Source organism: Primulina eburnea, chromosome 12 (genome assembly GCF_022965805.1).
Source record: "Primulina eburnea isolate SZY01 chromosome 12, ASM2296580v1, whole genome shotgun sequence".
In the NCBI taxonomy this organism is placed as follows: domain Eukaryota; kingdom Viridiplantae; phylum Streptophyta; class Magnoliopsida; order Lamiales; family Gesneriaceae; genus Primulina; species Primulina eburnea.
Genome location: NC_133112.1, coordinates 9,263,909 through 9,335,997, shown reverse-complemented (window position 1 = coordinate 9,335,997; position 72,089 = coordinate 9,263,909). Strand labels below are relative to the sequence as shown.

The 72,089-nt window shown below is 35.4% G+C and overlaps 5 protein-coding genes and 1 non-coding gene across 7 annotated transcripts; 3 read left to right on the top strand and 3 right to left on the bottom strand.

Moving 5' to 3' along the window:
- Nucleotides 1-4,930: 4,930 nt before the first annotated feature.
- LOC140807795 (probable adenylate kinase 6, chloroplastic) lies at nt 4,931-18,125 on the bottom strand. The gene is given in 5 exon segments (XM_073164759.1): nt 4,931-5,276; nt 5,734-5,886; nt 5,888-6,007; nt 13,210-13,350; nt 17,687-18,125. Coding segments are annotated over 5 exon segments (855 nt in total). The 5' UTR covers nt 17,984-18,125; the 3' UTR covers nt 4,931-5,132.
- Nucleotides 18,126-36,355: 18,230 nt separating this feature from the next.
- LOC140807793 (cytokinin riboside 5'-monophosphate phosphoribohydrolase LOG3-like) lies at nt 36,356-38,721 on the bottom strand. The gene has a single exon (XM_073164758.1). The coding sequence runs from the start codon at nt 37,001-37,003 to the stop codon at nt 36,374-36,376; it is 630 nt and encodes a 209-aa protein (XP_073020859.1). The 5' UTR covers nt 37,004-38,721; the 3' UTR covers nt 36,356-36,373.
- A 3,947-nt stretch (nt 38,722-42,668) lies between these two features.
- On the top strand, nt 42,669-42,779 carry LOC140808513 (small nucleolar RNA R71). The gene has a single exon (XR_012112934.1). It is a non-coding gene; the product is annotated as a small nucleolar RNA R71 (small nucleolar RNA).
- Nucleotides 42,780-49,385: 6,606 nt separating this feature from the next.
- Nucleotides 49,386-59,454, top strand: LOC140808219 (mRNA-decapping enzyme subunit 2-like). Its single transcript, XM_073165287.1, has 8 exons — nt 49,386-49,525; nt 56,905-57,056; nt 57,458-57,585; nt 57,977-58,072; nt 58,315-58,467; nt 58,767-58,870; nt 58,954-59,021; nt 59,157-59,454. Exons 1-8 carry the CDS (start codon nt 49,443-49,445, stop codon nt 59,321-59,323), a joined length of 951 nt encoding a protein of 316 aa, XP_073021388.1. The 5' UTR covers nt 49,386-49,442; the 3' UTR covers nt 59,324-59,454.
- A 1,462-nt stretch (nt 59,455-60,916) lies between these two features.
- LOC140806572 (uncharacterized) lies at nt 60,917-65,464 on the bottom strand. 2 transcript variants are annotated; one of them, XM_073163125.1, is made up of 3 exons: nt 65,330-65,464; nt 61,372-65,120; nt 60,917-61,117 (listed from the first exon to the last, which is right to left on the bottom strand). In XM_073163125.1, the coding sequence occupies exon 2, from the start codon at nt 65,107-65,109 to the stop codon at nt 61,384-61,386; it is 3,726 nt and encodes a 1,241-aa protein (XP_073019226.1). In that variant the 5' UTR covers nt 65,110-65,120; nt 65,330-65,464; the 3' UTR covers nt 60,917-61,117; nt 61,372-61,383. The 2 variants fall into 2 exon arrangements, with proteins under 2 accessions (XP_073019226.1, XP_073019227.1); XM_073163126.1 differs by having other exon boundaries at nt 61,372-65,192; nt 65,330-65,445.
- Nucleotides 65,465-70,572: 5,108 nt separating this feature from the next.
- LOC140807634 (ATP synthase subunit b', chloroplastic-like) lies at nt 70,573-71,531 on the top strand. Its single transcript, XM_073164578.1, has one exon. It carries the CDS (start codon nt 70,690-70,692, stop codon nt 71,335-71,337), a length of 648 nt encoding a protein of 215 aa, XP_073020679.1. The 5' UTR covers nt 70,573-70,689; the 3' UTR covers nt 71,338-71,531.
- Nucleotides 71,532-72,089: the final 558 nt, after the last annotated feature.

Here is a 72,089-nt window from a genome sequence, read left to right as displayed (position 1 = left end):
TTAATGCTTACCGCTAGGCATTGGGAGGATTTTGGCAAGCAACCACAGGATGCGGTCATTTCTTTGGTACGAGAATTTTATTCTAACTTTAAGGTTAAGCGTGATCATTTGAAAGCTTTGGTGAGAGGAAAGATGTAGCTTTTGATGCTCATAAGATCAACACGATGTATGGTATCCATCCAGTCATGCATGATGAATACGAAGAATATCGAACCGAGGACGTTGATTATAATAATATTCTTCAGACTATATGCACTGAGAGAGCGGAGTGACGAATGAGAGAAGATGTGCATTTAAACCTAGCCAAATCAAATCTGGCCAATGTTGTCAAAGATTGATATTCCTTCATTTCGGCTAGGATTAAGCCTACTGACCATACTACCACCGTCATCAAGGAGAGGGCAATCTTGACTTTTTGCATCATGACGAGAAAGACAATTGACTTAGGTCAATTGCTTCAGAGCTCGGTGTTAGATTATGCAAAAGACAACTCTCCTAGTGGACTCCTCCACCCCTCTCTTACCACCGATCTACGCTAGAATGTGGGAGTGACTTGGGCAGCAAACGAAGAGTGGTTAAAACCAAAGTCTGTCATTGTGGTAATTCAACCACATAGGTCATTGTCAACTGAACAACATGATCCATGTCGAGTCAAAGAGAATTCAACAAAAGAGCTACAGAAAGACGTGTCCATGCTCCGTCCCCACAACTACAAAGAAATATGCGAGATCGATTAATCCATTTGGAAGAAGAGATGCGTCATTAACGCCGAGACATAGACGAGTTTCGGTTTAGGACCGATACGTTAATGGGCTATATGATGGATTTCATGTCCCTCTTGGCTTTACAATTTCCATCAGCTCCCGAATCTGGTAATCCATTTCCATAACCTCCAAAGTGGCCGCCCGCATACTACCCGCCGGAGCTCCACCCACCACCAGAAGGCGCAGATGATAAGGACTGAGAATGACCACTGACTGGTCGTTGCCCGAGGTATGTGTATTCCTCTGTCTTTCATGATCATTTTCATCGAGGACTATGCACATATTTTAGTTTGAGGGAGATGTTATTTATTTTATTTTGTGTGTTCATTTATTTAGTTTTATTTGAGTTTTTTTTTCTTGTGTTTGTCTGCTTGTGAGTTTGTAGTATCATAGTCATGAAAATTTTAGAAATGACCAATGATGACTAAAATTTTTGTGTTGAGAAGAAAGGTCATGCATTTCGTTCATGTTCATCAATCAATTTGAAAAATTTAGAGAACAATCATGAGATTTGGTAAGTTTGAGACTTATAGTTTCTAAACAAATCTGTGATTTTCATTTGACATTGAAATAAATTTTAGCAAACACATATATGATTGAGACAATCTTTGATTTTATTTGGGCCTATTTATATTGTTCATAAATATTCATTTGAAGACATCTTGAGTCTATATGAGAAAAGAATTGTGTTCTTGAAATTTCTTGGAAGCCAAGCGCTTTTCTTTTGAATATATATGTATTTGGTTGATGCATTGGAACACCATTTTTCACGATGATTAGATTATACTTTGTGTTGGTGAATTGAGATTTTGTCTAGAACTATCCAAACAACACTCGAGGCGAAATATAGACAAACTATGATTTAGGAATGATTTAGGTGATTTTTGGAACGATTGAGCCTTTCGAGCCACCAAATAAAAATAATTTATCATTTGTCACCTCTTTGTATCTTATATGAATTCGAATGGTACACGTGAATATGTGTAAAAGACCACATTCGATATTCCTTTCAAATATCCAACATTTATCACCCCTTTGAATATCTTATACATTAATTCTTACCTTCTCAAGGGAGTAAGAATTCAAAAAATCAAAGAAGTTGAAATTCTCCTACAAAAGAAAAGAAAAATGAATGATGTTTGATTGAAGAAGTTGGAAAAAATGGGAGAAAAAGAGATTAAATGAATAAAAAATGGAGATAAAAGAAAAAGTGGAATATGCAAAAGAGATAAAAATTCAACTTACTCCATTATCTGAATTCCTAATCTTCATTTGTAGCCATGAACCAAGGCCTAACATTACAAGCATTGCAAATGCTATTGACCAAGTCATAGTTGTCCAATATACTAGTGGAGAAGGATTGGGAGGACCAAGCCTATGGACAATCGATAAACACTTACATTGAGTACGAATCTTAATCAACTTTACACACACCTCATTGCATCAAATATTTATTGAGTACTCCTTTCTTGAATGAATATTGCTTTGAACCCAATTTTTACCCGAAAAAACCTCTTGATTTATGTTTGTAAAAATTGAAATCGATTGAGAATGTTTTGAAACATGAGTTGAAGAGATTAGAAGTTTAGAAAATTAACCGATTGCATGATTATATCCGGATGAAAAATTGGTTGGATTGATTTTACTTGTCATATATTGAATAATGAATGCATGAAGAGTTAGTTAAATTATCTTGAGGCCAAGTTCTTTTAAAAATATTTCATGACTTGATTGTTTGTATTGTTTTGTTTTGCTCGGGACTAGCAAAATTCTAAGTTTGGGGGAGTGAAGTGCAATTTATTGCACTTTTATTACTTTTAACTTGAAATTTTGTGATTCTTGAGCATGTTTTATGCTATTTGTTGTTTTTGTTGTTGTAGTTTGGAATATTAGAATTAGAGTTTGGAGTATTAAAATATTGAATTGGAAAGTGCAAAAGATGCAAATATACAGAAGCTACAGCACACACGCGCTTATATTTACACCGCATCCGCGCTCACACACCAGTAGCTGCACCGCACCAGCGATGACTTCCTGACCGCACTCGCAGTCCTTGCAAGACAGAATCCGACAAATCTGTATTTTGGTGTGTTGCGCATAGAATTCCAAGAAACACTCAAATAAAACTAAATAAATGAACACACAAAATAAAATAAATAACATCTCCCCCAAACTAAAATATGTGCATCGTCCTCGATATAAATGATCATGAAAGACAGAGGAATACACATACCTTGGACAACGACCGTCTGTGGTCATTGTCATCCTCATCATCTGCGCCTTCTGGTGGTGGGTGGAGCTCCAACGGGTAGTATGCGGGCGGCCACTTTGGAGGTTGTGGAAATGGATTACCAGATTCGGAAGCTGATGGAAATTGTAAAGCCAAGAGGAACGTGAAATCCATCATATAGCCAATGAACGTATCGGCCCTTAATCGAAACTGGTTTATGTCTTGGCGTTAATGACGCATCTCTTCTTCCAAATGGATTAATCGATCTTGCATATTTCTTGATTGCGGTTGTGGTTGTGGGGACGGAGCATGGACACGTCTTTTGCAGTTCTTTTATTGAATTCTCTCGGAGCTCGACGTCCATCATGTTGTTCCGCTGACAGTGACCTATGTGGTTGAATTACCACAATGACAGACTTTGGTTTTAACCACTCTTCGTTTGCTGCCCAAGTCACTCTCACATTCTAGCATAGATCGGTGATAAGAGAGGGGTGGAGGAGTCCACTAGGAGAGTTTCCTTTTGCATAATCTAACATCGAGCTCTGAAGCAATTTACCTAAGTCAATTATCTTTCTCGTCATGATGCAATTGACCTAGCCGAAATGAAGGAATACCAATCTTTGGCAACATTTGTCGGATCTGATTTGGCTAGGTTTAAATGCACATCTTCTCTCATTCGCCACTCTGTTCCCTCAATGCATATAATCTGAAGAATATTATTATAATCAACGTCCTCGGTCCGATATTCTTTGTATTCATCATGCATGACTGGAGGGATACCATACATCGTGTTAATGTTATGAGCATAAAAAAACTATCATCTTTCTTCTCATCAAAACTTTCAAATGATCATGCTTAACCTTAAAGGTTAGCATAAAATTCTCGTACCAAAGAAATGACCGCATCCTGTGGTTGCTTGCCAAAATCCTCCCAATGCCTAGCAGTAAGCATTAATCCGATCTCGGTTCGGGAGAAGCTCAAGTCAAATCCCCTCTCTTTCACATTGCTCTTGTTCAACATTTTATCATAATTTTCATCCGCCTTGTCGTCCTAGAACTTGTGTGCATCATAATTCGCAGATAAGGATGCATCATTTGATTGTTTTTTTCGTGGAGGTATTTTGTCAAACACTTTCAATCCAATTCAATAAACTTGATGATTCTTTCACTCCCTCAAACTTATTAATCACAATAACTACACCTCAACAATATACACACCAACCCAATCAACAATGTCAAGAATGTATTCCACTAAAATTGAATATTAATCTCACTTTTCTTCCACAGCCAACACCACCAATAATTTCGAATTTCAAAGCAAATGTAGTATGGATTTTCTCACATTGAGTGTTGAAATGTGTCTTGGAAGAACAACATCAAAGCTCCAATCAATCCTTGGTGTAAAATTTTCGAGCCCCTTTTCAAACACTAGGTAGTATTGGTGTTGATTTTGTGGAATTGAGATGGATATTGGATGAAATGAGTGAATGTATGTATGTGGGGAGTAGGAAATATGTGCTTGAATAGAAAATTTGAGTGTGGAATGTGTTTTGTGAGAAATGATTTCGAAGTGAAGGAGAAGGTGGGAGAAATGTTATTCGGTAATGTCCAATTTATGCCCCTTTTAGTATTTAAAATCATCGAATGTGGGTGCGGTGCAGCTACTGGTGTATGAGCGCGGGTGCGGTATGTTTTCCAGCGCGGGTGCAGTGCTTATCCACGGGTGCCGTGTAAATATAAGCAGGGGTGTGCTGTAGCTTCTGTATTTTTGCATCTTTTGCACTTCCCGATTCAGCATTTTAATATTCCAAACTCTCATCCTAAGCTTCCAAACTACAACAAATCATTTAAAACCTACTCAAGAATCTCCCCAAGTTAAATACAAATAATAAAAGTGCATTTTGCACTTATCGAAAGCCTAATAAATTACATCTGTATAACACACAATTAACTATTAATAAACTTGAAGACGAGCCGGTGCCCCCAAGAAAGAATACAGAACGTTATTTTCACCATACTCCTTACATTTATCAAATAATTTCTCCGAAACATTAATACAATAATGTCGAATTCACAAGCAAAGAATGATTTATTTACCCAATATATAGATATATATGAGAGCTCAGTAGATAGATATACTCAAGCAGCTGCGGATTTTTTGTCTTCGTGATCATCAAGATTTAGTGCATGAAGCAGTTTCGGCCAGGATTCAGGAATTCCTCCAGGAAGATCAAACTCCAACAACTTCCCGCAATTGCGGTAGAATTCCTCCACGGGTCGACTCTGCAAATTTGGATGTTTCCAAGCCAAGCCATATGTTATGCAACTGAAATTCCAAGTTCATGATTATGTATAACACACAACGGAAGCCTAGTCTTCTCAGGCTCTTAGCTACACCTTAAACAAAAACAGGTGAAGTTTAGGCTTTTTAGGCTTTTAACTACATATGTATGAGACTGCCATCTCTCTCATAGAGCAGGTGTTTTTTTTTTATTTGGGGGTGGGGGGGAGTGCCACCTAGGACTGTGTTTTTTCCTTCTCATAAACAAATTCCCATCTTTCAAAAAAAAAAACAAACAAACAAACAAACACTACTACCTTCACAGGATGTCAAGGTTAAGTGCAAAAACTACTTAGAAACTAAAGAACTTCAAATAATGAAAAAATTATGAAATTGTTGACAGAAAAAACAATCCACCAGGAAGTTGATTGATAAAATTTTAATAAGATGATGGATTACCATTTCATCATAAACCCGTATACGTTCTTTAACAACTTCTTCAGTGTCATCGGACCGTGTAATTAGTTTCGATTCACATTGTGAAGGAGGTAGAAGGGGAGGCATGTACATTCTATTACTTCCATCTTTGTCCTTGATATCGATACAAGCAACAGTTGTAGTTCCTCCCACACTCACTGCAAATTCGTCGCCCGAGGCACTTTGCTATTAGAGCTTCTTCCCGCAGTTTCAGATTTATTACCAAGTCAATATCTGTCACCTTATCCAGGATTTCCTGCATAACAGGGAATGAAACACCATTAAGTAATGGCTATAACTCTGTGTTTCCAATTAACAAATCATCCACACAAATTCTAAAACGCACAAAACTAAGCCAGCTGATGTTTGCAAATACACAGGGTTTGTGCGGGCTCACATTCTCCATTCTAGGGATATAATTTTGGAGAAATATGATGTACTTTGCTATTGTCTTGAAGAAATATATATTTTAGGATTTCAATAACACTCATCACATGTACAAATATATATTATGAATTATAAATATAATCAATACTTAGTTATATAATTAACTTAGTTTAGTCAAAAAAAAAATATTTGAATCTAAACGAAATCATAGATGATATTGAAGTAAGCGAGAAAGAGATATCCAGGAATAAATTATGTGAGATTCATTACATAAAATAAATGAAGTATGGCGTCATTATATTATTAAAGAAATAAAATACATTTACAGGCCTCTTTTTCCTTAGTTTTTTGTTGAAAATGAGAGTGGACATATTTTTGTCAGCTCATTTAAATTTCCAAAGATAGTAAAAATAATAGGCTTTCCATCAGCAATATAATAGGATGTAGATGTATAGAAAATGATCGAGTTCGACCTACCCTAGGTATTGCCCTCAGTGTAAACGTAATGGTCAGTATTGTCTCAAAATTTTCTTATGTGAGTCAAACATAGACCTCACACGTTTAGACCAATGATCGCATGATCTTATTAACCATAGAAAAGCATAAAAAATATTAATAGCTTAAGTCATAAGTAATAATTATGTTAATGATGTGAAACGGAGGGAAAAATATTTTCAGAATGAGAATTGAAATATGGAGATACGAGGATCTTGAGAGGTATGCCGGTTTTTATCCCTGGATTAATCCTTCCTCTCTGCCTCCTCTGCCCCACTTCTCACTTCCTTCTCACCTGATCTCATAATGTAACCGAAAGCATCCCTTCACCTCCTTTATCTAAAGATCCCACCTGACTGCACCGTCCCCTTCCTCCGGCGACGGTCGCCGTCCGTCGCCGACTATCCCCAAGCCAACCGCGACCTTTTCAACCCATTCTATCCACCGTACGCCTCCTTTGCTCACATCGTTCCAAACCTCACTCTCGTTAACCCTTTCCGACTGATTTCCGACCACCGTCCTTAGCTTCTGATAAACCTATTTATCCCTTCCTACTTCTGTAACCGCCCGTTCACGGATTTCTGATTTCCAGTAGCCATTTTCCTTTCTTTAAAGTCAAAGGAGATGAATCGTTTGCTAACCAGGGCTCAACTCAAAACAAGTTGTGAGACCAAAATCGAACACAAGCTGTTCTTATTATGCAAGGGCATAAGGGGAGATACACTGATAGTGATAGAAAGAACTAGAAATGCAACTTATAGGATGGAGTTGGACTGCAACAGTTTATACTGGTTTTTGGCAACAATCAAGGAATACATCGATAAACCATTTCCTTGTTCGCAATTTAAGAAATTCAGAGGCAAAGAGGCTGTCATATCGCTGCAGAAAACTACGAATGGACGAGGTAGCTATTTGGAATTATCTAAGATTGTTTGGAGAGGAAAGACGCAACGTATCATCATACCAAGCGGACGATTCTACTCGGGATGGAAATGGATGGCACATAATATGTCCAAACTTATGTCAATTCGCACGTACAAGTCACCGAGTACCAGAGTAGAAAGAGATAACTTGGAAAAAGATCAGAAGCGTTTCAAGGTCATTTCGACGTATCACAACAAAAGAATTCCTGAGGTTGCTACGCTGGAACAACTACCGGTTTGTTTGGTGAAGGATTGGAGCAAAGCACTGATCATTACAAAGGAGTGCGTCAACATATCATGGAACATGGTTCGTATTACCCTTGGAAGAGCGGTTCAGAGGAAGGTCGATTTGTTTCCTTTTCAAGCTAACAAGGCAGCTTGGTGGCCACAGAATGACGAGGATGCAGCCTTCTACCTAAGATTGAAAAAAGTTTTTCTGGAAAAGAAAAACAGCTTGTCGTTTGAGAAGTGGAATCAGAATACCAATACTGAAGAAGAAACTTTCGAGTGTTGCAACAGCTGGGTGCGATTAATGGGGCTACCTTGGGACCTTTGGTCAACACAATTGTTCAAGGAAATTGGTGATCAGTGTGGTGGTTTGTTGAATATTAGCCAAGACACAGTGCTACTTAAAGATCTATCAGCAGCAAAAATCAAAGTAGTTGGTATTGAAGGTGGGTTCATCAACAGAAACTTAAGGATTCAAACTCTCAGAGGATCTATGACCATTCGCATCATGGTGGATTCGGTCGATTCGTCAGCTTATGATATTTTTGAAAAGAGATCTTATGCTCAAGTGGTGGTTAATGGTGCTAGAATATTACCAGGTTGGGGCAGCTTGACAGGTTCCAAAATTACAGAAGCAAGTGCGAAAAAGAAAACGGAAGATGACCTACCGAGCATGGACAACAACCAAAATGCCAAAGATATGAAAGCTAAGGTAATCATGCATAATTCTGAAGGTCGCAATTGCTACTCCGAACCTTGGTACCGTAGGGAAGCAGATCAAGATTATGAAAAGAATTCATCCAAAAGCAGAGAGTGCATTTCACACAGGGACAATTGATTCTTTGCAGACTACTCCAAAACAGAGAGAATTTGAGTACGTCTATAGTAGGAAGAAATGCAAGGCAATCGCTGACACATATTACGGGCCAGTGGGTGAAGAACCAAATATTCCATTTATCGAAAATTACAATGATTTTACAGGAAGGGACGACGAAAACTGGGAGAAAGATATGAATCCAAATTTCTCGGATGAAGGTGACGAATCCAGTGCTGAAGGAAGTCTCATCTCTGATCAATCGACTGTACATTCATCGGAATTCGACGATTTGGGGGTCTTTTTTGAAGAGTCTCCGAGTAAGGGTGGCAATAAGCCCGATATCTCTAATCCTATTCTATCCTCTTTCCATTCTTTGTCTCCTATAGGTTCATTCCAGGATCGGGGGGGAGGGGCTGAGATAATAGGCGGGGTGGGAAATACACCTACTGTGGTTAAGTTGGGTAATTCAGGAAATAATTCCCTGGGGCAACATAATGGCAAGGTGAAAGAAGTAACATCGGGGCAAGTCGAGCTAAAGGAGCTAAAAAATGTGGATGATAATGATTGTTTGTCAGCTATGGGCGTAGTGAAGATATGATTCTTGAATATAAACGAAGGTGGGGAGGTGGCTGGACAGTAGTGAATCTCATTGCGATAGAGTGGCGTCAAGGGTAGAAGCGGTGTATCGATGAGAATTATTTCATGGAATATTAGGGGGAGTGGTTCGGCATCACGCCGGGCTTTGATACGTGCTGTCCTTGTGAAGGAAAAACCGGATTTAATAATTTTGCAGGAGTTGAAAAGAGAAGTGGCGGATCGTAGATTTATTGCAAGTATATGGAAGTCGAGGTTCGTGGAGTGGATCATTCTACCTGCTATTGGTCGGTCTGGGGGAATACTGATGATGTGGGATCCTAGGAACATTTCGGTTAAGGATAATTTGATTGGGGAATTCTCGATTTCGATTCATATACAAAAGGATAATATCATAGATTGGTGGTTCACGGCGGTCTATGGACCTTGTCAACCTAGATTGAGAGGTAATTTCTGGGATGAGATGGCGGGATTGAGGGTTCTATGCGGAGATCGTTGGTGCGTGGGAGGTGATTTCAATGTGGTCAGATCAGTCACCGAGAAGATTAATAGTCTTTCTCAAACAACAAGCATGAGCTGTTTTGATGCACTGATTCAAGAACTGGAGTTGATCGATCCTCCCCTACTTAATGGAAAATTCACATGGTCGAACTTTAGAGAATCGGCCATTTGCTGCAGATTGGACAGATTCTTGTTCACGGTGGGGTGGTCTGAAATTTATCCTTCTTATAGGCAATCTCTATTGCCCAGGATTATTTCGGATCACCACCCAGTGGTCTGTGATTTGGTTAAACCTAAGTGGGGTCCGACTCCTTTCAGATTCGAAAATGTGTGGTTGAGGCATCCAGGGTTCAGAAACTTTATGCAACAAACGTGGAACAATTCGAGCTTTCAAGGATGGGAGGGTTATAGATTTATGATGAAATTAAGGGCTTCAAAGGGTGATATCAAAAAATGGAATGAGGAAGTGTTCGGGATGGTGGATATGAAAATTGCAGAATTAGTCAATAAAATAAGCAGATTGGATAAGCTGGAAAGTGAGGGTCGGGGTTCGCAAGAGGTCTCGAATGATAGGATAGAAACAAAAGTGCTGCTGGAAGAATTGGTATGTCGCAAGAATCAAATTAATAACCAGAAAAGCAGAATTAAATGGATTACGGAAGGGGATAGAAACACAAAGTTCTTCCACTCAATCTTAACTCAACGTAACAACAAAGCTATCATTGACAGATTGGAAAGAATTGATGGAACGATAACGAGAGACGAGAATGAAATTGTCTCTATTATTGTCCAGTATTACAGGGATTTGTATGGACTGTCAAATGTGAGGAGCTGGGGCATTGAAGGGGTGGAATGGAGTCCAATCGATGATGAGATGAGTGCAGATTTAGAAAGGCCTTTTTCTGAAGAAGAGATTAAACAAGCTGTGTTCCTTTGCGATGGTAGCAAGAGCCCGGGGGCCGATGGTTTCACGTTGGCTTTTTTCCAACAATGCTGGGATTTGGTGAAAATGGATTTGATGAAGGTTTTTGAGGAATTCTTTCAACGAGGAATAATAAATGCCGTGACGAATGAGACATATATTTGTTTGATTCGTAAGAAAGTGGAATCGAATAATGTCAAGGATTTTAGACCGATAAGCCTGGTAACGAGTGTGTATAAGATCATAGCAAAGGTACTGTCGAAGAGGCTAAAGACTGTCATTGCAGCAACCATTTCTGAATCTCAAAATGCTTTCATTGAGGGACGACAAATTATGGATTGCGGTCTAATTGCGAATGAATTGGTGGAAGAGGGGAGAACAAAGAAAAAAAAGAGATGGGTCTTGAAGGTGGATTTCGAGAAAGCATATGATAATGTGGATTGAGAATTCTTGGATTTTGTTCTTGTGAAAAAAGGGTTTGGTGGAAGATGGAGGTCATGGATGAGAGGTTGTCTGTCAAATGTGTCCTTCTCTATCTTGATCAACGGTAGACCGAGAGGAAAGTTCAAAGCTTTCAAAGGGTTGAGACAAGGTGATCCATTATCACCGTTTTTGTTCAACTTAGTGGTGGACGTATTGGGAAGATTAATTGATAAGGCGAAGCAGACAAATTTCATAAGGGGAATAGAAGTTGGTAGAGAAAGGGTAGAGATATCACACCTTCAGTTTGCCGATGACACACTCTTCTTCGTGCAAACAGATGATCATATAAGATTCTTGGTCAAAGTGGTACAATCATTCTGCGACATGTCGGGATTAAAAATTAATTGGAATAAAAGCGCATTGTTGGGAATTCATCGTGACCAGGTCGAGACAGAATCTTTGGCACAGGAAGTGGGCTGTAGAAGGGAGGAGTGGCCTATCAATTATCTTGGAATGCCCTTGGGTGGTAATCCGTTGAAAACCTCTTTTTGGGCACCCATTGTGACTAAGGTATCAAAAAAATTGGCAAATTGGAAAAAATCATTCCTGTCCAGAGGTGGTAGGCTCACTTTGATAATTTCGGTTTTAAATTCTATTCCGATTTACTTTCTGTCATTATTCAAGATGCCGAGAAGTATAGTGGAGGCATTGGAGAAGATATCCAGAAACTTTCTTTGGGACGGGGCGGATGGTGAAGCTCATTGTCATTTGGTTGCGTGGGAAAAGGTGTGTTAACCGAAAGATAAAGGAGGAACAGGGGTGGCAAACATAAGTTTGAGAAACAAGGCGATGCTTGGAAAGTGGTGGTGGAGATTTTTTGTGGAGGGTGAGACATTGTGGAAAAGGATAATAGTGAGCAAATATGGGTTACAAGAGAACTTGTGGGATGCTGGGTTGGCGTTAAATGTCACGTTCAGATGCCCATGGAAGTACATTTCCCGAATTTACCCGACTTTTAAACAGATGGTTGTATTTAAGGTGAGAGGGGGTAACAAGGTGAGGTTTTGGGAGGACAGATGGTGGGGGGATTCTTCTTTTAAAGATCTTTTTCCAGCTTTGTTTCAGCTTTCTTCGATCCGTAATATGCCGATATCCTTTGTCGCAATTTTTGATAGTGTCACGTCTACTCTGTCTTGGGATTTTGAATTTAGAAGGGCTATCAGGGATGAGGAGATGGATCAATTGTCCGAGTTGTTAGGGATTCTAGATTCAGTGAGATTGATAGAAGGGGTAGATGACTTTCTGCGGTGGCAAGGGGATCCTTCGGGTATTTTCTCGGTTAGATCATTTTACGATTCGTTCTTTCCTCTTAATCGCTTCCCAATTTCTTCGGTCTCCAATGTTATTTGGAAAACTCCAGTTCCGACAAAAATCCAAATGTTTTCTTGGATAGTGTCTTTGGGTAAGCTACCCACCTCGGAGATGATTCAAAAAAGATGGCCTTCCATTGCGTTGCGACCTAATTGGTGTGTACTTTGTAGAAACGCATCAGAAACGCAGAATCATTTGCTAATTCATTGTCCATTCACATTATCACTGTGGCATAGAGCTTTGCAAGAACTTCATTTGGTGTGGGTGATGCCTAACTCTACAACTGATGTACTGAATATGGACTTAGGACAGCATTTGGGATCAAGGGGCAGATCTTTTTGGTTCGTAGTTGTTCAGTGCTTATGTTGGACAACATGGCTAGAAAGAAACAAGAGGGTTTTCGAAGAAATTGAAGAAAATGCGGAGAGTTGCTGGGACAAAATAAAGCTTAATATTGCGATGTGGATTGGCAATCATAATGATTTTAAGAACGTATCAGTCTTAGATCTTTTGAGAAGTTGGGATTATGTGTATCAGTGACATTTTTGCTTTGTTGTTGTTGTTCGTTAAGCGAGTGGACCACCAGTCCACTATGTAAACATTCTTAACGTATTATTAATAAAATAAGTTTCTTATAAAAAAAAAAAAAAAATATGATGATGGGGTGATGTTTGTTATCATTTATGGGGCAACAGGGAAGGATGACAACAAGAGGATAGTGTGTTCTAAATACCCCAAACAACAAGCTGCATGCATCCGATAGAATGTTATTTGCTAGTTTAGAAGCTATTGCTCACCGCCTGTCTTAGAGTTCGCGGGAAACCATCAAGAATAAATCCTGTTTCACCTTTAGTCTGAGCATCTTCAAGACGTTTGGAAAGCATATCGATAATTATTTCATCTGAAAGTAACTTTCCTCGGTTAACAATCGCAGCCAGCTGCTCAAATTAAGAGAGTAAACAAAGAAATGGCCAAATAAGAATATGAAATAACAAAATGAAGAGGGCTTCAATGTATAAAACCTAAAATAATAACTAGAGTCAGCGGTTGGTGTAAGTTGTCTATACAGACTCTTAAGCCAAAAAACCATTAGCAATCCAAATATTGCGATAAAGTACTGCATTGCGATACAAACTTTCTATGACCATTAAAGAAGCAAGTATGTTTCCGGCTAAGTTTCTTAAGTAACTCCCAACAAAAACACACAGTTTAAAGCCAAAAAATGACCAAGCAAATGGGAAGCTCCCGTGATTTATCAGTGTTAGGTAATCCTTTGACAACTAAACACAGTTCAAGAAATATTCATAGCTAACCCCCTGTAATACACCTACGAACTCTACTTAAAAGTCTTTGTTCCAAATTGCAGTATCAGTTTTTGTAAAAATAAGAGCATTGTTTGTGTTAAACACGCAAGAAGTCAACTACTGATGCATAAATTAATCTTCTTAAACTTTGATATTCAAATCACAGAGAGTTCTTAATGCTATTATATCTCCAAGTTGTTCATGCTACATGGATTTTATTCCTGGTTCTAGATATAGTTCATCTTTCCAAGAAAAGTACAAAAAAGTTATCTAAAGCAAGTGATTTGTACTACATGTCACTTTCACTATTCCACGTCGACATATCACTATTCCACATATACTATGGCACTAAGATGAGAATTCCTGATCCCTGGGAAGGTTTTAGAGCATGCATGCAATGTGATGTTAATTTTCACTCAGTTTTGAAAGAATTTATAAAATATCTCATGAGAAATGTAGACATACTAGGAACTGTCACTGACATAATGTTGTGATGATGCTTATGTATCCATGAGAAGGGTTAGCCTACACTTGGAAACCAATAGGTCCTACCCGCAATTGATCCTCATGAAATGAACCCAAAGATCTTCAGGTCAGGTAGTACAAAGAGAGCAATTTATGACATCAAGGGTCTCAGGTGTATGCTTAAGTCTTGTACAGATTCCAACTTTGGGCCATAATACGATGTTATACAATGGCTTGTGATCGAGGTTTGAAAAGTCATATAAGAAACTATATACGACTCTTCTTGCAACTTGGTTAGTTACCTCCGAAAGACAACAATTGATGTGAATTAGTTGTTAATGGAGCCCACTATACATATTGTCGTTTGCATGGGCACATGGGCCTGACATGTGATTTAGGCTATGAAGGGTAATCAGGATAGTAAAATTTTCTTCTCGACAAGAAATCGTTTTGCTTGCCCAACAAAATAACCCCACAAGTATGAATGATTTTTTGTTACGCATAGCAGCATTTTACATCAGTTTAATTCTTTAATCAGAAAATAATCAATCAGTCCCATATTAAATTGGCTTCCGAAAATTCCAAATATCCTCAAGCCGGCACAAACAGTACTTCACAAAATAGGTTCCTCTACGAACTGATTGACAAATCTTACCAAATAGCTATACCATTTTACATTTCAGTCTCATAAACCCTCGAAAGCTAGTTATTGAGTGGAGAGTGCCCAAGAGGTTATAAACCCACATAGGCACATACCAAGCTTTTCACAAGTGATGTGGAACGAACACATATAACAATACATCCCCTTTCAGAACCGACGTCCACAACTGTGGTGACTGTTAGAGTAAGTGCCCCGAATCAACTTGTGGTTTAGGCTTTATTAACTCTGATGTGAAAACAATCTTTATTTTCATAATATTTTACGGTTTTATCCAATTATGTCATCTCTTTATCTGTATACTCATGCAAACTGCATAGATAAAGTCCTTGAATATGCAAGAAGTGTCAAGAGGTCTGCCTCTCCACGTAAGATCATGAAACTCATTAAGAATTGTACCGTACATTCTAAACAGGTTCCTAGTTGAATCTGCCGCTTACAATAAGGATAAAGGTCACTTGAGCTTAAGACTAATATATATGATGTAAATGCTATGTTCCATTGGCAAGGGCATTGAGATGTCCATTCATATGATCATTTGATGATTCACTGAATAACACTCCCTTGGACTGTCCAAGTAGTTATCACTTATCGAGTGGAATAGTTCGCGATTATGGTTGTACACCATTAGTCCTTTGACCAGAGACAATGTAGATGCTTTACGTACTAGCATACACTCTGATCCGTTTATCGACTCCATTGAAGGTCATCAGGTGGTAAGGTTGAGTGTAGTTTCAAAATAAGCAAGAGCAAAAGCATTGTATTCGGGATTCACTGTTTGCTACCGGCGAAAATATCCAATGTGATCTGATGAGTTAATAATGCAATGAATCTCTGACCAGAGTAAGACATGTGCATATTGAAAAGCTATTTCCTCAGTTGCACATATCATGTCGCTTTTACTACTCAAAGATACATCACATCGTTATCTAATTTATATGCAACGCTCGATATACCAATGGTTGCAGATTTGATCGGAATATATGAGATGAAGGGACCATATGGTATGCTAACCATAACTTAAAGTTCTTGCAGGCACTATCAGCAATATCTAAGAGATCATGTAGTGATGTTACTAGACGTTCTTACCATGATCCGATAGGTGCAATCAGACTCGACTTCTAACATTCTTGATCAAGGTGTTGATGAAAAGAATGGGGCTAATTAGGGTAAGACCGAATAAGAACAAATATTATTCTGAATCACAATAATTTGTGAATACACGGCTAGTTGTATCCCTGAACCATTAAGGGTTACACAAATTATCAGATTTTGTGTTCCCGTTGAGATATTCAAGTTCAAATACTTGAATTTGGCGATTGTAGTTTGGCAGATATCAAATAGACTGCTTATAAAGGAGTTTATAAGTGGATTTCATGTATTGGAAGTTGTGAAAGTTAGCTTAACTACTAATTAAGTGAGGAGAGTGAAACTGCCTGGATTGGTGAAAAAGTTCACAAAACTGGCAACGGCAAAAATTGGATCAGTGAAAATTTTGATCTTCGAAATTTTCAATTTTCATTACATGAACAAGATTTGTACCCTCGGTACATCGGTATTATCTGATCGTCAATCGGGGTTATAACGAGTTCACAATTATTTATTTAATAAATTTAAAATATACTATATGTACATAATTCTCATGAAATATTCTAGAGACGTCTAGAATTGATTAATTGATTAACAATTAATTAAGAAAATAAAATAATGTGGATATGTATGCATAATTGACTTTGCATGATATATAAAATATGAAAATTTTAATTAATTAATGAAAATAGAAATCTTGATTAGAGTAGGATCATGAATCCTAATAGGAAAAAGACTCTTGATGTGATCAGGGAATCAAAATCTATAAATATTTCATTGAGTATAATATGAAAAAAGACTTCTTTTTACACACAAATTTTAACCACCAGAATTTTCTCCTCCTCTCCAAATCTCAAAGTTTCGGCCACTTGGTTTTTTTCACAAAAAAAACAAATCTCGGGTGCCCCTCCCCCTTCCACAATGCGCCGCCCGTCCCCATCAGATCTCTGAATTCCGATGATCTAGTCCCAACAAAAATTCATGTAAAATTTCTAGTGCATTCTACACGAGGAATTCAGTCTCCGATCGTGGACCTGATTAGACGATAAAAAGACAGAGATCCGTTCAAAAGGATTTACAAGAAGTGTTGTATCCGCTTAAAAACCGGAATAATCGATACCAGCGTTACATAAGCAAAGGTAAAATATTCTAAACACCCAATGTATGTTTTAATTCATACGACGCTCAAGAAATGTTTCGAAAGTCGAAACAAAATTTTAAAACTTCCACTGCATATTTGGTGCGACAAAATGGTACTCCAACAGTGACTTCGCGTACCCCACACGTATGCAGGTAGCGGCCTTCTCGTGGTGATTTTGTGTACCTCACACATATGCAGGTCGCTCTGATGCCAATGTTAGAACTCACAAAAGCTAATTACTGAGATTCGGGTGTCCAAGATGTTATAAACTCACAAGGTAGGCTTTTCACAATTGTGGGATGAAACATGGCACACTACAAAACACCACTCTCGCACAATCACAACTTCACGCCACTCATTCAGACACGGAAGATCTAATCCCAATTCCTAAATCAGTACAAGATAAACAAAACTACTAAATCAAGAAAGAGGTTTAACATGAATTATTATTCTTATCTAACCCTAATCGATCACCGTTATTTTTAAAAATACGACCTTATGCAGTTTTAAAAGAAATGGTTGACCGTTCCAATTTTCTAAATACCCCGTTTAACATAAACATAAAATTACCACCAACATCAACTACGTTTAGGGAAGCAAAAATTAAAAAAAGCGACCTGCGCAGAGAGAGGCCCGTGAGAAGAAAGCTGGTGGCGGACAAGATCGCCTGTGGAGATGTGGGGCACCCCTAGGAGGCTCGACAGGCGGGTGGCGTAGGTCCCCTTGCCTACACCGGGGCATCCAAGGAATACCCACTGCACATTTCTGTTTTTTCCCTTGGAATTTTCAATCGGTAGTGCCGAAGAAAGAGCTGATGATACCCTGTGGAGCTCAGTTTCGGTAGATTTCGTGCAGAAATTCGGAAGGGATCCGCTTCTTCTGCACCTCTGAATCAGGCGGCTAAGAACCGCCATTGGTGGAACTGAATTTCTTGATTACTGAAACTATGAGAGAAGATGTTCACTTTGCAGAGGCTGGTTGGGTTGACGAAGTGAAGCGACTGAATCCAACCACGAAAGAAAGCGGTGAAAAGGCGACATAAATTGCACGTGGGTTTGCTTTTTTTAGGATTTTTTTATTAAATAATATTAAAAACTACTAAAATTTAAGAAAAAAATTAATAAAGCGCCGGCCATTTGAAAATTAAGTCACGTTAATTTTTAAAATTATAAATAAAATATATGAAATTTTAATAATATCTATTTTAAATAATAAATAATGATAAGATTTTAATAATAAAAATTAATAGTTTAGAAAATTTAGAAAAAACAATAAAATTTTAAAACGAAGGAGCCAGGGTCGTTTAATTTTTCAAGTTGTTATTATTTAATTAAAAAAAACCTGTTTTTTTAGTTTCTCAAAAACAAATGAACTGCGTTCTTATAAATATTTTTGAACGTGGGATTTGTATAATCTTATATTAGAAAGTATATTTTATACACTTTGCGGATTTTTTTTTATTTTATACACTTTGTGGATTTTTTTTTAAAAAAAAAAAACACGTGAAGGAAGGGTCTTTTTTAATCATATTGTAGTTCGTTTCCAAAAGTGTTATCAAATTATATTGTTTTTGTACACTCTATCAAACTACTGTCAAAATTATATGATGAATTAAATAAAAATTTACTCTCAGCTGTCTCGTCTCTGGCAGGGGCGAAAAAAAAATAATGGCAAATTTAATAGGTCCTGTCATTAACACGAACGGGGTAAATATTTTTTAAAAAAATATTTAAAAAGACTGGGCATTGAAACACAATATACGTATAAATATATGTGTATGTTGGAACATTTTAATTTTTGTGATGGTGATTGAAACCCAACAGAATTCTATAGATAAACTGAATTCAGTAGTCTAACTCTTTAGTAACTTAACTGATAATCAGTATGAAGAATATCGTGAGCTAAAATGTTGACTGATTTAGATTTACCGAAAATCTCTCATTCAGGATAAAATATTCCACTTTCTGGTAAATCAGTCTGATAAGTGATTAAGGATCGGTGTCAAAGATAAACCTTTCCCTTTTCATCGATTAGTGATTAATGATCAGAGTTGCAGTCATAATTTTGCATATATCAGAAAAGACGAAGACCTGAAAACAAGGACATCCACAGTCATGAACGGATATATTTGGAACAGGTTACCGTTATCAGTTGAAGGTATAAATAGATAAGTTGACTTGAATCAAGACATAATTCCGTCTTTCAATCATACAACGAAAACTGATAATCTCTCGATAAAGATTTTAAAGCCAAATTAACTGAAAATCAGCATAGCCAAATGATTCATTAGCAGATCAGATCAAGGATCACATTCATGCTTAAAAGTTTTCAATACTATTTGTAATTGAAAGTAAAAAGTCTTACTTATCAAAATTCTTTAGATCAGTGCTTGTAATTATCGAATTTTTTTAGTGCAAGCCTTCCGTGAGGAAGAAGAGATGACGTAGAAGTATTGAAATCTCCGAACATCTAGAAAAAATTTCGCATTCAATCTACTGCACCCAGTTTTATTGAGTCATTTGTTCAACCATTTTCAGCAAGCCTACTTTTGCACAGGTCAATTAATTGACTTGCTAAAAAACTTATTGACAAGAATCAAATTTCAGTGTTGTTAACCCAAACGAAATATTTTTGGCTAAATTTATTTACCCCCTGTAAATTTTATCTTCGATCTTAAAAAATGGCATCAGAGTAGGTACATTCTTGTCCCTGAAAAAAATATCATTTATTGCATCATTCATTAAAATTATAATGTTCTCTAAAGAAGATTTTGATGGTTGGAAGATTAGAATGCATGTTCATTTAATTCTCAAGACGACAATATATGGTCCGTCATCATGGATAGACCAATGAAGATACCAAAAGCAAATACAAATATAGCCATCAATGAAGGTGCTCCTCAAATGCTGGAAAAATCAATGAGCGAATGGACGAATGATGATAAAAGAAAGCAAGTCTTAACAATGTGGGTAAAGATATTCTATACAAAACTCTTCACAAAAACATATTCAGCAAAATCAAAATGTGGAAAACTGCAAAAGAAATCTGGAAAATTGATTCACTATGTGAAATAAATGAGCAAACGGAAGAAAAAAAGCTCTACATGGCCATACAAAAGTTTAACAATACCAAGATGGAGCATATATAATCTATGTCTGATTTTTATGAAAGAGTTAATGGAATCATAATAGAACTCAGTGTATTTGGAAAAGTGTACATTAACGGAAAAGTGATTCTGAAGCTGATGAGATGACTTCCAAAAGAATAGGATCTCAAGACTTTAGAAATGCGTGAATCCAAATATTTGAGCAAGATAGAGCTATATGATTTGTTTGTATACTTAAAAGCTTATGAATTTGAATTTCAAATCAAAGACGGCGATCAGTCTACATCTCAGATGGCTAAGGCTCAAACTACAGTGAAACTGGAACCATCAGTTTCTGTAACGTTCAGAAAATCAGTCCACGTAAACCGCATGCAAGAGAATCATTTAAATTGTTTATTTATTTTATTTAGATAGTATTGAATGCAAAATGGTACATTTTAATATGATTAAATGATTATTTGCATTATTTTACATGAATTCATGAAATTAAGGATTTTCTATTCGGATATTCGAAGTCAGAACGGAGAACGGATATCGGAGACGATTAAGGTGCTAAAATTGGATGTTATATTTATTTTAAACCAAAAAAAATAGTTATTTAAATGATTTATCAGCGATTTATAAGATTTTAATCGTTTTAAAATGTTAATTTTGAAATTTAGCAATTTAATCCTTAAATGTGATGTAAAATATTTTTATAAGATATTTTATGTCATGCTTAATTTATTTAGCATTTAAATATTTAAGTTGAATTAGGAGTTTTATGTATTTAATTATCTATTTTCAAAATTGAGATAAAGTTTAATTTATCTATCAAAAGATACTTAATTATTAGTTTAGTGTTTTATTATACCTAAACTACGTTTAAGTTATTTATTAGTATTTTTAACCCACCTAAACTGTAAATGCACGCATAGAAAATAGTAACAAGCCGTGAAGAAACAAAACACACACACTATCACACCTTGGGTCACACACACAAACAGCCGAGAAGTTTTCTAGCCTTGGATTTCGATTTTTGGCTTGTTTCCTTTGATCCAACCATCATCGATCCTTCATCATACATAGCACTATTGATTCAAGCCACTTTTACGCAAAAGAAACAATCGAAACGTCGCTCCGATGCCTACCGACTTCCCCGCAACGATTATGGACTATTCGAGTATTTTTAAGGCAAAGTCACATTTTAAACCCTTCTTTTTGCACCATTCAAATCATAATATGTGTGTTTTATATTTATTTAAGCATGAAATTATATGAGACAATTTATTTATCGTTTGAACATTTATTTTAATGTTTTGACGTTTTTATGATCCTTTGCGACGTACACTATGATTCCTAACCAACCTACGCCAAAATGTCCAAGACTGAGGGGCGTGCGGATAAAAAATGGCAAAGACCGAAACTTCTCTAGGGACAGGAAAAGAGTCGTTTAAACACGAGTCGATGGGTGGGTCGAGGCTTAAAGAGTATGCAGGGACATGAACGAAAACAAGTAGTTTTGAGGAATTGTGGCCATGCAAGGGTGTTACACATGCGCGATCGTGTATGAGGCCAGGGGCTGAGCGCAGCACCTGGGTTCGGACCAGAAGGCTCACAACGGTCTGAGAGGCGGACGAATGGTGAGGGTCTGAGTGGCTAAGGGCTGGTGGTCCGCTGGTCCGAGGGAGAAAGAAACCAGGCTACGCGTGGTGATGATTGTGATTTGCGCACAGCTCGGTTTTGTTGAGGGTAAGCCTGGGCGTTGCGGCTGGTCCAGATGGGTTCATGTAGTTCTAGGAAGGTGGTCAGGACGCCGGAAAGGTGGCCAGGGGTGGAAGCCGCAGGATTGCTACGGGTATAGCGTAAGAGGCGCAGCCATGGAGGGGAAGTTGCACAGGTTGCTTGGGGCTACGTGCGCAGGGCTCTGGGCTAGGTTAGATGGGTCAATGAGGGTCCAAGAAGGATGGGTCGTGGTCTTGAAGGGGTCTGGTCCAAGGGGGCTCGAGTGCGGCTCGATGGAAAGAGGTGTATGGCTTGAAAGTGGGGAGATGGTTCGGTTATGTCATAGGGTGTGAACAGAACATAACTGAATCCATGGGTTCACGGGGGTTGGCTCATTGCTCACGGGGTAGTTTAGGAACAAAAAGTCTATGTTTAATGTTTGGGAAGAAAATATTAAGTTTTGAATTAATTTGGGAATAAAATGATTTACGGTTTAGTAATTAAGGAAATAAATTGAAAAGCTCGAGTTTACGATAAATAAAAATATTAGAAGTCGAATTTAAGCTTATATAATTAATTGAGATAGACTCGAGTCAATAAAAGTAAGAAAATGTCAAAATCGAGAATTTTAGAGAAATCGGGCAGTTTAGGGCCCAAGGGCAAAATGGTCATTTTACGTCCCGAGTAGTACGAAAGGTTGGAAGTGTCCTGAGGAATCATAATGCATGCTAAATGAAATTCTAAAATATTTATGATGAAAATACGAGATTTTATGATTTATGGTAAAGTTGTGAAATTTTTATTTTTCATTTGGAAATGATACAATAGTTTATGAAAAAAATAAATAAATATTTTGAAGGATGTGAATTGACTGTGACAAATAAGATATGATATATGAATTTTGGGAATATCGTGAGGGAAAAAGTCCTAGAAGGAGCCCGTTTACGGGGAAAGGACCTAGAGAGAGCTCGACAATTGTATTTTCATTTTTATATCGGTGCCTAGTGCCCGTCCTCACGCGCAATAGTGAGCTAAGACTGATTAGTCGACCAAATGATAAAATGATAGTCCCTTTCAAATATCAAACTTCACCCAAAATGATAAATGATTGACAGCTTTACGATTTCACGATTTTACGATTTTACTACATATGTATGATTAAAAGCTTATTTTAAATAAAAGTATGATATTAATGCATGTACTTGTATATGTATTATTTGCTACTCATGTTTAGAACGTGTTGAGTCATTAGACTCACTAGGTTTGAATGTTGCATGTGATTATTAGGGGTGATCACGGTGCTGTATTGCGATTTTTTTAAAACAATTCAAACCGAATTGCCATATGCGGTCGTTTACTATTTTGAAAAATTAATCGCGGTTTTACATTAAAAATTAGCCTTACGGTTTTGAGCGGTTTCAAGCGGTTGCGGTAGGTTTACAGTCTTTTTAATGAAAAATATTAGAACATGTACTCTAATTTATTTGAAAACAACAACAATATATTGTCTTCAAATATAAAATATAGTTCAAACATATAAAGATCAAAATAGATAAAACAATAATCAAGATTCAAAACTAAGTTAATAATTTAACAACACAACACATTCACAACAAAAATGACATTTACACTATTTTATTATTTTTTTACTTTCAAATTTCAAACAAAATATTGTAGCAAAAAAATAAATACTTTAATAAAAGACTAATATGAATAATAATTAAGAAAAAAGATAAGTTTTATTTGTAAAAATAATAATTTTGAAGAGAGTTGAGATATAATGAATGATGACTTCTTTATTTGAATATGTTGTTTACAAATTATTATAATTCTAGGCTTAATATTATGACAAGCGGTTTAGGCGGTGCGGTTTGGTGTGGTTCGGTGCGGTTCTTGGCATAAAAAAAATAACCGAACCGCGTATGCGGTGCGGTTTATGATTACTATTTTAAATCACTATTTTTATAAAATATTATGAAAAAAGGTGCGGTGCAATTCGGTTCAGGCGGTTTGAGCGGTTAATAAAAAATTTTGATCACCCCTAGTGATCATGTTATTAAGGGAGACACCGACGCTTGAGTGGATCGATTTTTGCAGTACACTCCCGATAGACATTTATTTTCCGTACTCATTTAGTATTTAAAAGTTTTACGAAAAGATTTTGAGGATTTTCTATTTAAAGATTTATGTTTTATTTTGAATTTCAATTTTGAATTATTTTTAAATGGTGACGAATGATTTTGATGGTTGACGATTTATTGAATTTTTTTGTGCATTTACGATTTTGAAAAGTTGTGTAATTAAAGGTTTCGAATTTTATAAAGAAGCAAAAAAAATTTTGTAGCATTTAAAAGTTAAAAAGAAGTGGACGCTTCAGTTTCAAATGAAAAATCAGCTGCAAAATTGCCATGTCACTGTTTATGAAGAAATTTGACAAATTTCTAAAAAAGAATCAAGGTACTTTTCAAACTCCAACATAATATTCTATCATAATAGGGAGTCAACTAATGACTCCAATGCCTATTTTAATTGTGGCAAAACTGACTATTTCATAGCAATCCAAATTATGCCGATTTAGATTCAGTGATGATGATGAAGTGTAACGTTTAATAGCCAATGATTCTGAGTAGGAATGTACCAGCAAGTAGGTATTTGACTTTAGATCAACTGACTTTACACGAGAGGACATTGTCAACGTACTTTATGACATGTTCAATGAGTATCAAAGACTTTCTCAATCATTCGAGAAAATTAAAACTAAGCAAAGTGACCTGCCAGAGAATCGAACTGAAACTCACTAAGAACAGTCTAGTGAATTGTGAAGTCTGAAAGCAAAGATTGCTAAGCTGAAAATTGAGAATGAGATAATACATGATGAAAACTAGAAGGTTAAATATGAGAATATGAAGTAACTGAACTAGTTTCATCCTTGAATAATTCTTCACTTACCTTAACTGAAATGCAAGAGTTACAAAACACCTGTTGGGGACAAAACTGGTCTTGGTTTCAGCAACAAAGAAAGCATTCCCGAGACAAGTACTCAATAAAATTGAATATGTGCAAAAGAAAATATATTCACTTTGTAAGATCCATTATGGTACATGATTTTCAAGAACATATCCATCAAGTTTTCAAGCCTACTGAAGATATGAGCAAAGTTAGAAAGTTTGGTGTTGATTATATGCCTGAGTGTTTTAATGTTAAACCAAACTGGAAGCCTGTTCAAACCAGTCTAGCTAGGCATAACTCGATGAAAGGCAAGTCTAACCGATATTTTAACAGCAATCATGTTCAGCAATTATATAGGATGATCAATGAAGTTGGAAAGGGTAAACAACATATGGATTCTACTGCACACAGAACACACCACACACATGTACACACACGCACACACACGACCTATTTGGAACACATCAAGTGGACAATCGGTTAAACTAATCTGAGTTGGGTTCCAAAAGGACTAATCCCGTTTAGACCCAAGTAAATATGTGTACAAAGAGGTATTTGTAATTTGTGATTAAAAGACACAATAACTGAACAAATCAATGAGTCAGTTTAGTACTTGGACAGTGGAAAATCAAGGCACGTGATATGTGAAGCTAAACTGCTATCAAAACTGATTAAGTTTACTAGAGCCAAGATCACATTTGGAGATGCTTCTCAACGTATAACTGTGAGTAAGATTAATCTTATCCATAGTATATTATCATTGAAAAAATGTTGAAAATCTTAAATATAATTTGATCAGCATAGATCAATTGTGTGATCATAATTAATCAGTTGAGTTTAGTAAGCATCTCTGTATTTTCAAAGATACGTCTGAATGCATTATAATGATAGGTGACAGGTGTAGTGCCCAAAAAATTAGTACACGTAAACTCCATGCACAATTGAATTAATTTATTTATTTAGTCAATAATATAACTATGGCTTGCTGCAATATATGTTTATGTTTTAGGGTGTGTTTAGATGCCATTAGGCTGACAATGAAGGGGAAAACAGCTGCTGGCATAGTGGTCGTGCATATGGGGAGATCTGGCTGTGGGCCGTCAGGTTCAGTATAGGGCTAGACCAGGGATCATGGCGAGTGTCTAGCTAGGGTCTTATGGTCCCAAGGTAGGTTTGGTAATGTTCGTTTAGGGTCCGGTTGGGCAGCATAGGATGGAGCCGTGAGTTGCAAGTGGGCGTGCTTGAGGGTGTTCGTGAGGAGGGCCACGACTTTGGGTTGTTCAAGGGACTATGGTGCATTATGGGCTTGAACAGGATAGAACATAGGCTTAAGTTATGTCTAAGGGTCGATTCTAGGACTTGGTTCAAGTTAGAATCGATAGGAACTCGTATGGAACGCATAGGTGCCATAGCGTCACTCTTTGTGTATTTGTAATTTGTGATTAAAAGACACAATAACTGAACAAATCAATGAGTCAGCTTAGTAATTGGATAGTGGAAAATCAAGGCACATGATATGTGAAGCTAAAATGCTATCAAAACCGATTTAGTTTACTAGAGCCAAGATCACATATGGAGATGCTTCTCAACATATAACTGTGAGTAAGATTAATCTTATCCATAGTAATATTATCATTGAAAAAATATTGAAAATCTTAAATATAATTTGATCAGCATAAATCAATTGTGTGATCATAATTAATCAGTTGAGTTTAGTAAGCATCTCTGTATTGTCAAAGATACGTATGAATGCATTCTAATGATAGATGACAGGTATAGTGCCCAAAAAATTAGTACACGTAAACTCCATGCACAATTGAATTAGTTTATTTATTTAGTCAATAATATAACTATGGCTTGCTGCTATATATGTTTATGTTTTAGGGTGTGTTTAGATGCCATTAGGTTGATCATGAAGGGGCAAACGACTGTTGGCACAGTAGAGAACAGATAGTGTGGATGGTCGTGCATATGGGGAGATCTTGGCTGTGGGCCGTCAGTTTCAGTATAGGGCTGGACCAGGGCTCATGGCGAGTGTTTAGCCAGGGTCTTATGGTCCCAAGGTAGGTCTGGTAATGTTCAGTTAGGGTCCGGTTGGGCAGCATAGGTTGGAGCCGTGAGTTGCAAGTTGGCGTGCTTGAGGGTGTTCGTGAGGAGGGCCACGACTTTGGGTTGTTCAAGGGGATATGGTGCATTATGGGCTTAAACAGGATAGAACAAAGGCTTAAGTTATGTCTAAGGGTCGATTCTAGGACTTGGTTCGAGTTAGAATCGATAGGAAGTCGTATGGAACGCATAGGTGCCATAGCGTCACTCTTTGGACAGCTTGTGTCTATATTGTTCGTTGAGAATGGTACGGGGTTAGGTTATGGTTCGAGGCTGGCTTAGGGCCTTGGACAGTAGGTTAGGATGTATTTTACGTGTGGGTCGAGTCCCAAGTCGATTGGTACGTTCTAAGTGGTTCTGTTTATTTCGGGAGTCATATGTGTCAAAATGCACCTTACTGGCTGTTTTAGGTATAAATTTTAGTATATTAGGGCAGCACATCCAAGGATGATCCAACGAGGTTCACGATGTTCGTAAGTATGTATGACGTACAAAATAATAATTTTTAAGGTGTGTGATTTTTCTTGTGGCCAATTTATGTTACGGATTTGGAAGTCGGATAACGTGTTCTAGGACCTTTCCAACCTCTTCGGAGGAATTATGTTATGTTACGGAACAGAAATCCAATCCAAGGGATGTGATGATCCCTACCGGCCCAGTACTATAGTTTAGTTTAATCAAACGATTTATGTTATGGGCCACTTACATTGAACGGAACTCTACGCAAAATTTACGATTACGATGACGAGCATGAAAATATGATTTTATGAAAATGTTTATATAAGAAAGTCGCGTTATACGTATTTATACTTATATTATCATATGTACGAGCTATGTTAAAATTGCATGAATTTTTTTCATGTATTTGTTGTTATCCATGGTTTATATATGCTCAGTCATTAAGTTTAGACTTGATCGATACAGATGATGTAATTAAGGAGACGGGAGACGATGACCAGTGAGCAGGCTCGGGCCAGTGACAGTACAAACTCGAGGACCTTGTAGTTCACGAGAGTTTTTATTATGCACGTTTTAAACTATATTATCTAATTTTATGGCTTAGTATTGGTGACTAGCATTGGTGAATCATTTTACAAAAGCCTTGACTCGAGATAAAATATTATAGCTTGTCAAGAGAAATGAGCTTAAAACATACAAAGTAAAGTTTTCATATTGTAACCCAACTATGTTGATTGGAGATCTTAATATCTTGGTTCAATGTGACGACTAAATTATGAGTGTTGTTTGGGGTATTCAAATATGAGGGAAAGCAAGAACAAAACAATGAAAATGAACTTTGTAGAGGCAAGTGTTGAACACTTTGTCCTTAAGAAGAATTTGCCATCACAATGTGCTAGAGTTTGTGGCAATATTCTCCCAAGATACAACTACAACACTTGAATAATGAGCACTCAAATATTCAAGTTCTTTCACAAAGAAATGGATGAACTCTCTCTTGAAGAAGAAGGAAGAAGAAGAAGATCAATATGCTAATGATATGTTGTGTATGTTGTTTGATTTTGAATAATCAAACATTTAATGATTTTAAAATGAAAAGACATGATCTTTGATTCATAGGGGGTGTCCCTTGGTCATTGTAACTGATCACACACATCAAACAATGCCAAATAAATAAATAAAAACGTCTGAAAATTTCGAAGGGACGCGTCCGTGCGCACGCTGTCGAGCAGCGCTCGGCAGCGCCTGCCGAGAGCTCTCGGCAGGCGCGTGCTGCGCGCAGACACGCGGCTGCGCGCCTGCCACTGTCTCGGCAAGCGCACGCGCGTGTCTGTGCGCATGCCCGTGCGGCCGCGCGCCTGCCACTGCCTCGGCAGGCGCACGCGCGCGGCCGCGCGCATGGCACTGTTCACCAGGCTTTTTTTCTTTTCTTTTGCGTCCCTTACACGTTCCGACTACTCAATTTATGTTCTTTCAACATATGATGAACTTTTTCGAGTTTTATTCAGAACAATCGAATTTAATATTCGTTCATTAAGCTTCGTTTTTCTTTTCGATTTTTCCAAATCAAACACATTGATTTACTTGCTTAATTTTCATTCATTAAGCATCAAAATTCCAACAATTCCCCACATGAATGAAATTAATGCATGAATGCTCGTGATGCATAAGAGAGAGTATGTACGAAAAATTATCACATCAGGAGAGGTAGCTTTTGGCTTTGAACCTGCCCTAGTGGAATACAATCGGATTTACTAGGCCACGAAGTGAACGTGATGTCTTGAACTTCTTGGCGGTTCATGTAAAACCAGACAACTGTACCCACATGATAACCTTTCTTCCATTTCCATTTTGTGTTATCGGTTGTGTCCGTTTTGGCCATGGAACACATCTTGGCTTCATACGTGTTTCATCGAGGCGGCTCGTCCTCACACGTACATAGGTGATCTCCTTGTAAAAGGGTATCCTACTTACCCCGCTTTTGTAAGCTACGGAATCATTAAAAGTACAATACTTAACCTCACTACCTTTGTAGGTAACTTCACTCATTATCTTAGGAATGGGGAGTGATTCCACAAGTTCTCATAATTTAGTTGTCCCATTGAACCAAGATCTTGGGATCTCCAATCTACAAGGTTGGGTTGCCACTATGAGAACTTTATTTGGTAGGTTTTAAACCCATTCCTCTTGACAGACAGTACATTTGATCTCTATTTAATGCTTTTGTAAGCGGATCCGCTAAGTTATCCTTTGATTTAATATAATCAACAGATATAACTCCATTAGAGATCAACTGTCGCACAGTATTATGTCTTCGACGAATGTGTCGAGACTTGCCATTGTACATACTGTTTAGTGCCCTTGCAATTGCCGACTAACTGTCGCAATGTATCGTGATTGTTGGCACTGGACTTGTCCAACATGGAATGTTCTCTAGAAAGTTGTGAAGCCACTCAGCTTCTTCTGCAGCTTTATCTAGCGCTATGAACTCCGATTCCATAGTAGATCTAGCAATGCAAGTTTGTTTCGTTGAGCTCCAAGAGACTGCTCCTCCACCAATGCTAAATACATAGCCACTAGTGGATTTGGAGTCATTGGTGTCAGAAATCCAATTTGCATCACAGTATCCGTCAAGTACTGCTGGATACCTTGTGAAATGTAGTCCATATGCTAAGGTGTGCTTTAAATATCTAAGCACCCTTGTCAACGCCTTCCAATGTGCATCACTAGGATTACTTGTAAACCGACTTAACTTGTTAACCGCACAAGCGATGTCAGGTCTAGTACAATTAGTGATGTACATAAGGCTTCCAATAATTTTGGAGTATTCCAATTGGGAAACTGGTTCTCTACTATTCTTCGCCAAATGGACATTCACGTCTAAAGGCGTTTTTACTGGGGTAGAGTCATAAGCGTTAAACTTCTTCAACACTGTTTCTACATAATGAGATTGAGATAGGACTATTGCTTCTGGAGTTCTAAAGATTTTAATCCCTAGAATTACATCAGCAATACACATATCTTTCATATCAAAATGTTTTGTCAACATTTTCTTTGTACCGTTAATCAACTCTTGGTTATTCCCCATTATTAGCATGTCATCCACATATAGACATACCATCACATAAGATTCTCGAGTGCCTTTAATGTAAATACATTTGTCACACTCATTAATCTTAAATCCATTTGACAATACCACTTTGTCAAATTTTTCGTGCCATTGCTTGGGCGCTTGTTTAAGTCCATATAGAGACTTAATTAAACGACAGACCTTTCTTTCTTGTCCTTTAACTATGAAGCCTTCAGGTTGCTCCATATATATTTCTTCTTCAAGTTCACCATTTAAGAATGCCGTTTGGACATTCATTTGATGTATCTCAAGGTTATGCAAAGCTACAATAGTAATGAGCACACGAATGGATGTTATTCTTGAAACTGGTGAATACGTGTCGAAGAAATCATGACCTTCTCTTTGTCTATAGCCTTTGGCCACAAGCCTGGTTTTGTATTTTTCAATACTTCCATCAACTCTCATTTTCTTTTTCAATATCCATTTGCATCCCAATGGCTTGGTACCTGGTGGAAGATCCACTAGTTCCCAAGTATGATTTTGAAAAATAGAATCCATTTCAGAGTTGATGGCTTCTTTCCAATAAGGAGCTTCAGGGCTAGCCATAGCATCTTGTATGTTCTTTGGTTCATTCTCCATCATAAAAGTATGGAAGTCTGGACCAAAGGACTTTGAGATTCTAGCCCTTTTGCTTCTTCTTGGCTCTTGCTTCTTTGAAGAGCTTTCCAATGGTATAGCATTTTCATTTAGAGTTGGATCATGTGTAGGTGCTTGACCTTCATGCTCCATCTCAAGTTTTCGCTGGCTAGAACCATTTTCTTTCCTTTCTTTACAAGGAAATATATTTTCAAAGAATACTGCATTTCTTGACTCAATTGTCATGCCCGCATTCATTTCTGTATTTTCATATTTGTGCACTATAAACCTATAGGCACTACTATTATGTGCATATCCGATGAATATGCAGTCGACCGTCTTTGGTCCAATTCGCTCTTGTTTAGGCTTTGGTATTTCTACCTTAGCTAGACACCCCCACACTTTTAGATACTTGTAGGAAGCTTTGTGACCTTTCCACAATTCATAAGGTGACTTGTCATTTTTCTTATGTGGTATCTTGTTCAGGATGTAATTAGCCGATAGTATTGATTCCCCCCACAAGTTTTGGGGTAGTCCTGAACTTATTAACATAGCATTCATCATATCTTTTAGAGTTTGATTCTTTCTTTCGGCAATGACATTCGATTGTGGTGAATAAGGTGCAGTCGTTTCATGAATTATACCCACAGATGTGCAAAATTCATCAAACGGTGCTCCGTATTCGCCCCCTCTATCGCTTCGAACTCTCTTTATTTGTTTGCCTAGTTGATTCTCAACTTTGGTCTTATAACATTTGAATTCTTCAAGAGCTTCATCTTTCGACCTCAAAAGATATACGTAACAGTATCTTGTATTATCATCAATGAATGTCACGTAGTATCTTTTCCCTCCTCTAGTTTGTACAAACTTTAAATCACCAAGATCGGTGTGTATTAATTATAGAGGAGTTGTACATCTTTCAATCGAGTGGTAAGGCGCTTTGGTCATTTTTGCTTCAACACATATCTCGCATTTGTGTGTTGGATCGATGTTGTGTTTAGGCAATAATTCAAGTTTCATTAAACGTTGCAAGGTATTAAAATTTACGTGTCCTAAACGAACATGCCATAAATGAGAACACTCAAGCAAGTAAATAGAACTCTTGTCATTATTACTTTCAACAACATTTTGGCGTATAGCCATTACATTCAACTTGAAAAGGTTCTCATCGAGATATCCTTTTCCAATAAAATGGCCATTCTTTGTCAATACAACCTTGTTAGACTCAAATACTAGTCTAAACCCATGTTTGACCAACAAAGACCCCGACACGAGGTTCTTTCTTATGTCTGGTACATGAAGTACATCAACAAGGGTTACTTGCAAACCCGATGTCATCTTCAGTACGATATTGCCAGTGCCCACCACCTCAGATGTAGCGGAGTTCCCCATATAAAGTTTTCTCCCGGTCGATTGAGTGTATGTGGAGAACATTCCCTTGTTGGAGCATATGTGTCGAGTTGCTCCCGTATCAACCCACCATTCATCGGAGTTTTCCACCAAATTGGCTTTCAAAATAACTGCAGATAGATTAAGTTCAGAAAAATCAAATGGTACCGACCTTTCTTGAACTACGTTGGCTTGAGGATTTCCCTTCTTTGGCTTCCTACAATCTTTCGCCATGTGATTCGGTTTTCCGCAGTTATAGCAAGTGCCTTTGAACTTCTTCTTGTTTGGTGGTTGTTGGCCTTGTTGTGGTTGCTTCTCAAACTTCCTATTCTTCCCTTGAAGACTCGATTCAACAATGTTCACCCTTGGTGCCATCTTACTTGACTTGGCCTCGGTGTTCTTGTTGTCCTCTTCTATCCTCAATCTCACAATGAGATTCTCCAATCTCATATCCTTTCTTTTATTCTTCAAATAGTTCTTGAAATCCTTCCACAATGCAGGGAACTTCTCGATCATAGCAGCAACTTGAAAAGATTCGCTTAAACTCATCCCTTCCGCATGAATCTCGTTTTCAGCAACGGTGGGAGGATCCTCCTTCAAGAACCTTGACAAACTCAAGGTTGTGAGATAGAATAGCATCTTTTGTTGCCAACTTTTGAACTCCGCACCAGAAAACTTCTCCGGTTTCTCTCCTTGTGCAATGGTAGCATGTGGTGTTGTAGATGTTGATTGTTACTACTTAAATAATAATTCACCCAAGTGTAGGTTGTCTGCAAGTAATATATTTCGTAAGTACGAGATCGATCCACAGAGAGGTTATTTTGAGTTTAAATTTATTAATTTATAGATTACCAAATGCAAGACTGAAGTTTACAAATTATAAATATTGTCAAGGCTTGAGGATTTATTCTTGGTTTATGTAATATTGTTTAACTAAAAGTGAAACAAAAGAAACTACCATAAATAATGGTTCCAAGAAAATTAAACACACACATAATCTAATATAGTTCTCACTATAGAAAATACCGAATTAACCGATATTTTATATATGGTACCTATGATTATAATTATAACTATATAAATAAATAATTGCATAAATTAAATGTTCAATTAAATCATTATATTTCATTTAGAACAACCGGCAGAGCCACGCTATTGCCTAAATGAAATATATTGATTTAATAAGTTAGTTGCGGTAAAGTAAAAGTTAGTTGCAATAAAGTAAATGTTAGTTGCGGAAAAGTAAAAGTTAGTTGCAAGAAAGTAAATGTTAGATGCGAAAAATAAAAGTTAGTTGCGAAAAAGTAAATGTTAGATTGTTAGATGTTAGTATTAAGTCATAATATTTCATTTAGAACAACCGGCAGAGCCACGCTATCGCCTAAATGAAATATTATGATATTATTATATAAATATACATATATATATATATATATCTATATATATATAATAATAAGTGATGAAATATTTATTGTATCAAAATTAAACAACAAATCAAGATAACCACTTTAATGGTATCAAGCATTTGATGTAAATTGATAACAACAAATAATTCATTTTTATACCTACAATAAAAATAAGTTAGCTAAATGAAAAGAGATAAAGAAATAATATACAAAATATAAACAATCTTACTTCACCAAGAATGCATCCTCTTCACCTTGACATAATAGATTTAGCTTGCCATGAACTTACTTTTGATCAACACTAAAATATCACTCATAGTTGAGAAAATGAAAGAAAATATATTTAAACTTAGAACTTTGATACACACTCACACTATATTTTACAATGAGATAGAATGATTCTCAAGCTAGCACAAGGCCTCTATTTATAGGCCAAATGAGAGAAAGAGTCAAAAATTCTATTAATGCCATGTAGTTGTAATAGTATTCTTTGTCTCCTCAACTCCAATTCCATGTCCCTTCTTTCAATGCCTTGTTCCACGACTTTTCTCACCACTTTGACTCTGATTAAGGCCACAAACATGTGGGGAATTTTGTGTAGATGAGTTTGGCCACTTGATTCACCTCATTTGGATAAATATTGAAATAGTTATGAATTTTTTACTAAATGATGGTCATAGTAAAAGTAAATGTGTCCTCCTTTTGATCTTTGCACAATTTGATCATCTTAATGAGCTTTTTAGGCAATCATGTCTTCTGCAAAGTTGTAAATAACTTCTCAAGGATTCCAACCATGTTTGAGTCACCTCCATTTGAATTTTCTAGCTTGAGTTATCATTATTTTACCAACACGTAAAAAACCTGAAAATAAAACAAATTTAGTAAGACATTTAAATATAAACAAACAATACTAAAATAACATAATTTATAATTTTAATGAAACTTAAAATTTTAAAATACAGGTTTTAACATATAATAAATTATTAATTTTAAGTTTCATCACACCCCCACACTATCTTATTACTAGTCCCTTAGTAATAAAATTTATCGGAAAGTCACAACCTAGATTCTTTATTCCTTTTATATATTCAAATACAAACATATTCATTAAAAACAAAATCATATACCGATTTATATATATATATATATATATATATATATATATATATATATATTCGTTTAATATAATAATATATAATTAGATGTGTTTTTATTCTTATTTTCACATAATATATAAAGTAACAATATATATATAATTTTTAAATTTCTAAAAAAATTTATAATAATATAGTCAAAAAGATAATTCACACCACCCACCATAACATGTATAATATCAAGAATATTATTGTAAAAGCCTCAACTCCATATAATCTTTCAGGTCAAAATGTTTACGGAATAGCTAGTTTTCACTCATGGAGTTGGAATGAATATTAACTCTCATCGAAAAAGGCCAAGTATTAAAGCAGACAATTAACTAAACTAATATTGAAAACAAAATAGGAAAATTTACAAAGAATAAAATCCCCTTTTTTTCTTTTTTCTTTTTTCTTTTTTTGTTATTGTTTTTTTTTTTTTTAAATAACGTGACTGCAAAATTTTACAATAACATAAAATTTTCTATCCAAACATTCTACCATAAATATATATATATGTATATATATAAACATTTATATAACGGATACATCCGATTTCCTTTGGAACTTATCTAGCACAAACAAATCTTCTTTTTTTTTTTTTTTTTTTTTTTTGAGAACATTGATTGATGTTTTTAGAACACATTGATAGTACATCAATCAAATCTAAAAAAAAAATTACACTGAATAAAGTATTTTGCAGTCCGTTATTTATTTACTTCTTTTTTTTTCAATAAATATTTTTTTTTAGGGGATTTATATTCTTGTAATAAACCATTTTTTAATAATCAATAAAAGTTTATTAATTGTTTTCTCATTTCTCACCACTCACTCACAAAAGATGTGTGAGTATATATTATACTTTTACAAAAGAATTCTTTCAATTATACATGTTAACAACCATACAAACCATATCTTTTAACTATATTCTCATAAAAATTTTAGAAATTATTTTATTTGAAAACACACACAATTATATACATATATGTAAATAAATAAACACATCTATTATATATTTTATATTAATTGATCAAAATATATATGTATATAAATTGGTACATATGAAAACTAATTTTTCTTGTAGTCTGTAATTTGAATATAATGAATATTAAAATCTAGTGTATTGCGATTTTCCGATAATTATTAACTAATGTGTCTCAGGTGCATTTTACTGACACCTTACTCGACATTGAACTAAAAAGTATTATTATTATTACTACATATTTTTATTTTTTATATAATAAAAAAAACTAAGAAGAGAAGAAGAAGAAGAAGAAGAAGAAATTATTCATACCTTAAAAAAAAAAAAAAAATTAAAAACATACCGTTGAATCGCAAGTTTAGCATCACATGAATTTTCTTTTCTTACTCTTGGATGTTGGCCAATTAAGTTGAGATAAGAATGGATCTGGTTCATGACTAAATCCTTGCAGTAAATCAATAAGTTCACCTTCACTTGTAGCAGAAACTAACATCCTTCGCGAAGCTAATGAAATAAATCCCTGTTCCACAACATCATCAAGAAACGATAACAGTTTATCATAATAATTGTTAACATTTAACAAACCAATTGGCTTATTGTGGATATTTAATTGTGCCCAACAAACAGTATGAAATATTTCTTCCAAAGTACCGAAACCTCCTGGCAGAGCAATGAAAGCATCTGAATGTTCAATCATTTGAGTAATTCGTTCATACATGTTGTCCACTTGCATTTCTTCTCCTATTGTTGGTCCTGTAAGATTGGCTAAAGTAATCGGAATAATGCCTAAGACTTCACTTCCACCTGCATGCGCAGCTTTTGCAACTTTTCCCATGAGGCCAACTTCACCACCACCATATACCAAATGAATCTTTCTTTTAGCAAGTGTTATTCCAAGCTTTTCTGCTACATCTTCATAAATTGAATCTTTTCCTGCACTAGATCCACAAAATACACAAATATTTTTGATTTTACTTACCGTGGACGTTGACATGTTGAGAAATATGTTTTCTGTAATTGTTAGATCACAGCATATGAATTTATAAACGTAACATGCCAAAAGTCAATATTTGAACAGGAAATTATTATTATTAAAAGAAAATAAAAATGACAAAATTAAAACAAATATATACAGCGTAGTTGTGATTGTGGCTCACATCTTCCTCTGATTTTACGTTCAGTAACGGCTTCAACGCCTTCTATGAGTCGAGGATATGCTTCCCATCCAATTTTCTTATAAATTGGCAAACAGGGTCTTTTAACGTCAGATTCCCAAGACGAAATTGTGTATATTTTTACTTATCTAAATAGATATGCGTTACTACAGTAGGATCTTTGTAAGGCTGATTCCACCGTCCATATTGATATTCCTCCTGTTGAAATTGCCACCATAGTTTAAGAAGTTCATTTTGCACGTACCCACTAGAATGCGTATCAAGAACCTCTAGAAAATTATCCAAAGGCTCTTTACTCAGACCATTCTTAATGAATAAAATTTTATCTTCTCTATTCATTGATGTCATTCCAACATTTTTGCAATTTCCTTTACAAGTCCACCTTGCACATTTATGACATCCACCTATACGTTTAGCTCTTCGCTTTTTGGCATATGTGCTTTTACCAAATCCTGGCATATGTCTTATTATTAATTCACTTGCTTCCCCAACCAATCGGACTTTTGCTTCAATTATCAAACGGATATCATCCGGTATGCCATATAACATCATCAACCTTAGCCGCTCACATCTAGCTTTATAAATTTTTTTCAACGCATTATCAGGTAAACAAGCAAAATATTTACGAAGATTCATAATACACACATCCATATTATTATTATTATATATATTTCAATTATTTTGGGAAAACTGAAGAAACCGACTTAAACAGTCACGGAGTACCGTTATCCGCCACTTAACCGGGAAATGAACTAGAATCTGCAAAACAAAATGAAAATATCAAACAGCTATTGTGGATCATATAAAGGCATAAACTCATCATTAAGAATTTCATTTTCTATAAAAGGCTTAAGTCTTTGCCCATTAACTTTAAACACGTCATTATTTTTAGGATTTTCAATATCAACAGCACCATGAGGATAAACAAATTTGACTATAAATGGTCCTGACCACCTCGATCTTAGTTTACCTGGAAATAAATGCAAACGAGAATTATAAAGCAAAACTTTTTGTCCAATTTCAAATGACTTTCTCATAATATTTTTATCATGAAAGGCTTTAGTTTTATCTTTATAAATCTTTGAATTTTCATATGCATCATTTCTTAATTCTTCAAGTTCATTTATTTGCAATTTTCTTAATTTAGATGCATCATCTAAATTAGTATTAAATGCTTTAATTGCCCAATAAGCTTTATGTTCTAGTTCAACCGGTAAATGACAATGCTTACCAAAAACTAACCTATATGGTGACATCCCTAATGATGTTTTAAATGCAGTTCTATATGCCCATAATGCATCAGTTAATCTTAAAGACCAATCTTTTCGATTTGGATTAACTGTTTTTTCTAAAATTTGTTTTATTTCTCTATTTGCTAGTTCAACTTGACCATTACTTTGAGGATGATATGGGGTAGAAACTTTATGTGTAATGCCATATTTTCTTAACAAAGAAGAAAATGATTTATTTATAAAATGACTTCCCCCATCACTAATTATTGCTCTAGGTATTCCAAATCGACTAAAAATATTTTCTTTTAAAAATTTTATAACAAATTTATGATCATTAGTTCTACATGCAATCGCTTCAATCCATTTTGAAACATAATCAACAGCGACTAAAATGTACTTATATCCAAAAGATAATGGAAATGGACCCATAAAATCTATCCCCCAACTATCAAATATTTCAATAATTATGATTGGATTTAAAGGCATCATGTTTCGTTTTGAAATTGATCTCATCTTCTGACAATTTTCACAAGATTTGCAAAATAAATGCGTATCTTTGAATAAAGACGGCCAATAAAATCTACATTGTAAGATTTTTGTAGCTGTTTTATTGGATGAAAAATGACCTCCACATGCTTCAGAATGACAAAATTTAATAACATTACTTATTTCATTGTCGGGTATGCATCGTCGAAAAATTTGGTCAGGACAATACTTAAATAAGTAAGGATCATCCCAATAAAATTTTTTAACTTCTATCAAGAATTTATTCTTATCCTATGAATTCCAATGAGAAGGCATTTTATTTGTCACAAGAAAATTTACAATATTAGCAAACCATGGCATAATAGTAGCATAGAACAACTGATCATCTGGAAAATTTTCATTTATTGGTATTTCATTATGAGATGATTCAGTCATTATTCTAGATAAATGATCGGCTACAACATTTTCTTTTCCTTTTTTATCTTTAATTATAATATCAAATTCTTGTAACAATAAAATCCACCGTATTAATCTTGGCTTAGCATCTTGTTTATTTGATAAATATTTTATGGCAGAATGATCGGTGTAAACAATAGTAGTAGAACCAATTAAATAAGATCGAAACTTATCTAATGCAAATACTACTGAAAGTAATTCTTTTTCAGTAGTTGAATAATTTATTTGGGCACTATTTAAGGTTCTACTAGCATAATAGATTGCATAAGGTTTTCCTTCTTTTCTTTGTCCTAACACAGCTCCTATAGCATAATCACTTGCATCACACATTAATTCAAATGGTAAAGACCAATCTGGAGGTTGTAAAATAGGTGATGTAATTAAAAGATTAATTATTTTTTTAAAAGAATTTTCACATTTTTGAGTCCATTCGAATTGTGTATCTTTTGTTAAAAGATTTGAAATTGGTTTAGATATTATGCTGAAGTTTTTTATAAACCTTCTATAAAATCCTGCATGACCCAAGAATGATCGAACTTCTTTGACCGTTTTTGGTGATGTTAAATTAGAAATAACATCAACTTTGGCTTTATCAACTTCAATTCCTTTTTCAGATATCACATGTCCTAAGACAATCCCAGATTTAACCATATAATGACATTTTTCCCAATTTAAAACAAGATTTTTTTCTTCACATCTTTTTAATACTTTTTCTAGATTTTTAAGACAATTTTCAAATGAGTTTCCAAAAACAGTTATATCATCCATAAAAACTTCTACATATTCTTCAATCATATCACTGAAAATACTTAACATGCATATTTGAAAAGTAGCCGGAGCATTGCATAAACCAAATGGCATTCTTTTAAATGCAAAAGTTCCGAAAGGACAAGTAAAAGTAGTTTTTTCTTGATCTTCTAATGATATAGGTATTTGATAATACCCCGAATACCCATCAAGAAAACAGTAATAAGAATTTCCTGCTACTTTTTCTAAAATTTGATCTAAAAATGGTAGTGGGAAATGATCTTTTCTAGTTGCATCATTTAATTTTCTATAATCAATACACATACGCCAACTAGATGGAATCCTAGTTTGTAATAACTCTCCTTTTTCATTTTTTATAACAGTGATGCCTGACTTTTTAGGTACTACTTGTGTTGGACTTACCCATTTACTATCTGAGATTGGATAGATAATTCCAGCATCTAATAATTTTAATACTTCATTCTTAACAACTTCTTTCATATGTGGATTTAACCTTCTTTGCGGTTGTTGATACGTTTTAGCATTTTCTTCCAAGTGAATTTTATGTGTACAAATTAAAGGATTCATACCTTTTATATCTTTCAAAGTCCATCCAATTGCATTTTTATATTTTTTAAGTAATTGAATTAAATCTTCTTCTTGATTTGGTAGAAGAGTGGAAGAAATTACAACAGGAAATGTTTTATTTTGACCAAGAAATACATATTTCAATTCTAATGGTAAAGCTTTTAATTCAAGTTTTATATTATCATCTTTTTTAAAATTATTTTCAGACTCCAAACTTTCTACTGAAAAAACTTCACATTGTTGATTTAAGTTTTCTTCTTGTATATTTTCTTCCACAATTGTTTGAATTTCATTATCATCTTCATTTTCATTTTCATTAATACTTGGTTGTTTACATAAATTAAACACATTAAGTTCTAGAGTCATATTTCCAAAAGACAATTTCATTATTCCATTTCGACAATTAATTAAATCATTTGAAGTTGCTAGAAATGGTCGTCCCAATATTACTGGAATTTCATTATGTACTTCTATTGGTTGTGTATCCAAAACAATAAAATCTACTGGATATATGAATTTATCAACTTGAACCAACACATCTTCTACAATACCTCTAGGTATTTTGATTGACCTATCCGCCAGTAAAAGAGTAACAGAAGTGGGTTTTAATTCCTCTAAATTAAGTTTTTCATAAACTGAATAAGGAAGTAAATTCACACTTGCTCCCAAATCCAACAAAGCTTTTTCAATTTTATTTTCTCCAATAATACATGAAATTGTTGGACAACCAGGATCTTTATATTTTAAACTAGAATTGTTTTGAAGAATAGAACTTACTTGTTCAGCCAAGAATGCTTTCTTCTTCACATGCAATTTTCTCTTCACAGTACATAAGTCTTTTAAAAATTTTGCATAGGAAGGTACTTGTTTAATAGCATCTAATAATGGAATATTTATCTTTACTTGTTTAAAAACTTCATAGATATCAGAATCACTTTTTTGTTTTTTATAATTTGTTAATGCATGAGGAAATGGTGGAGGTTTATTTGAGTCATTTACTATTTTAGATGATTTATCATTCACCATATTATTCTTAGAATTTAAGGTATCATCATTCTCAAAAGTATCAAGATTATCATCCTTACTCTTTGATTTTAAATGATCATTGTTTTCATTAATATATGGATCATTAACTATTTTACCACTTCTAAGGCTAATAACAGATTTTATTTGATCAATTTTTTCATTTTTTAATTCTTGATTTTGATTTTTAGGATTAGGTTGAGGTTGAGATGGAAATTTTCCTTTTTCATGAATATTAAGTGCAGATGCAAATTTCGCAAGAGTTTCTTTCAAATCATTCATAGATTGACTGTTTTGAATATTGATAGACTCTTGCTTTTGGATAAATGCATGAATTACATCTTCAAAGTTTTTTCTTGGAGGTGTAACATAAGGAATATAACCTTGATGATTTTGGTTATTTTGAAAATATTGTTGTGACGGCTGTGCATTATTATCATTCCTCCAACTAAAATTAGGATGATTTTTCCATCCCGGATTATATGATTGTGAAAAAGGATCTAGTATTGGTTTTTTATAATTGTTAACATAATTTGCTTGTTCATGGAGACATTCTTTAAATGAAGGTAATGTTGGACAATCTTTTGTAGCATGATCATGTGTATCATATATATGACAAACAATTTCTTGAATACTTTTTAATTGACCACTCTTTTTCATTTCTAATGACTCAATTTTTCTTGCTAAAGATGCAAGTTTAGCTTGAATATCTACATCATCTTTGAGATTATAGATACCACCCCCATTTGTTGAATTATTGTTTTTAGTTGTTGGTGGTTCTATTGTACCTATATTATCCCAATTTTGAGCATTTTCTGCTAATGAATCCAAATATTCCATAGCTTCATTTGGGTTTTTATCTTCAAAAGTTCCATTACACATGAATTCTATCATTTGCCTATCTTTAGGTATAAGACCTTCATAAAAGTGAGAAACTATTCTCCATGTTTCAAAACCATGATGTGGGCATGTATTAAGTAATTCTTTATATCTATCCCAACATTGATAAAATGTTTCTCCTTGTTTTTGAGAAAAAGTTGTAATTTGTCTTTTAAAAGAGTTTGTTCTATGGGAAGGGAAAAACTTTTTGAGAAATTGTTGTTGCATTTCTTCCCATGATCTTATTGAACTTGATCTTAAATTTTGTAGCCATGTTTTAGCTTTATCTTTTAAAGAAAAAGGGAAAAGCTTTAATCGAACTATATCCATGCTACAATTTTGATCATTATAAGTGTTACAAACTTCCTCAAATTCTCTTAGATGCAAATATGGATTTTCAGAATCTAAGCCATGAAAATTTGGTAAAAGTTGAATAATTTGAGGTTTAAAGTTGAAATTTGATGCGTCAGGAGGAAAAACTAAACAAGATGGGGCACTAGTTCTAATAGGGTTCATATGGTGCCTAAGTGTTCTTAATTGATCATGTTCTTGATTATTATTATTATTATTATTATTATTATTATTATTATTATTATTATTATTATTATTATTATTATTATTATCATTATCTTGATTATTTGAATTATCATCCATGTTTAAATTATTTTCAGATACTCGAATAAGTCTACCACTTTTTTTTCGACTCCAAACACTCATACAAGTAAAAACACACAATACTTATAAATAAAACATAAATAACAAATATAAACTTAATTTATACCTCCCCGGCAACGGCGCCAAAAACTTATTACTACTTAAATAATAATTCACCCAAGTGTAGGTTGTCTGCAAGTAATATATTTCGTAAGTACGAGATCGATCCACAGAGAGGTTATTTTGAGTTTAAATTTATTAATTTATAGATTACCAAATGCAAGACTGAAGTTTACAAATTATAAATATTGTCAAGGCTTGAGGATTTATTCTTGGTTTATGTAATATTGTTTAACTAAAAGTGAAACAAAAGAAACTACCATAAATAATGGTTCCAAGAAAATTAAACACACACATAATCTAATATAGTTCCCACTATAGAAAATACCGAATTAACCGATATTTTATATATGGTACCTATGATTATAATTATAACTATATAAATAAATAATTGCATAAATTAAATGTTAAATTAAATCATTATATTTCATTTAGAACAACCGGCAGAGCCACGCTATTGCCTAAATGAAATATATTGATTTAATAAGTTAGTTGCGGTAAAGTAAAAGTTAGTTGCAATAAAGTAAATGTTAGTTGCGGAAAAGTAAAAGTTAGTTGCAATAAAGTAAATGTTAGATGCGAAAAATAAAAGTTAGTTGCGAAAAAGTAAATGTTAGATTGTTAGATGTTAGTATTAAGTCATAATATTTCATTTAGAACAACCGGCAGAGCCACGCTATCGCCTAAATGAAATATTATGATATTATTATATAAATATACATATATATATTTATATATATATATATATCTATATATATATAATAATAAGTGATGAAATATTTATTGTATCAAAATTAAACAACAAATCAAGATAACCACTTTAATGGTATCAAGCATTTGATGTAAATTGATAACAACAAATAATTCATTTTTATACCTACAATAAAAATAAGTTAGCTAAATGAAAAGAGATAAAGAAATAATATACAAAATATAAACAATCTTACTTCACCAAGAATGCATCCTCTTCACCTTGACATAATAGATTTAGCTTGCCATGAACTTACTTTTGATCAACACTAAAATATCACTCATAGTTGAGAAAATGAAAGAAAATATATTTAAACTTAGAACTTTGATACACACTCACACTATATTTTACAATGAGATAGAATGATTCTCAAGCTAGCACAAGGCCTCTATTTATAGGCCAAATGAGAGAAAGAGTCAAAAATTCTATTAATGCCATGTAGTTGTAATAGTATTCTTTGTCTCCTCAACTCCAATTCCATGTCCCTTCTTTCAATGCCTTGTTCCACGACTTTTCTCACCACTTTGACTCTGATTAAGGCCACAAACATGTGGGGAATTTTGTGTAGATGAGTTTGGCCACTTGATTCACCTCATTTGGATAAATATTGAAATAGTTATGAATTTTTTACTAAATGATGGTCATAGTAAAAGTAAATGTGTCCTCCTTTTGATCTTTGCACAATTTGATCATCTTAATGAGCTTTTTAGGCAATCATGTCTTCTGCAAAGTTGTAAATAACTTCTCAAGGATTCCAACCATGTTTGAGTCACCTCCATTTGAATTTTCTAGCTTGAGTTATCATTATTTTACCAACACGTAAAAAACCTGAAAATAAAACAAATTTAGTAAGACATTTAAATATAAACAAACAATACTAAAATAACATAATTTATAATTTTAATGAAACTTAAAATTTTAAAATACAGGTTTTAACATATAATAAATTATTAATTTTAAGTTTCATCATTGATGCCATTGATATTCTTCTTGCAAATGATCAAAAACCAAAATTCTTCTTAAGATTTTTGTTTGGGGTATTCAAATATGAGGGAAAGCAAGAAGAAAACAATGAAAATGAACTTTGTAGAGGCAAGTGTTGAACACTTTGTCCTTAAGAAGAATTTGCCCTCACAATGTGCTAGAGTTTGTGGCAATCTTCTCCCAAGATACAACTACAACACTTGAATAATGAGCACTCAAATATTCAAGTTCTTTCACAAAGAAATGGGATAGTACCCATTTTCGTCCTTTTCGTTAACCGCTTTTCCCATTTCAGTCCCTCGTGATTTTTAACTGATTAATTAATCCTTCATGTTTTCAAAATATTCTCGAATTGGTCCCTACCGTTATCCTGTCGTTAAGGTTAACGTTGACTTGACATTAGCGACGGGTTTTCAAAACTTCGTCGCTAATTAGCGACGGTTTAATATTTTCATAAAATAAAAAAATTAATTTTAATAATTTAAAAAAAAACTTAGAATCGGACTATGCTAACAATATTAATGATCTTAACTAACACTTAAAAATTTACAAAAAATTAAAGCGAAGAAGTTTACCCTAAGTCGAAACTAAAATCGTGTAAGAGAGAAAAATTTTAAGTGTTGTGAAGTGGTGTGGATGAAATGGAAAGAGAGTATTTTTATAGACAGTTTGCGACGGGTTTTGGTAACACCGTCGCTAATAGCGACGTTAATATCATTAACCTTGAAGTATAGACGGTTTTGCAATCACCGTCGTTATTTTACCAAAAGCATAAAGCAAACTGTCTATAAAAATACTCTCTTTCCATTTCATCCACACCACTTCACAACACTTAAAATTTTTCTCTCTTACACGATTTTAGTTTCGACTTAGGGTAAACTTTTTCGCTTTAATTTTTTGTAAATTTTTAAGTGTTAGTTAAGATCATTAATATTGTTAGCATAGTCCGATTCTAAGTTTTTTTTAAAAAAATTATTAAAATTAATTTTTTTTTTATTTTATGAAAATATTAAACCGTCGCTAATTAGCGACGGCGTTGTACCGTTTTACAAACCGTCGCTAATTAGCGACGATGTTTTAACTCGGCGTTGTACCGTTTTACAAAACATCGTCGCTAATTAGCGACGGTTTAATATTTCCATAAAATAAAAAAAATTACTTTTAATAATTTTTTAAAAAAACTTAAAATTTATTTTATAGAAATAGTAGCGACGCTAATTAGCGACGGCTTTTGAAAAACCGTCGCTAATTTCTACCGTTTTTCACAAGTCAACGTTAACCTTAACGTCAGGATAACGGTAGGGACCAATTCGGGAATATTTTGAAAACATGAAGGATTAATTAAGCAGTCAAAAATCACGAGGGACTGAAATGGGAAAAGCGGTTAACGAAAAGGACAAAAATGGGTATTATCCCCAAAGAAATGGATGAACTCTCTCTTGAAGAAGAAGAAGGAAGAAGAAGAAGATCAATATGCTAATGATATGTTGTGTATGTTGTTTGATTTTGAATAATCACACATTTAATGATTTTCAAATGAAAAGACATGATCTTTAATTCATAGGGAGTGTCCTTTGGCCATTGTAACTGATCACACACATCAAACAATGCCAAAGAAATAAAAAAAAACGTCTGAAAATTTCGAAGGGACGCGTCCGTGCGCACGCTGCCGAGCAGCGCTCGGCAGTGCCTGCCACTGTCTCGGCAGGCGCGCGTGCGTGTCTACGCGCCTGCCACTGTCTCGGCAGGCGCGCGCACGACGGCGCGCATGCCCGCGCGGCCGCGCGCATGGCACTGTTCACCAAGCTTTTTTTTTTCTTTTCTGTCCCTTACACGTTCCGACTACTCGATTTATGTTCTTTCAACATATGATGAACTTTTTCGAGTTTTATTCAGAACAATCGAACTTAATATTCGTTCATTAAGCTTTGTTTTTCTTTTCGAATTTTTCCAAATCAAACACATTGATTTACTTGCTTAATTTTCAATCATTAAGCATCAAAATTCCAACAATGAGAACTAGTGCCAAAACTTGAGAATTACTTCCTTCTCATTCCTAGATGAAGAGTGGTGCTTCCTACAAATGTAGTGAGGATAAATTTTTTACTTTTAATTATTCATTTTCTTGTAAAATGTATTATAGGATAGAATACCCTTAAAAAAAGATCACCTATGTAAGTGTGAGGACATACAATCTCAACGAAACAATTATGAATCCAATATGTGCTTTATGTCTTAAACAGCACAACCATAATAAAATGATAGAAAAATTATCTTGTCTAACTATACACAAACCGCTAAGAAGTTCAAAACATCATGTTCAATTCGTGGCTTAGTAAATCCAATAATACTCTGCTAAGGAATGTTCAAAGCCAAAAGCTACCTATTCCTAATGCGATAATTTTCATTGTAATTTTTCTGTCGACATCACGGTTATTAATGCATTAAGTTCATTCATGTGAGGGATTGTTGGAATGTTTTAAGCTTAATGGATAGAAATTTTAAAAATGAAAAGAAGAAGAAAACTCAAAAGAAAAGAAAAAACAAAAATGAAACATGCGCCTTAAAGCTGCCTGTGAAGAAAACCCAAAAGAAAAAACCGGTAATGAAACTTGTGCTTTTAATTCTCATGCAACAAAGGAGGCGGAGTGCCAAAAAAATGGGCCCAGTGCCATATGTATGGCTCGGAAAATTCCAGGTCGTAGGCAAGGCATGGGCACCACAACACCCCATGTGCATAGACAAGGCGCTGAGGCACCCATTTTAGGAGCCTCAACGATGCAGGTGTGACTTGGGTTTCTGCCCAGGCGAAAAAGGAGGAGCCTCGGCGCCCAAAAAGTGGCGCCTAGGTGCCTGAAGTGCTGTTTAACAATTGATGCGAGTTTTCATGGATCAATGTATTTCAAATTGTGTGTTTTAATGTTTTTCATCAGAATTTTTGACCAAAAGACAGCAAAATGATGAAACAATATATCCCTACATATTATAAACATTAAATAGATGATCAAATATCATTCTGAATATATTTCTTATGAATTTTTATCAATGAATTCATTTTGTCTGCACTTTTTCTATCATAAATAAAGAGAGTTTATACCATTTTCTGATTATAGAACTTGCGATTTTATATGTTGTTATCACAAATAAAGCTATTATATCTTGGTAGAAGATTGTCAACTACCGAACGCCAAGAACAAGACAAATTCTTCTTATGGACATAGTCTTTCAACATTAACCTCAACATTTCATGGTTGTTCATTGCATTCTTTGCATAATCATCATCCAAAATTTTATACCAACAAAACTAATGTACTGTACATCTCAATTTCTGAATGCTGCTGTACATCTCAACATTCCAAACAAATATTGACCATCATACATAAAACTTATTCTCAACAAACTAAAAAGCAACTCAATTTCTGAATGTATATTAAAATTAAAGCCAAAAATTCAAAACTCTACTCGTTAAGTTTATGCGCAACAAAATTTAATCTTTGCCATCTTCCAAATTAGCATCTAAAATTTTACTTCGAGCATTTCTCATAAATAGGAGTTTTCTTCATCCCTGAACAAATCACACCACCTAAAACAATTAATTTACAAATCTGAACAAATAAATGGAAACAATTGAGGTAAGCGGATGATATTCGGAGTGGGAAGAGAGATAGTTGGAAAAATCGCTCAAGAGGAATTTTAGAAATTCATGTGATATCAATATTCTATTTTTGTTTTTATTTTTAATTTCAACGGGTCAAATATCACTTTAGTCACTCGATAATTTGTCAAATTTTACTTTAGTCCCTCGATAATTATAAAAAAGACTGTACGCACGCACTTCGTGTGCAGAGTAACTAATAGATATTAAAGACCAGATGCACACACATAGTTAACAGAATGTTAAATTGAATTTTTTTTATTTAATTATGATATTTTACAAAATTAAATATCATATGATCTAGTAAATTGATTTTTTTTTTGTACGATTATAAAATATGAAAATTTAAATATGCATTAGCGTTAAATATGTAAATGTACGATTTTGATATTAAAAAAAGGTTTCATCAAAATTAATTAATATTTTATCCTCTTGCTTTATTAATATTTTAAATATTATAGATTATAGATTAACCAATCTATCTAATTCAAGTGTGGAAATATCATTAAGCTTATATGACGTCATTATTTGATTTTGTGTCATGTATAATTTCGATATATTTTATTACATTATCACATTTAACGAATAAAATAAAATATATAATATTATATATATAAATAAAAAGAAATTTAACCTGAAACAAGCAGAGAGGGAGCTCAAGGGTTAAGACTGAGGAACAAAGAATGTCAGGTGGGCTGAATCGATCTTCTAGCGCTCCTTACAAGAACGCTCTCCCTCCTCAAGAACTTCTTGACGATCTCTGCAGGTATTCATTTTTATGTGTTAATGTATTGTAACATACTGATATCGGAGGCTTTAATTGGTTCGTATTCAAATTTACAGTTTTAGGTCAGTTGATTTTCTGCATTCTCTCTCAATGAAGTAATTGCTCTCAATATTGAGTGTGAACGAGGAAGAAAGTTATACCTTCAAAGAATTCAAGGAAAATTGTTGTCTTGAAGTATTTGTGGGTTGTTCGGTTCGTTACAATTGTCAGCTTAATTTTGGTAATTTTAGGTGATATTTGTACAGTGCCAAAGATCTTTTTTGGGGAATCATCATCTGGGAAAGTAGGTTGAAAGATTTTATAGTTTTTGTTTTCCAATGGGGATTGGAAACCACAAGAAATGTGTTACCTTTTCCTCTTCACGTTGACAATTTCCTTCTACTCCATTGTTGATAGTTTGTGTTGAAAATGAAGGAGAAATGGTTTGGCGGGAGGAAGAATCTCCCATTTTCTGTAACCGTTTTTATTGAAGTATATGTATGTTCTTCTATCTACAAGCAACTAACACAACCTATTTATACTAAAGAAGAAACGCTAACAACTAGAATACGATTCTTATAAATTACAAGTACAACTTTAAGACTCCCCCTCAAGCTTGGAATAAATCTAGCATTCCAAGCTTGGACGTTAGGTACTGATGTTGGCCTTTTCCCAGTGCTTTGGTTAGTAAGTCTGCTGGTTGTTCTCCTGTGGAAACATGAGACGTTTTGATCAGCTTGTCACAAATCTTCTCTCGTACCATATGACAATCAATTTCGATGTGCTTTGTTCTTTCGTGATACATCGGATTGGCCGCAATGTGTAATGCAGCCGTGCTGTCACAATAAACCATCACTGGAAGTGTTATTTGCATTCCCATGTCCTTTAGGATCCCAACTATCCATATTATCTCACATGTTGTGTTTGCCATTGCCCTGTATTCCGCTTCTGCTGAACACCTTGAAACCGTTGCTTGCTTCTTGGTTTTCCATGATAGCAGCGAATTTCCAAGCTTAATACAATAGCCAGTGGTTGATCTTCTTGTCATGGGACAAGTTGCCCAGTCAGAGTCACAATAAGCTGATAGAGATAGAGAACTTTAGGCAGATAACAAAATCCCTTTACCAGGCGAAGACTTTAGATACCGTAGCACTTTCAAGACTGCCTCTAAGTGTGATGACTTTGGATTATTCATGAACTGACTTAATGTTTGTACAGCGTAGCATATATCAGGCCTTGTAACAGTGAGGTATATAAGCCGACCAATCAATCTTCTATACTCACCAGCATCATCCAATAAAGGATCATTAATGGCAACTTTCCCTGCACTGTCATCAAATTCCTTCGAAGTAAGCTTAATATTTTTTTTTTTTTTTTGGAAAAGAAACAATATTAATATTATAAATCGATTGTTTACATCGGCGGATAAGAAATCCGCCAAATATTACAAACACCATATGACAGAGTCAAAAGATTATATCACTACCAAACATAATTCCAGTCCCTAACTAAGTCCGAGATACTGAAATGGTTAAATTCTGGCAGAATCACCAACCAACTTGCAACTCGGAATTTTATGTTATCCCAGATTTCTTCTACCGAGTCGGCCTGATCTTGAAAAATTCTTTTGTTGCGCTCCAACCATAAATTCCAGAATATGCACTGCACTGTCAAATACCAGAAAGTAGTTTGTCTTCTCCCAACTTGCAGACTTGGCTTTAGCAGAAACATGTCTTTTGCTTTCTTTGGAAACGTCCACTGAAATCCCATTGCTTGTATGACCTTGATCCAAATGCTATAAGAGAATGGACAATGTAGTAGCAAATGATCTTGATTTTCTTCATGTGACCTGCAAAGGCAACACCAATTCGGTCGTAGTGCACATGTGGGCCATCTTTTTTGCATGGATTCTCCTGTTTGCAATTTCCCCAAAGCCACTATCCACGAAAACACATGAACCTTTGTAGGTACAGGTACATCCCAGATGTTACGACCGAATGATAAGAAAGTTGGACTTGGATTATTGAAAAAAGACTTATAGAATGACCCTACCGAAAACACTCCCGACGAATCCCCCAACCAAACTCTATAATCCCCGACACCCCACTGGACCCTCACCGATTGTAAGATACCTAACAAGGCCATGAAGTCATGTTCTTCCCTCTCTATGAATCCTCGTCTAAAAGCTAAATCCCAGCTAGTTATATCTGTGCCATTTCTCTGTGATTGATCTACGAAAAACTGAATAGGCTTATTATTAACAGAAGAGATTAGAAATAAAGAAGGAAAACGCTCTTTAAATGGCATCCCCCCAACCCATTCATCCTCCCAGAAACGAATAATGTTACCCTCTCTGAAAACTCCTCTCACTAACTGTTGAAAAGCCGGGAAAGATCGAGAAATGCACTTCCAAGGACTTCTAAACGTCACATTAACCGCCAACCCCAAGTCCCATCCATTAAGATGAACACCATACAGACTACTTATAACCTTTTTCCACAATGTGTCTCTTTCCACCGACCCTCTCCACCACCATTTTCCAAGCAAAGCTTTGTTACGTAATGAAACATTTCCCAGTCCCAGACCTCCCCTATCTTTTGGCAAGCACACTTGTTCCCACCCCACCACATGACAATGACTTTCCCCATCAGCTCCATCCCAAAGAAAATTTCTCATTATTTTTTCCATCTTAAGTGCCACCTGATTTGGCACTAAAAATAATGACATATAATAAGAGGGCATTGCGCACAAAACCGACTTGATCAAAGTTAGTCGACCCCCCCTGGAGAGAAAAGATTTCTTCCAACTTGCTAGCTTTTTTGTCATCTTGGATATTACCGGTTCCCAAAAATCCATTGCCCTCGGGTTGCCTCCCAATGGAATCCCCAAATATCTAATTGGCCAATTCCCTTTTTTACAACCAATTACGCTTGACAAAGCATCAATATCTTCATCCAATCGGTTCAGTCCTAACAACTCACTTTTTTCCCAATTAATCTGTAGTCCAGAATGTTGGCCGAATGTGTTTAGTATATCCACAATTGCCAACAAGTGCTGCTGTGACTTTGCAAAAAATAATGTATCATCCGCAAATTGGATGTGAGAGATTACAATCTTATGCCTCCCTACCTCAAGTCCTTCAACAACATTGTCCACCTTAGCCTTATCAATCATCCTTCCCAACCCATCGACAACTAGGTTGAAGAGTAAGCTTAATATTTTGATCCATTGGAGTTTCACAGATTTTAGCTCCTGCTAAACCTGCATCTGATATAAGTTCCAGGGAGTATTTCCTTTGATTCAAACATATCCCCTCTTTGGATCGAGCAACCTCTATACCAAGAAAATATTTTAATGTCCCCAAGTCCTTAATCTTGATATACTTGTGCAAGTGCTTCTTCAATGTTTCAATCGAGATCTGATGGTTACTTGTGATCACTATATCATCAACATAAATCAGCAATATGGTAATAAAACCTTGTTCTTTTTTGACAAACATTGAATGGTCATGCTTGGATTGTGAAAAACCAGCTCCTTTCATGATGGAAGCAAATTTGATGTTCCATTGTCTTGACGCTTGTTTGAGTCCGTACAAAGATTTTAGTAACTTGCACACCTTAGTCCCTTCAAACTCCCCCTGTCTTCGAAGTCCCTTGCAATCCTCCCCCTGTCTTCGAAGACCTTGAGGTAACACCATATAAATTTCCTCATCAAGATGCCCTTGAAGGAAAGCGTTTGTGACATCCATTTGGTATAAGGGCCAATGGAACATGGCAGCAATGCTAAGAAGGCATCTCACAGTAGTGATCTTAGCTACTGGAGAGAATGTGTCATGAAAGTCAATGCCATAAAGTTGAGTATAGCCTTTGGCAACAAGGCGTGCTTTATAGCGATCCACACTGCCATCGGGATGATATTTAATCTTGTATACCCATTTATTTCCAATAGGAACCTTCCCTATTGGTAAATCAACTATCTCCCATGTATGATTATCGGCCAGTGCTTGCAGTTCAATATCCATAGCAGAGAGCCAACGGGGATCAACAATTGCCTCGTGATAAGAAGTAGGTTCTTTGTGGGCAGTGAGTTTGGAAAGAAAGGCATTATAAGAGGGAGACAACTTGTCATAAGTGAGGTAAGTAGATATGGAGTGTGGAGAAGAACCAAATGAGCATATGTAGTCTTGAGACCAAATTGGAGGTCGAGAAGTGCGAGTGGATCGACGGGGAGAACAAGTAGGATAAGTATCTGGAATATGAGCTTGTGTCAGTGGCTGTGAAGGTGGTGATAAATCAATAAGAGGTGTACCAGAAAATTCGGTTGTTGGTGGAAAGATAGGCTCACACTGAGGATGATTCGATAATGGAAAGATGGTTTCATGAAACACAACATCTCGTGATATAAAAATACGTTTTGTGGTTAAATCTTGGACTTTGTATCCTTTTTGGGAGTTTGAATATCCAAGAAAGACACAAGCGCTAGCACGAGGAGAGAATTTATCTCTCTTTGGTAATGTAGAAACATAGCAAAGACAACCCAATATTCTGAGATGAGAGTAAGAAGGAGGGGTATCAAATAAAGCTTCAAAAGGTGTCTTATTTGATAAAAGGGGTGTAGGGGTACGATTGATAAGGTAAGTGGCAGTGAGGACACAATCACCCCAGTACTTATCTGGCAGAGAGGCTTGAAATTTCAAGGAGCGAGCAACATCGAGAATATGACGATGTTTGCGCTCCACAAGGCCATTTTGTTGGGGAGTGTAAGGACATGAACTTTGATGAATAATACCCAAAGAATGGAACAAATTTGTGCAGTCATGCTGAAAAAACTCCATTGCATTGTCTGTCCGAATGACTTTGACAGTAGTAGAGAACTGAGTTTGGGTGAAAGCTAAAAACCGCTTAATCACAGGGAGAACATCTAATTTGGAATGCATTAGGTAAACCCATGTCGCTCGCGTGTAGTCATCTACGATGGTTAGAAAGTATCTCTCCCCATTGTATGTGGGTGTATGGAAGGGTCCCCATACATCCATATGAATCAATTGAAAGATAACAGATGATTCTATTGATCTTTTCTTAGGAAAGCATATGCGAGTTTGTTTAGACAAAGGGCAGATGTTACAATGAGAGAACCCAGAAATATTTGGCAAGAAATGTAGCATTTTCATTCGAGTCAAAGAGATATGTCCTAAGCGTTGATGCCACAAAGTTTCCTTTGGTATAGCAGTGGTCTGTGTATTATTTACAGCTGAAAACAATGAACTAAACAAAGGAAATGAAGAAACAACAGATGCAGAAGTATTTTTTTCATCCGGGAGCTTCAAGCTTGAGTTGTCTAGATAGTAAAGTCCCTTCCTTTCTCTACCAATCCCCATTATCGTCCCATTTGAGAGGGCCTGAATCACACAAAATTGTGGGAAGAATGTGACAAAACAGTGGTGATCTTTGGTGAATTTAGAGATGGAAAGAAGATTATGATGAAATTCTGGAACAACAAGGACATTAGTGAGAACAAAGGTTCGATTGATAGGATGGTTCCAATGTTACTGATTTTAGTGGTGCTACCATTTGGCAATTGTATTGAGCCCGTGGCACTTGCACAGGATTTAAGATCATGTGGCAATCCATTAAGCCCAATCATATGGTCATTAGCACCAGAATCAAGTATCCATTCAATGTGAAAATGAGAATTGTAAGAATTTCCAGTACCTGCCATGCTGGCATTGGCTATATTTTGCTCACCAGTCACTTGTTCCTTGGCAAGAAGCTTCAAAATGGCAGCATATTGTTCTTGTGAAAAAAATGATCCTGTATCTTTGGTCACAATTGGTTTCTCAGCTTCACTAGTGCATGCAACCGAAGCATTAGCCTTTCCTGGCATTCTGGCTTTGTCATGGCTTTCCCTGTTGAATTTTTGATTCCCACCTTTCCATGGTCCCTTGTAATATTTGTGTCCAGGAGGGTAGCCATGTAGACGGTAACAAACCTCTTTGGTATGCCCAAACCAATTGCAATGCTCACATCTAATGTCATTTTTCTGTCTATTCTGAGCAGAGAAGAAAGCAGTAGGCTCCATCTTGGGAGGAGGCACACTTAATAGACTTCGATGTGATTCTTCCTGAGATATGATAGCAAAGGCACTACTCACTGTAGGAAGCGGGTTCATCATGAGGATATGGCTTCGAATGTGAACAAAGCTGTCATTAAGTCCCATGAGAAATTGAAGGAGTTTGTGTTGTTGATCAAACTCAATGAACTTCTTCGAAGACTCGCATGAACATATAGGAATCGTCACAAGAGAGGCGTATTCATCCCACAATTGTCGAAGCTTCGAATAATAAGATGAAATTGAGTTGTTACCTTGCACATGACAACCTATGTCCCGGTGTAGTGCAAAAATCCTCGAACCGTTCACCTTATCAAAACGTTCCCGTAGATCATTCCAAACTAAAGCAGCATCAGTGGAGTATACAATTCCACTAAAAATTTCTTTGGATACAGCATTCATGATCCAGGACAAGACGATCGCATTGCATCTCTCTCACTGAAGTATCCTATCTGAACCAATATCTGGTTTCTTACAGCTTCCGTCAATAAATGCAAGCTTGTTCCTAGCTCTCAAAGAGATCTGCATTGCACGACTCCAGATCCCGTAGTTTTCATTACCAATCAGTTGCTCATTGATCAAATTGAGTCCTGGTGTGTCCGATGAATTGATATAAAACGGATCGGAGATATCAATTGCAGAAGACGCCATTGATCAGAAAAAAAAAAACTTCAATGTTGAAGACTGCACGATGATCAATTCTAGAATCAGATCTAGAAGATGCAATTCCTGCTCTGATACCATGTTGAAAATGAAGGAGAAATGGTTTGGCGGGAGGAAGAATCTCCCATTTTATGTAACCGTTTTTATTGAAGTGTATGTATGTTCTTCTATCTACAAGCAACTAACACAACCTATTTATACTAAAGAAGAAACGCTAACAACTAGAATACGATTCTTATAAATTACAAGTACAACTTTAAGAGTTGGTAATGATAAAAGAAATTGTGTAGATGGATGTTCAAGCTGTTGGCTGCCAAATTAGATAGTTTGTGCAAATTAACAAGCTTATAGTTTTCTCTTGGCAAAAGATCATTCTGGTAAAAGAAACTTGGTGCAAAAGCCCTCTTCCATTTTCTTGAACATATAGAAAATTATTGGCTCGGTTTGAGCACCATTTTATTCTTATGGATCGCAGATATTTTTGTGAGCTTATAAGATCAACTTAACAATCTCATAATTCATTATACTTTGTCCTTGCGCAATTTGTACTAATTTTTGAATATTTAATGTGTATTTCTTATGTTTAAACATTTTCCATTTGTTTGCAGTCGTTTTGTTCTCAATGTCCCTAAGGAAGACCAGCAGTCTTTTGAGAGGATTCTGTTTCTTGTGGAGTATGCTCACTGGTTCTATGAAGATAACTCAGTGGAAAATAATCCATCTTTGAAGTCTTTAACATTGAAGGAATTTACTTCTTTGTGTATCCTTAACCCCTGTCTATTTAGTTGAACATTTTTGTGTTCTTGTTTAATCCCTGTGAGTGGGTTGAGTTGTTATAACTTTGCAAATTCACTTTTCCTGTTTTACCTGTTTTTAGTCGTAGAATTTAATTTGTGTCAAGAATCGTAGTCGTAAAAAATTTGAGCTCTTAATCTTGCTCATGGTGTTCATGAGCTATTAGACATTTTCATTCTTTCCTCTGGTCGGGTAATTTTTGCTGCGAAGTTGAAAAAATCAGATCTTTCTTTGATATGTTTATAGTTATCAGAGAGAGCTCTTCTATTAGATTGTGCTTTTATCTTTTAATCTGGAATGGAGAATCAGTTGTAATGTGAAGATGGTTTATATTTGATGATTTACGTTCTCCTTAATAAGTTGCAGTGTTCAACAATTGTGAAGTTCTGAAACCATATGTTGCTCATATAGATGACATATTTAAAGATTTCACATCATACAAAGTTCGAGTTCCAGTAACGGGAGCCATCATTCTGGATGAAACTTATGAAAGGGTTTGGTCTTTTGCTCGTAATTACTATTCATTATTTGGTCCTTGAGAAGGTGAATTTGGTGAATATGTTTGAGCTTTTTTCCATGTCGATCGTTTCCCCCTTCTTTTGCCGCATTCTTTCTTAGTTGAGTGTTCATATTGTGATGTGTTCACCATTTTGTTCAAATTTTATTTATTTACGTTTATTTGCTCTGTTAACCTAAAGAATTAAGTGGCCGATTAAGAACTAATTCTTGGAAGTCTATTTTCTAGTCTTCGAGTAAGGACTGAAAACGAGCTTTTTGCAGTGTTGCTCATTGGGCAATTGGATACTTTTAATAGTATTATTTGTTTATCCCCCCACCCGCAGCGTATAACTTGTTTTAGCTTTTGGTTTATTTTTCATATCACAGTGCATACTGGTGAAAGGATGGAAAGGGAGTAGTTGGAGCTTTCCCCGTGGGAAAAAGAACAAAGATGAAGAAGATCACAACTGTGCCATTAGAGAAGTACGCTCATCTTCTCATGTGTATTATATGGTCTTGGATTATTGGTAACAGTAATATTTTATACCAGTGCTCTAGGAATTTAATTGTGATTAAATTTTAGGCATGTATGTAATATCCTCATTATTGTTAAGAGTGCATGTTTCCCTGTTCAATTGCATGTAATGTCGCAAAGGAGCAAGTGATGGTGTCACTATTTTGTTATTTTAATATTTCAAGTCTTAACTTTATCATTTCTGATTCAGGTCCTAGAGGAAACAGGTTTTGATGTCTCCAAACTTTTAAACAAAGACGACTATATTGAAATGATTTTTGGACAACAAAGAGTGCGGCTGTACATAGTGGCTGGGGTGAAAGATGATACATCTTTTGCTCCTCTCACTAAGAAAGAGATAAGTGTATGTCATTCTCCCTACTCGAGAAACTAAACTTTTGCATTCGGTCATCATGGGAATATGAATTCTCAATGTGGTTTTTAGAACATAATTTTTCTTTTCTTTGGTGTCTTCATGATTGCTCCACTGACCTTAATTTTTAGGACAATTCGACTCCATCAGGCAGCAAAATCAACATTCTATGTTATGAGCATGCTGGTTGCCCTTTTTGCACATTTATATTCTTGAATTCTCATGTTTCTGAATGTGCAACAAAGCTGTTCAAGGCTAGCCATGTTATGTCCTTTTATGATGTTTTACAGGAAATTGCATGGCAGCGGCTTGATGATCTTCAACCAGCAAACGAAGATGTCATATCTCGTGGGGTCACCGGCCTGAAGCTATACATGGTTGCTCCTTTTTTAGCGTAAGTACATTGGCATAAGCTATAAATATTTGAACAATCCAATGACATTGTCAGTTTTGTAATATTGTACGATTATTTTGCAGATCTTTGAAGTCATGGATCTCTTTGCATCCACCTCCTATAGCACCTAGATCAGATAGACCTATAAAAGGTACTCTCTTCTGCAATTCCATTTCTCTCTCGTGATATTAATTATCTGTGAGGCCGCAACTTCTAAATAGATTCTGGGAAACAAATGTGCTACTGTTTAGCTGGGTTCTGCGACAATTTTATCTCTATGGTGCAGGAATTACGGTTTGGAAAGCAAAAGGCAGTTCTACAGTAGAGAACCAGCCAAATAAAGCAGTAGCAGACATGAATCCTTCTGATTCACGACCTGGAAGAAGCTTCAGAAACTTTAAGTTTGATACAGGTCCGATATTTCAAGCGATTGATACCGCATTCTCGTCTTAGATGACGTTAGTGTTTGCAACAAGCGTGCATGCACATAATCTTATCTGTTTTGACCGATGAAAAAGATTCATGACCACTAATTAATATGGGCCCATCCCTCATTGGAGTGTGTTGTAGCTATTCTTGCTGTATATTGTGTTGGAATGAGTTTTAGAATGTGCATACATTCGGTGCGGAGATGTGCTATATGATAGGTCAAGCCGTGCCGTGCCGTGCTTGATTAAACAGAGCCAGCTTTCTTGTGCACCATACGAAAGCGAAAGAGCTGTGGAAGTTTTGCATGGTTTGCCTAATTAAACCTCCGAACGAAAACCAAGAAGATAAACTGGGAGTGAAATATTCTCACTGGGAATGAAATATTACATCACAACATCCGCCACAATCGAATTTATTAGTAAAAATCTATTAAGAACACAGCACGGCACGAAGTGCATAAATCAAAATTAATAAATAAAAAAAATTCATTACTTTTTCAACATTCAGGCACAATAAATCGACAATTTTTTGACAAAAAATGATTAAAACTCAGGTGTCTAAATTTGTAGGCAAAAATTTGTGTGAGACGGTCTCACGTGTCATATTCGTGAGACGGATCTCTTATTTGGGTCATCCATGAAAAAGTATTACTTTTTATGCTAAGAGTATTACTTTTTATTGTGAATATGGGTAGGGTTGACCCGTCTCACGGATTATGATCCGTGAGACGGTCTCACATGAGACTCACTCAAATTTGTATTCTCAACACGTCACAAGGTAAATTGTTTATATTTTATTTTCTTTATCATGAAGATTTCAAAATTTTATAAGTTCATTGAATAACTTTTATTTAATAAAAAAATGAGATTCTTTTTTTTATTATTTTATTTTTATCGTACATAATAAATAAAAAAAAGTTTTGATACATCTCAAAATAGACACTAAGACTAAGAATTTTTTACGAATATGATAAAAAATCATTACTCTTAAAATTTTCTCCACCCCTGTTATGTCGAAGAATTAGAAGACAAATAATCCTTCCTATAAATATTTGTTGCAAGCATTTATAGTTCCGCGCTTAAGATAAAAATTTCATTCATTCCTTTATCAAAAAATTGTTTGCATTCATTAGAGCATGTCTTTTCCGACGTGAAAAATAAGTAAAAATAATTGAATATATAGTATACATATATGAAGTATCAATTACTTCAGATCTCATATAAAAACAAGTGTTCATTTTATATAAATCTTTTGTCTATATATGTATTACATTTTCTCTCTCTAAAATCGAAATATAAATAATGATTTTACACTCAATCTGAGTCAAATAAATATATAAATCTCATACCAAAAGTTTCTTAAATTAGTGCACCAAAATTGTTAATTTTTTGTACCCTAACACATATAGTTAGTATTAGCGTTAATAAAGTTTTTTCAAAATTATAATCAAAATCTTATTTTTTGTAACAGTTCCAAAACGATTAGTACTCGAACATCACATGTTAGTAAAAAAAAAAAATTAATGATTTGTATCATTTTCGTCATTTAAAAAACATGTGAACCGTGATGTAGATTTTTTTTTTCGACTAATCAAAAAATGCATAAAATAAGGACGACCATCGATAACAATCTACATTTCACATCATGAATCTTGGTTAAGAAATAAACATGGCAACGCCTCCCCATACAATGAAACTAACATTATTGATCAGGTTGCCTTCTAGCCGCCACCTCTAGTAAACCACTTTGCAACAGGTCCTTGTTCTCAAGAATCTATCTAGGAAATTCTTGATTACAATACAATGTAATGATAAACCCCTGTGAAAGAAATAAAAAACCATGACTACGGTGATAGTTTTCAAAAATAATATCAAAGCAAGGGTGACAAGTGGTAAAATCATGAATAACAATTAACAACTATACTGCATACAGGATTACATAGGCATTCTTCCCTTTAGTCACGGGACATTCATTCTTCCGAGTCCCCTTTAATTATGATTAGCATATACCATAAAAAAAGTATCATGATGATGCACTATGAGTAAAATACTCAGTAATGAGTAGATAGTTACCAAACTCCAAAGTTACAACATCAAAGTTGGATCTTCATGGCACTGTGATGGTACAGCAAGGGGCGAAATCTTTACTGAGATTAATGGCGAGTAGCCTATCTCGTAATTGACAAGCACTGACCCGAATATGTTGAACTTTTCTGCACTATTGTGAGCAACTTCTGCATCAGAACCCCGCTTAAATATCACTTTTGCTCGACCAGACTCATGGTCAACTTCTGTCTCAGATTCCATCAAAGGCCCAAACCGCCTGAACATTTTATTAAGATTTATTTCAGAAGGGACACGATTTCTCTGCTCAAAGTTCAATATAAGCTCAGCAGGTGAGGATTCTTGCTTTTTTCGTCTAACATTCTCATTTGAATCTGCAATGGTGGTGGGATAGGTCCGGGTGGAAAGCCTCTTTCTAGAATATGATTTACGGCCAGGTTTCACTGATTTTTCGGTATCAAAGGGCACTACTTGAAGATTGTTTGCCCCATTCTCGCAATTATGCAACAATTGTTCCTCAGAATAGTTTTGAACAATCCTGTCCGTCCAATAGGAGTCACTGACATCATCAAATTCAAAGTCTTCGGCTGATCCTCCAGCTGATGGAGCAGATCTTTTCTTTCTACCACGTCTATTCAAAGCACTTGAACTTCTGAGACCCTTGAAGAAAGTAATGACTGTATTTAGGAAGTTGTGCCGTTTCTTAGGATCCTGTGCCACCAGTTGAAGTTGAGATAGCATCTCGTTTAAAGAAGAATCCCTTGAAACATCCATACTTCGGCTTTCAGATTGTTCATATGCCTTCAGAGAACCATCATTTACTGTTTCATCATTGAGGCCCTTCACTGTTGATGTTGATCCTGTTAGTTGGCAGGCTACCCTGCGGATGCATTCGCCAATTTTAAACGAAGGCTTAGGAGTTTGAATGGCTGAAATAGTTACTTTTGCTGCAGGAACAGCTAGCCTTTTCTCTGACCCATCAGCCAGAGGATCAAGCGCTTTCCGTTTTTTACCAGAAGATGAGGAAATCGATTTGCTCACATCTTTAGCAACTAATTCATCTTCATCGTCAGGGGAATACACTGCATCACCCATTAATTCTGTCAAGCTTCTCTCCTTCCTAGACTGAAAGCCGTCTTTTGGAATGTACTTGCTTTTGTGGGAAACGACCATATCATCACTAGTTTCTTCTGTGTCATTTTCCAGCAATTCTCCAGATGAGGGGAATACGGTCAGCAGGCGGTAGCCCTTAAAACAACAAAATGCAGACAACTGTGCCCGAGCAATAACATAATCCAATCGATCAATCCCAGAAGAAGCACGAGGTGCTAAATCTCTAACATAGTCAAGAAGTTTATCCGGTTCAAAAGCAGAAGGACCAGTAGATTGATCCACACCAGTTCTTAGACTTGATTCTTCATGTATCCCAGTATTCTCAACAATCTGAGTTTTAATCTTGTCATAAGCATCTTCTGGTACACAAGAACATGCCAAACCCAATTCTACTCGTCTAGCAACCTCTTCCAAGGCACAGTCCACAGCATTTTGAAACGCTTCAGAATTACTTTGCTTCTCGATCTGGGAAAAATGAGACCTGAAAGGCTTCAACACAGATGCATCATTCCAAGCAAAAGTTCGATCTCCAAAATATGCTACCAAATAAGAGTCTTTCTTATAATATTTAACAGCCCTTTCTGATGCATCCGCGGGATCAAATATCTGTCCAGGCCACCAGGGATAGCTCCTAACTTTACCCCAGACCAAATCTGAGAGGGAAAATTTACCCTCATTTTCTGGTGGTGATAGATAGCCTGGCTGGTTCATTTGCAGTGAACTTACAGACTTTACTGGCTTCTCAATCAAAAGCTTTGAATTTTCACTCTCACAAGCAGGCTCTTCAGTTCCGAATGCAGGCTCCTCCCTGTAACCCACTTCCTTTACTCCATCACATGTTTGGTCAAATTCTATTTCCTCGTCCACATCAACATGCGTAATTTCAGAAATATGGTCCTCCGTTATATGAACCCCGTTATTTTTTCCTGAATTATTATCTGTTTCTCCAGAAATGTTTACCTCGACATTAGAAGTAATTATATCAGAGACATGTTCCTTTGTTACGTTATTGCCATCAATCTCCTCACTGCTTTCACGCGTTCCATCCCCCTCAAAAACTTTTGCTTGAGATAATGCAAATTTATCGTCAATAATTATTTCAGTATCTGATGTGCCCATCAGAGGTTGGTCTACATACCTCCCAGAATCTGCTTCTATGATTTCCTCATCTCCAACACAACACGAACTTGTTGTATTCGGTAGATTTACTAGATTATCATCAATATCAGGTTGAATCTTATCTACATTTATTGCAGCAGTATTTACTCCACCATCCATTTGAGTTGGTTCGTTTGAGAATAGTTGGTCTTTCTGGACTACTCCAGTTTCTATGTCTCTGTTAGTCTTCAGGCATTCCTTCTTGTTTGCGAAACTCATATCTCCATCCATGAAATTCAATCTGTTGTCAGAGTCCATGAGAACAGCTTCCTGTTTTTCAGTGGAAATGGTGTGTTTACAAGAAGATTCTACAACAGCATTTGAAATATCATCGATCCCATGTGTTACATCACACTCCGCACAATCAAAATCTTCAATACAAACTTGATTATTATCTTGATCATTAGGTACAAGGGCATCCAACTTAAGAATCAGGTTCTCGGTTTCTGTGGCAATAGCTTTTCCTTCATTGGCCTCTTTTCCTCCACGGGCCTCTTTTCCTCCATGGGCGTTAGTGCTTGCACTTTCTGCATTAGCTCTCAAAATTTCACCTTTCAACCTACCACTAGATGCAACTTCTTCTTTAGAAAATGGAGCTGCAACATCTGGAACTGATACAGAGAGATTCAAATCCACAGAATGACAAGGATCAATATCAGCATAATCAACGGCATCAACTGCACTGGAATTAGATAAACCAACTTCGTCGACAACACAGTCTCCACCATTAGAGTTAAGAGAAAAATAAAAAGGTGCAACTTGGTCACATGCTCCGGTATTAGTTGTCTCATTCACCATAATAGAATCAGCATCCAATGAATCCGAACAAGGAGCAGAATCATTGACAGGGTACAAAACCTTAACGTTGCCTAAATCACCTTTTCCTTCAACAAGAGCTTCGACTGGAGTTCTCAAAACTTCAGGTGTTACGATGTCAGAACTATTACCATCATCAACTATTTCGTCTTTAACAACCTTCTCATCAATGACCACGGGAGACGTTCTCACTATAACTTCCTCAGACCGTTCAGTAATGGTGTCCAGTGTCACTAAGGACAACATACCTAATACGGTAGCAGATTCACCATGCTCAGCTTCTAGATTTTCAGCAACATGTTTTGGTTCATCCACCATGAGCACCACCTTGCTTTCCTCCAACTCGCTTCCGCCTCCTTCATGCAATGCATCCACAGTCCCTCGAAAATCTTGATTCTCGGACGCATTACCCTCCAAATCCCCAGCTTCTCCGGCTACGGAGACACCTTCTTTCAGACCACTGACACCATCGACAAAAACATCAGACCCAACAATTTCCACCATCACTTCTCCTCCATCCCCCTCCTCGTAGGAGTCGTCAGTCTGTTTCTCACTTTCACTAACTTCCCTTACGGTTTCACTGGCTAAGTTAACAAGAACAGGTGACCCTGAAACAGCAGCACTACATACTAGGCCAACACCACCTTTCTCATCCCCCATAACCAAAATATCTGAACAAGCAAAATTTCTACTTTTTCAAAAAGAACTCAACCTCATAACAAATTTGAAAGCTCCACACAACCCTAATGGTAGAAAAAGCATAAATCTACCAAGAACGCATTTGAAACATATGTATCTTCAAGAAAATTCTGTGTCTGAATATTATTGGAGAAACAACTAGTGTATTGGTCTTGAAATTTAAAAGGAAAAAAAAAAGTACCTTCTTGAGGACGTTCTTCAGGCAAATTAAAAGCTGGGATTTCTGAGGGTTTTTTGAGAGAGAGAGAGAGAGGTACAGTAAATAATCCACTCTTGGGCACGATGAGTTAAATTTGAGTGTACAAAGATACGATAAAATCATAAAGCCTCCAACATGAAGAGTCCTCGTCCTTTTCCTGGTGGCTTTTAAATGCGACTTTTAATGTCCCTTTTCGACTCTAAAAAATTTCGTTCGATTTGTATAAATTGATTTGTCACCAATAGATTTAGATAATAATTTTATTGTTAAACATTTACGCCTTACTTATATATTAGTTATATATACAAAATAGAATCAATTTCAAATGACTTTGATATCTTATTGATGAGCCTATTACTCCTGGCACATCCTTAGCATAAATATAAGACAAGTCCATCACGGGCCAATGTACCCTCCTATAAATATCAAGATTAAGTGTTCAGTTTATGCATTCACTATATTGTTTTTCAGCAGCACCCTTAGCTTGAGCGTCGGAAGGGTTACGCCGGGACACCCTCTTGGCCCCCTTCTAACGGTCTTATTCATAATTCCAGGCTCAGGACAATCTCGAAACATGCGTTTGGACTAGCGACATTTGCTGGAATCGAACCCTAAATTTCCCGTGAATATCACTTGGCGCCATATGTGGAAAGTTTGAGCTGAGACGTAGAGATGACAGGTAGGAGAGAGAGCAGAAGAACTAACACAGCATCGTCGCGTCCACAGATGGAACCCAAACAATTTTATGTTGAGATGAGACACGAACAACCACGTCTTGAGACGATGCATGAACAACCATGTCTGAAGACGAGACAGGAACAACTTCGTCAAGAGACAAATACAGGGGGACTCATAACTCTTTATCTGAAGAATCGAATCCTAAATTTCTCGTGAATATCAAACTCCATTATTGGTGGAACTTGAAATTCATCTTAATTAACATGAAACACTATGTAATCATTGCACTGAGTGAATTTGAAATTGATGGATTCGAAATCCATCAATCCAAATACAACATCTGGTTTGCTTAAATACGAGTTTGTAAGACGAACTTCTGACCATATCAAACTCATTAAAAATATCAATTTATATCAAAAAATTTATTTTCATAATAATTATGGATCTGATCAACCTGTCTCATGAATAAAAACCATAAGATTGTCTCACAAGAAACTTATTTTGCCTAAAACATAATTCCTAAAAAAAAAACGTTAACTTGTGAATTTAATATAAAATTTTGTGCTTCTTTTAAAAAAAATGTTAATTTGTGAATTTTATATACATGTTATACATATAAATCATTCTTCATCTCAAGTCAATATATATATATAGTAAACCCTATTAAAACAAAATTATAAATTTCTAGTAGAGAAGGAATGTCGGCTCATTCTTCAACAGGCACGTCTACCCTGGCTCCTCCCACTGCTTCGGTTATTATTGGAGGTCAATTGATTGAAGAACCAGGTACTCAATTAAGAAAATAAATTACATTCGCATTGTTCTCAATTATTGCACTAAAATTAGATTATATTTTCTCCTAAAAAATAATTAATGCACATTGATCCTACATGTTTTTTTTTTTTTAAAAAAAACAAACCTTTTCCTCGTTTAAACTCATCTCACTTCCCATGCCTAAAAAAATACTTCAAATTTTCCCTAAATTTTAATTTCAATCTAAGGGATTGTTTGCAGAAAATTACGCTTGTGGAAAATTGATTAAATTTTTAGATTATGATGAAATGAGAAAAAATAGTTAGTAGGATTTGAAATTGAAAGCCAAAAGATAATTTTTTTTTTTAAAAACTAATGTATCGTAAATAAGTGATTGTCATTCTAGCTCTTTAATAAATGAGTGAGTCTCATGTGAGATCATCTCACGGATCATCATCTATGAGACGGATCAATCCTACTCATATTAACAATAAAAAGTAATACTCTTAGCATAAAAAGTAATACTTTTTCATGAGTGACCCAAATAAGAGATCCGTCTCACAAATACGACCCATGATACCGTCTCACACAAGTTTTTATCATAATTACAATGCCAAAAATAATCCTATTGGATAACACATTTATATTTAGATAATAATTGGGCTTTTGTTTTCTTCATTTAAGCTATTATTAATTTTGCTAGTGTGTGGAAATGGTGGTATCCACTAGTTTTTTTTTTTTTATTTCTTTTTATTTTCAGCATGTTGGGATGATTTTTTTTTTTTTATGTAATATATAATTTGATAAGGATTAAAAAAAATCATGTTTATAAACCAAATATATTTGAAATGATAAATTCGTATACCATGGTCCTATAACAATTTCAAAAAAGTTTCTTTGGCAGTGGAATTATAGAGAAGTAGGCAGAAATTATGGCAGTATTTTTAATCCTTTAAAATTAAAATTTGAAAAAACTATATATAAAATTGGATTTTATCTTATAAAGTTTTTTTTAAAAAAAAATTGGCTCATAATTATTAAGTTTGTATTAACATCATTATGTAATATTACTAATTAACCCATTAAATTCCTATATAACGTGATATTTATATTTAAAAAACGTTCTCAAAAAATAAAGAAAGCATAAATAAATTTTTTCATTTGAATCAAATTTTATATGGTGAAGCATTTGTGGAAAATGGCTCGAGATATGCTGCCTTGCACGTCATTCACACGCAGGAATTTGTACACAATCTGGTTTCCAAAATATATATATTGATTTGTTTTACGAATCCGGGATTGAGCCTCAACTTGATAATGCTGAATCTTTGGGTACGAGTCAGGTGAAAAATGAAGCTTAAAATGCAAAATGAAGAAAGTTAAAGAGACACCCGTTTTCTGTAAAGATAAATGCATAATAGTGGAGTTCATCAAACTTTGAAGAAGATATGTAACTCAAAACTCGATGAAAGCTGCAAAATCCATCATTCATTATGCTATAATAATCCAAATAAAATATCAACATAAAGTAACGAACTATGTTAAACATCACGTTGTGGCTATATTTTAATTAGGCTCAAAATTAGTCAAGCGCAAATCCCAGAAGAAATAGGTAAGAACATTGGATATTATACCAAATACGATGGACAAATTGTTCCACATTAAGCACAATCCACTATCAGTAGTAATATAATTTCTAAGCTTACTAAAAGACAACTTTTTTGAGGGAACTGACAAAACATATAAAATGACTCTCAAGTTCCGGTCAAGAACTTGAGAATTATTTTACCACTATTTTTTATTTTAATGATGCAGATTGAGAAACTTTTGGCATATTTCGGTGGTGGTCGAAAAAAACACAAGTATATACAATTCTATTTATAATAACAAATTGAATTATAGTTTGTCAAGTTTCAACGTTTGTAGTAGAACAAAATTTTAGTATTTGAGGAAATATATAGGATTAGAGATGTTATAGCTTAAGACTGAAAATTTGGAAGCTAAATATTTGTTCAATGATCGGTCAAAAGCCGCTATCCGAACAATACATTTAAAAAGTGATGAAAAAACCAAGAAGAAACTGAGAGAACATCCAGCTACAAGAGGAAATGCGAGTGATTGTGCAAGATGGAGTCTTGAAATAATGAATAGAACATGGAAATTCTTGGAGTAAGTCGTGGGCACGCTTTGTGATTATAGATGCCAAAGAGTAGCGAAAATTATGATTGTTGGAGCTCGAGCTTTATGATGATAAATTATTTATAATATCATATTTTAGGAGTCTTAATTGTGGTTTGATTAATGACAAAAATTTGTGTGAGACGATCTCACGGGTCGTATTTGTGAGATGAATCTCTTATTTAGATCATCCATGAAAAAATATTACTTTTTATACTGAGATCACTCTTAATTCATTGAAAACTTTTGAAGTTATAGATTTTTTACTGATATATATGTTTTTTATTTTAAAAAATATTTGATAAAGTTTTTACAAGTTAAAGTCCTCTTTTATTAATTTATATTTTTTATTCTTTAATGTTTATTAACAAATAATAACTTTTGTTTTTTAAAAAATAAAATTTAAAGGTTGAATCAGACCCGGACCGACGAAGGGGGCATAATTTATTATTAATTTTTTTTTTCACAAAATAATTCATCATTAAAAAAATTTAAAAGATAACTATAGCGCAATAAATATTTCAAAATTCCCTTATCTTATCATAAAAAAATTCCAAGAACCAACATCCTCATCAAAGCACTATTTTTGAAATGAGAGTCGATTCTCTCATCATTACTCATAACAAACTCATGTATGAAACACAATCCGGTTGAAGAATGAAATTCGTTCGCACCCACAATATATGAAAATCAGGATACGACATAGTGTCATGCTTTGTCCACAACCGTTCAAATCATCTAAAAAAAATCTGGAATATCTTTTGAATTAAGAATTACAAAATGAATTTGAAAAGGGGCATTTTGAAATATTGGAATATATCTTTATTGACTGTGGTATGGTAAGATAACTTAGAACTATCTATCTGGAATTATGGATTGGGCAGCGTGGGTTGAATCTTGCAACAGAACTCGTGTACATGATCGAAAGCGAGGGACTATCAAAATTGATTGGGCGATTTCTTCATGTTAAGTATTCCGGAATGCAAGTCCATTGTGTATTATTCCGAATCTCTCAAGCCGGAGTATTACAGAGCAGGTGTGGAAAGCACCATTAGCTTACCAGTTCAGATTAGATGTTGATGCGGGCTTCGATGGGTACAAGAACTTGTTCAGTGTTGGGACAGTGATCCGAAATCATTTAGGTGATGTGGTGGGAGCTAAAGCCAGTGTTATGAGGCATTCGGAGCTAGCTAGTCGCTATTCGCTATTCGATTCGGCTTGGATTTCTGTTTATTCAAAAATATCTTGTCTGCATATATTCGGATTCTCTCGTTCAAGAAATAACTCAACCTGTAGATGATCTTGGTACGAATGGCATTTTAATCTTGGATATTTGATAACTTAATAGAGCTTCAGATATTTTTTTTATGTCTTGAGCATATGTGGAGGACTGACTAACAAAATTGTTCTTTTTGATGAACACGGAATGACTTTCTTATTTGGTTTACTGATGTTGTAACTAATGATTTATTATCTTCTTTTTATTAAATTTGTTTTATTTTTAAAAAATAAGAATCAATACATCTGTTTCTGTTTGTAAAGTTAATATGATACTAAATAATGGTTTAATGGTGTCCATAAAATGAGAGAAAAATCATTGAAAAAATACCAAGTTTATCTTTATACAGATGTGTGGCATAGGGAGGAGATAGCCTCTCAGCCTCCCTTCCATACATATCATTCGTTCATACTACCACAGACCTCCAAGATTTGCAGAGCAGAGCAGAGCAGCCATGGCCAACATGATAATGGCCTCCTCCAAAGCCTTTGTCAACAGCATCTCTCCCATCCCCACCCCAAAACTCACTCCTCTTCCCAAAATACCCCTGCCCGCATCCCCTAAACCCCTTCAACTCCCCTCCTCTCTCAAGTCTGTCCCTTCCCTCCTCGCCGCCGCTGCCTCCTTCACGCTCGCCAACGTGCCTCCCTCACTGGCCGAGGAATTGGAAAAGTCCCAGCTTTTCGACTTCAACCTGACACTCCCTATCATAGCCGCGGAATTCTTGATCCTGATGTTCGCGTTGGACAAGGTATACTACAGCCCTCTGGGGAAATTCATGGATGAGAGAGACGCCGCCATCAGAGAGAAGCTGAGCAGCGTTAAAGATACTTCAGCGGAGGTTAAGGCGCTGGAGGAGAAAGCTGCGGCGGTGATGAGGGCGGCGAGGGCGGAAATATCCGCCGCCCTTAACAAGATGAAGAAGGAGACTCAGCTTGAGGTGGAGCAGAAGCTGGCAGAGGGGAGGAAGAAAGTGGAGCTAGAGCTGCAAGAGGCGCTGGCCAGCTTGGAGAAGCAGAAGGAAGACACCATCAAAGCTCTTGATTCCCAAATTACTGCACTTAGCGACGAAATTGTCAAGAAGGTCCTCCCTGTTTCTTGAATCGCCTTACCAAAAAAAAGTGATCTTGACCGTGGATGATTGTAATGAATGTATCGTTTATAGTTAATTTGATCTTTTTCTTTTTGTTTATATCGATTAAAGTTCAAAGATGTCCAAGATTTCCCTTTCCTATTATTGATCGATGACAAAACATTGTAGACTTATGATATTCGTTATTTAGTACTTTCAATCAAGTTCTTGAGTTAGCTTATGCTAGCAGCTGTAGATTGTTGGAGCCTATCCTGACTCCAGAAAAGATAGGGGAATCAAAGAGAAGAAATTGGGCAACTTTTCTGAATGTTTAATGTTGCCGCTTGTAAGCTAGATTATATAACCAAGAATTGTACCAGTGGATTGAAGAAACTAAGGTAGCTACTGGTGACAGACTTTTTAGGTGCATTGGGCACAGCTATGTCAGCGGTTGGACTATATCAGTGTGTATAGTCAGTCTATGGTAGTGATTAAAGTTCAGTTACTCTTTTATGAACTTAGAATTAGAATTGTTATACAGCACTTGAAAGTAGCAGCTATCTACTTAATTCTTCATCTGCATATTTAAGAACTGCACTTTTTCTTCATTTACTTGTTTGGAACTACTAGTTTATGTTGGCATTATAAAAGATGAAGAAGATTATATTTACAACGATTATGTACCACACAAATAGGCTGATTTTCTTTAATCCATAAATCAAGAAAAACTGAAAGTCAATGTTTTCGTTGCAAACAAGTAAAGCATGGGTCAACTCTTTTCT

What these genes read in the sequence shown, in the direction of transcription:
- LOC140807793 (XM_073164758.1), bottom strand. Translation starts at nt 37,003, where the DNA reads ATGTCAACGTCCACGGTAAGTAAAATCAAAAATATTTGTGTATTTTGT.
- LOC140808219 (XM_073165287.1), top strand. Translation starts at nt 49,443, where the DNA reads ATGTCAGGTGGGCTGAATCGATCTTCTAGCGCTCCTTACAAGAACGCT. An exon ending in ACAACTGTGCCATTAGAGAA is followed by an intron (nt 58,073 to 58,314) that starts GTACGCTCATCT and finishes TTTCTGATTCAG; the next exon opens with GTCCTAGAGGAAACAGGTTT. An exon ending in ATGGTTGCTCCTTTTTTAGC is followed by an intron (nt 58,871 to 58,953) that starts GTAAGTACATTG and finishes ATTATTTTGCAG; the next exon opens with ATCTTTGAAGTCATGGATCT.
- LOC140806572 (XM_073163125.1), bottom strand. Translation starts at nt 65,109, where the DNA reads ATGGGGGATGAGAAAGGTGGTGTTGGCCTAGTATGTAGTGCTGCTGTT.
- LOC140807634 (XM_073164578.1), top strand. Translation starts at nt 70,690, where the DNA reads ATGGCCAACATGATAATGGCCTCCTCCAAAGCCTTTGTCAACAGCATC.